At 34.0% G+C, this 71,544-nt stretch overlaps 6 protein-coding genes across 15 annotated transcripts in view; 2 read left to right on the plus strand and 4 right to left on the minus strand.

Annotated features, from left to right (window-relative positions):
* Nucleotides 1–1,118: 1,118 nt before the first annotated feature.
* Nucleotides 1,119–13,344, minus strand: LOC100253600 (probable protein S-acyltransferase 19). 3 transcript variants are annotated; one of them, XM_019219127.2, is made up of 10 exons: nt 12,711–13,344; nt 7,891–8,206; nt 7,042–7,155; nt 6,214–6,627; nt 4,810–4,878; nt 4,599–4,670; nt 4,388–4,516; nt 4,201–4,281; nt 3,764–3,964; nt 1,119–2,761 (listed from the first exon to the last, which is right to left on the minus strand). In XM_019219127.2, exons 2-10 carry the CDS (start codon nt 8,032–8,034, stop codon nt 1,670–1,672), a joined length of 2,316 nt encoding a protein of 771 aa, XP_019074672.1. In that variant the 5' UTR covers nt 8,035–8,206; nt 12,711–13,344; the 3' UTR covers nt 1,119–1,669. The 3 variants fall into 3 exon arrangements, with proteins under 3 accessions (XP_019074672.1, XP_059592049.1, XP_002268635.1); XM_059736066.1 differs by lacking the exon at nt 12,711–13,344 and adding an exon at nt 8,354–12,659; XM_002268599.5 differs by lacking the exon at nt 7,891–8,206 and having other exon boundaries at nt 12,711–13,334.
* Nucleotides 13,345–18,356: 5,012 nt separating this feature from the next.
* Nucleotides 18,357–31,507, plus strand: LOC100258744 (protein FAR-RED ELONGATED HYPOCOTYL 3). Of its 3 annotated transcripts, none has more exons than XM_010649897.3 (10): nt 18,370–18,831; nt 19,178–19,359; nt 27,814–30,031; nt 30,117–30,173; nt 30,383–30,451; nt 30,540–30,608; nt 30,715–30,783; nt 30,879–30,929; nt 31,025–31,104; nt 31,185–31,507. In XM_010649897.3, the coding sequence occupies exons 3-9, from the start codon at nt 27,860–27,862 to the stop codon at nt 31,079–31,081; spliced, it is 2,544 nt and encodes an 847-aa protein (XP_010648199.1). In that variant the 5' UTR covers nt 18,370–18,831; nt 19,178–19,359; nt 27,814–27,859; the 3' UTR covers nt 31,082–31,104; nt 31,185–31,507. The 3 variants fall into 3 exon arrangements, with proteins under 3 accessions (XP_002268503.1, XP_010648199.1, XP_059592050.1); XM_059736067.1 differs by lacking the exon at nt 19,178–19,359 and adding an exon at nt 27,488–27,572 and having other exon boundaries at nt 18,410–18,831; XM_002268467.4 differs by lacking the exon at nt 19,178–19,359 and having other exon boundaries at nt 18,357–18,831.
* A 5,279-nt stretch (nt 31,508–36,786) lies between these two features.
* LOC100263906 (50S ribosomal protein L20-like) lies at nt 36,787–40,702 on the minus strand. 2 transcript variants are annotated; one of them, XM_002268427.4, is made up of 3 exons: nt 40,553–40,702; nt 38,552–38,760; nt 36,787–37,154 (listed from the first exon to the last, which is right to left on the minus strand). In XM_002268427.4, the coding sequence occupies exons 2-3, from the start codon at nt 38,735–38,737 to the stop codon at nt 36,963–36,965; spliced, it is 378 nt and encodes a 125-aa protein (XP_002268463.1). In that variant the 5' UTR covers nt 38,738–38,760; nt 40,553–40,702; the 3' UTR covers nt 36,787–36,962. The 2 variants fall into 2 exon arrangements, with proteins under 2 accessions (XP_002268463.1, XP_059592051.1); XM_059736068.1 differs by having other exon boundaries at nt 40,392–40,563.
* Nucleotides 40,703–50,664: 9,962 nt separating this feature from the next.
* LOC100246847 (pentatricopeptide repeat-containing protein At1g71210, mitochondrial) lies at nt 50,665–54,887 on the minus strand. 2 transcript variants are annotated; one of them, XM_002269100.4, is made up of 3 exons: nt 51,978–54,887; nt 51,159–51,217; nt 50,665–51,023 (listed from the first exon to the last, which is right to left on the minus strand). In XM_002269100.4, exon 1 carries the CDS (start codon nt 54,808–54,810, stop codon nt 52,165–52,167), a length of 2,646 nt encoding a protein of 881 aa, XP_002269136.1. In that variant the 5' UTR covers nt 54,811–54,887; the 3' UTR covers nt 50,665–51,023; nt 51,159–51,217; nt 51,978–52,164. The 2 variants fall into 2 exon arrangements, with proteins under 2 accessions (XP_002269136.1, XP_010648201.1); XM_010649899.3 differs by having other exon boundaries at nt 51,159–54,887.
* A 2,219-nt stretch (nt 54,888–57,106) lies between these two features.
* On the minus strand, nt 57,107–61,346 carry LOC100251986 (protein FAR-RED IMPAIRED RESPONSE 1). The gene is given in 8 exon segments (XM_003631686.4): nt 57,107–57,554; nt 57,633–57,680; nt 57,773–57,841; nt 57,978–58,046; nt 58,161–58,229; nt 58,962–59,018; nt 59,120–61,255; nt 61,257–61,346. Coding segments are annotated over 8 exon segments (2,583 nt in total). The 5' UTR covers nt 61,335–61,346; the 3' UTR covers nt 57,107–57,497.
* A 7,188-nt stretch (nt 61,347–68,534) lies between these two features.
* LOC100262225 (protein FAR1-RELATED SEQUENCE 2) overlaps nt 68,535–71,544 on the plus strand; it is a 7,226-nt gene continuing 4,216 nt past the window's right edge. For 3 of the 4 annotated variants that reach the window (XR_009465433.1, XR_009465431.1, XM_059736069.1), the window contains exon 1: nt 68,535–68,662. The gene's annotated coding sequence lies outside the window, so the exon portion shown is untranslated. Of the gene's footprint in view, nt 68,952–71,544 lie in introns of all 4 variants that reach the window. The other variant, XR_009465432.1, reaches the window with a different exon arrangement.

Consider the following 71,544-nt stretch of genomic DNA (forward strand, 5'->3'; position numbering starts at 1 on the left):
TTAAGGGCATGTGGTCCTACATGTTTTTTCAACCTCCCACAGCAGATATTTCCATTGAAGTTTAGGGCATACACCACAAGTATGATAATGGCTCATTTTTCACCTTTACAAAATTTATATAAATAAGAAAATCACTTTTTTTTTCACATGAGTATAGCATATTGCAATTTATATTTTTAGAGAATTATAAAAAATAAAAAATAAATAAAGAAAATTCCCCATTGAAAATCTTCATACCTAAAAGGAGAAAAAATGAACAGAAAGAAAAACTGAAAATATATATAGATTTATTTTATAAATTTTCCTTACCTCATATATTTTCCCTCTTCATTTTCCCCCTCAAATCTCTCCAAGAACTAAACATAACCTACACAATAAAATCCTAAACCATTTGAGTATTGGAAAGGCTGAGCTCACAACATTTGGTTGATTCCCAGAAGACACTACTGCTGAGCTACACCTGAAGGCATTTCCATTTCCATGTATGGTAGTTCGTCCAGTAGAGCAATTAAAAACCATCCTTCACAACCCTTGGGACAATTTCATGTGTGAGGCATTATCACAAGAATGGTCTTATCTAGTGTGTCTAAAATTCATCCTCTTTTTGATAGAGATCAACAAGAAACATGATAGGAGTTGATTCAACAACCTAGATTCACCATCACCTGAATGGCCAGACTAAAAGTTTGCTATGATATCGAATCGATACCATGTATTTGTCCATTGGAAATATATACAAATCTATTAATATCATCCAATAGTGTTAATCAACATAAGAAATACAAACTCAGCAATTTATTGGTTAGGATTAAAGAATAAAACTACCTAATATAAATAAATAAGTTGTAGCAGAGGTATATGGTATATGTATAAATGACAAAAGGCATCCTTTCAGTGTTACATCTCCTGAATTATCATCAGCACTAGTAGTTTAGAAAGAAAGTTTCCAAGTTTGACCCTCAACTTCAATTCATTGATACTTCCTACCAAATCGTCTTGACTATTAGCCTAAAATTCCTTCATGATAATCTATCTTTTCAGTAGCCATTTTTGTCATCTATACTCATTTTATATGTGATGCCCACATTGACTTGGGAGACATTCAATTCCTTGTAATATATATGCAATAGACTCATCTTAACTATATAAATGCATTTTAAAGTTGTGAGGAACTTGGAACAGACAATATCTACATAAAAGGAGTGGGTCGTTACATCATCACTCTTAGCAGGAATTGGGTTTTCTCCCCACCTAAACATGCCTCTTCCATTCAAAAACTACAGAGTATGACCAAATATGGGAGATCAACAAGAGGAATCTGAAATAGTTAAATTGAGACTAAAGTGATGAATTTTCAAGACCTATAAATGAAGCTCAGTCATACAGGGCTAAAATGATTTTTAGAGAGAGCAAAAAGCTTTGGCCACAATGTAAGAGAGAAGAGTTTCTAGGATCACATCCTGACCTGGAAAACTTCTCCCCTCCTTGGATGCACCAAGTCAGAAAACCTGTCCCTGAGGAAGACCTGCTCAAAGGCTCGCAATTCAATCATGTTAGTGGCGGGTCAAGAGCAGCTCCTAGCACAGGTCTCTTCGATTTGCATAGCACTCCATTCATCAACCCTGATAGCTGGAGGGAAAAAATCATACATTTACTTCAAAGTCATCAACTACTTTAAACCCAACCCAGATGGAGGCTTCTGCTCGAAACCCCCAGGGATGAACACAGGAAGCTGGTTTGAGGCTGAATCCCTCTTGAATCTTGACTCCCTGGGCAAGTTCAGTGCCACCCTCTCTTGGCCCTCTCTTGGCCCTGAACCCCTCTCATTTCTCAAACCATCCCTAACCGGGACAATCAACCGCGGGCCACCAAAGAAGATAGACTCTCCTGTATACATCAGCTTCTCAGATTGCTGAGCTGGAGCCTTTAACGCAGATGATGTAGATTCTTGAGGTGGAACAACAGGTCTTCTACCATAGCCACCCATTTCTGTGGTAGGGTTTGATATTCCTATTTGTATGGTTGATCTGTTTCGAGCTTCTGAAGCTGATACAGGGACTGATACATATCTTCCGGCTTCTTGGTCCCACACCACTGATGTCCTTTTCACATCTCTAAGTAGAGAAGCAGCTGGAGCAGAAAGCAATAAGGGATCAGTACTGCCTCCTTTTTGGATGATTTTTTCTTCAAATCCAGTAGAAGGATGGGTCGACTGGTGGCTGATATTAGGAAATACTGCTCTAGAAGTAAATGGTCGATCATGAACAAAGGTAGGAGCTGAGGTAGCTGCAGTAAAGTGACCCACACCATGAGCTTGTGGGAGAGGGCTTAGTGTGACCGATTCATGAACATGGCTAGGACTGCTGAAGCTACTAACACTTTGAGTCCCAGTCTCATATTCATCCCGACTACCTTGACTAGGAGCAAGAGAGTTTCTGATGGGAGAAAGTCTCAGATCATTCTTGAGTTCCTTATTTGCCCCCATGTCTGTGCTCAAACTGCTTGTGACACTTATGTTCCCACTGGAACTCAATTCAGGATCTGCTACATGGCGGTTGTCAACTGGCCGGAGAACGGAAGAGGATGCCCTCGCTTTGGCTGCTGCTCTCACGGCCTCATTTGAATCTAACTTTGCAAGCCTCCAAGCACTGATCCGGACTGGCCTTTTAGGAACCTTGTTCCCTCTTTCTGCAAATCCAGCTGCATCTGGATCCACAGTAGATGGGACCATTCCAGGATCCAAGTGAGGTATAACTTCATCCTGATACAATTATTTCAAAATGGAGAGAGAAAAATATATTGTTCACCATCAGATAAAAATTAAATCAAAGGAAAAAAAACAAGCAGATATGTACCAAGGCTTTCCTGTATTTGACCAATACAGGATTTAGAAATTATTTTGTCCCAGTCATTATAAGAAACTGATCAAGAAATAAATGCTAAAAATAAAGAATCAAATTGTACCAAAACAGTTAGGCAAGCATCTCAGGAATTCAAAAAAAAAAAACCAAAAAGAGGTCAAGAATGATTTTGCATTGAGGAAATGATATTAAAAGCATCACCATACAGTACATGTGATACAATCAGGTTGGAGAATAAAAATTAGTTAAGGCGACCAGGAGAACTCCTTTGCATGAACTTCATGGCCCAAATTTTAGTATACAAACTACAACACCACTGTGACCTACCATCTCAGTTTTACTTTTACCATTTAAAATTTCAGGCCTCAACTCATTGGATTGAAGCTTCACATTCTTTATCCTCAAATGTGTTGACAAACATAAGCACATTAACTTTGATGGACGCATGTGATAAACTAGTGAACATTTTCAAGCCCAAATTATAAAGGTTGAGCCAACTCGTGATTCAAGATGATGAGTTGATGTATACATTGAAACCCATGCAAAAATTTTCCTTGTCAAATGGGAGGGATTCATAGCAAGAAAACAAAAGCAGCAACATGAAAACCCCACCTAGCAAAAATCCAGTGTATTTAGGATGCAACCTAAGATGGCAAAATACTCATAATTATTATACATGCATCCACATAGTTTCAATGATGTTTAGCTGCTTATTGAGTAATCATTTAAGCACATGAAGCATCCTGGGAAGAGGATGCTTCATGTGCTTAAAGCAATTTGGGAGTGTAGAACCATGGCTCAATGGTAAAATATTTGAGCAAACATGCTCTGGAAGCTTCATGCTACTTTGTAACAAATAAAAGTAAATAAATGAATGGTAACTAACTTCTAAATGACTGTACCTGATAATCAACAAAGACTCTCGGAGGGGTACACCATGCCCCCTTGTATTGCAGTCCCAGGGAACTTCCACCACTCAAGCCAGTTGTCGCTGATCCTGATGGTGAGTATAGCACATTCGGCAATTCTTCATCAACAGATGCTCCTGCTGGTGCCTCACTCATGGCCCTCATCGCCACAACATACTCATACGTTGTAATACCCTAATTCAGTGGGACGGATTGGGAAAGGGAGAGAGAAAATCAAATTCATTTAGATTGCTATGAAAATGGAACCTCTTTTTCTTCTAACCATTGCCTCATTTTTATGCTCTGTTCAGTAATTCAACACCAGATGGATGCACAATTTCAAATTTTTATTTCTTTTCCTTGATTAACCAGTTGCCAAACAGAGCATTATGAAAAATGAACCTAGTATCTGAATTTTCTCGACTACTTACCTTTCTAATCAGTATTATGTGGAAAAAGAAAAGTTCACCCAAAGGTACACAAGCCAGCAATGAAACTGCAGAACATATGACCTGTGCAGAGTGAATTCTATCATTAACATTAGAATTCTTAATAATTTATTACAATTAAGTATCAGATGTTAGCTTCAATGGAAGGCACATTTGAGATGAGATATACCACAACAGTTGCAAATGGAGCACGGGAGAAACCATTTCCAAGTCTATCAATGATTTCAGTCTCCATGCCTTTCTTATTAACAAAGCAACGCACTAGGACAGCAATACCAACTCCAACTTCGATAACAAGCTGAGAGAGAGAAAGTGGGGGAGATCCATTAGCAGTTTAAGACATTTATTTTAAAGTACAACACTTAGGCTTCTGCACATACCCAAATGAGACTGATGGCCATAAGGGAGATAAAAGTTACATAATTTTTCCTCCCCACACAATTGTTAAGCCACTGCATTGGAATATAATGGTGTTAATTTCAAGTAGTAGAAGTAATAATAATAACAACAACAATAATAATTATGGTCACAAAACAAATTGAAAGGTATTCCAGAGGTGTCTGTAAAGAGCACTTGAGAGCAAAAAAATACCCGACAATGGTGATCAAATCCATCCACACATTTGTCACAACTTCTACAGTGTTTGCTGAATTTGCGTACCTGCAACATGAAAAATTTTCTTGGTAAATAAAAAAAGCCCAAAAGGAAATATTGTTAGACCATAAGCTGCATGTGGGCATGTCTACATCATAACCAAAGTTTAATGTTAGAGAAGGATAATGAGGGAGAGAAGGGTGATTGTGAGATTTAGGACAATTTAGGACGGTGAATCAAACTTGCAAAAACCTCTCCGAAACTGAATTTTAGATGGTAATCTCCACAAGAAAAGTCATTCCAATACCTCATCTGAACTGAATCAGCTTCAAGGAATCATCCCACCCTCCTGAATACCTTTCCAAGGCCCCTCTCCACTAAGGAACCCTTACCTGACCAGAGCACCCCCTCCTTACTATCTCCTCTTATATTTCCCTACAAGTTCTTTCATATTCTATTTCACTCCATGGCAGACCTCAATGAAACACTTCACTAAACAAAGCCAGAATTTCAAATCCCTAACCTTCCCCTCCTCTCCAAGTGGCACCTCTTCTCCTCCAAAAAAACCAACCCCGGAGGTAGTCCAATTGCAGATTCTCAAGGTTTAACAAACTAATATTAGAATGATGAATAACAGGCTGATATTATGATGATGAAAGCGGACGTAAGGTGCATGGTATCATCATTAAAACTTTATCTCACCAAGTTTCTCAGATAGAAGATAGCCTTGTTCATTTGGTCTATGTCATATAAGTATGCAATATCCCTTAGATTTTAACATTAGAGCACCAAGTAGGGAATAGAAAACATGTACAAGAAATATGATGGCATGGGGGAGTTGTGGAAGAACATCTGTCATTTAATAAGATTCTTTTTTCAGTTGAGACTGGGAGTTGCAGAAGAAAATGAAATCCAATTTAAAGTTTTGATTGCCAAGGGTTAGACAATGATAAGAAACTTCATTTCTTACATAAATTACTCCCCTTACATTTAGAGCCAAAAATTTGACAAGCTGAACTTGGCCTAAGTCAAGCCTAACTCATCCAAGAACCCTGGATTTAAGTTTTGACATAGGGACTGGTCTTGGGTGGAAAAAGGTCAAAAATTAAGGTTGGATTGGTCTTCAAATTAGGGGCCTTAACAAAACCAATCTTTGGTTGATCTAAAGTACATATAGCACAAATAATTCTATTATACGATTAGGAACTACTAAAGTTGCTCTTGGAAGACCTAAAAAGGTAGTATAAATTGTGGTTTATTAGTTTTACTATTATGCCAATCAGTAATCTATAAGAAAACCATGGCATCCATTAGAAAAAGCATTGTATTAATAAGATATAACTTTGAGCTGCTCAGGACTTCAAGTTTACATAAGTATATAGACATGCAGTAGAAAATTACCTCAGCATTGCACAATGTGCAGAATAAAGCATCTTCACCTGCGCCCTGTTGCTCAGCTGTACCTTCTTGTTTGCGGCAATCTTTATGTACAAACAATGCGCAGAAAATTCCTCCAAAATTACAACAAGATGATTTCCTACTTGGAGATTTCACAGGAATATCTACCTTCCCAACTTCACCCACTGAACCTTTCCTGCTAGAGTTAGCTGCTGCTATAGAACTTCTAGAAGCTGATGATGGAGAAGACTGTGGCCCATTCCCAATTTCATCAAATTTTGTGGGCAAGTCCTTGGCTGATAATCCATGCTTTGAGTTGGGTTTATCAATTGCTTGATTATCAAATTTGGACAAAATGCCAGGATCTGCCGGGTTGATTGCAGTGCACCGAACATAAAGAATGAAAACAAGGAGTGCCTGCAATGCCATAACAAGAATAAGAGGAACAGCTCAGTTATAAAGTCTAAGTTTTGCTTAAATAATGAAATCAGGAAAAGGATTCCATCATATGCAAATATATTGATGTGTCACTATTACGACAGAAATGATGGTATGAGAGTGTTACTGGAGTAATGAATAGAGATGAGGAGCCATGTATGGTCATGCTATTTAAATAAAATAGTTGTTTCTTTATTTAGGAGAACCTAAGTATATATTTTCAACAGGTATCAATCTTCTTGTCCCTCAAAATGAAGTAATGGAAATCTTAATAGAACCATTTTTCAAATCTACTTTTCTGTTGATGAAGCATCCAAATTCAAGGACACATGCAGCATTTCAATACAGGAAGAAATAAAGTTGGATATGTAGATTTAAAATGAATTCACTTACCACCGGAGAGTAAGTGCCGATCAATGCGTACTCCCAGATGCGGCCTCCAACAAAAGGGGCAAAGAAAGCATAGAAGGCAACGACTAACAAGCAGAATACAGTGATTGCAACAACCTATCCAAGATAATACTAGATGTTCAGAAAATAAGTTCAGAAATTAGAAATATAGTTATATATAGACCATGAAAACACAAACACTTCAAATCTATGAAAGATCAACCACAACAATAGACTTGTGAAATTATCATTATGTTAAGCTGCACAGAAGATGAATTTCTTTTTTAAAACAAAATTTTCAATCATTTTCCAGCTTTTACAGATATAAACAGATATTGAAAAAACCACATTTCTTCATTACCATTACAAGGTTTCTCTTCAATTTTTTTCTGTTTCTTTTCTTGCTTTTTTTCTTTTTTTTAATGGGTTGAGTGGGGGTGGTAGGAGGGATAGACAGAAGGTGATGACCTACAACTTCCCATCCCTGTTAGTTGTCTAAGGATATCCTACTCTTTCACTTCAGTTTGCATTTTCATGAAAACCATTATAACTTCATTATTTACAACATAAATTTCTGTTAATTATTATAAAAATTCAACTTACAAACAATAAACTATTCCAAGAATTTGTTATAAAATAATGATAATAATAATAACAATGAACAATATCCTTATCCACACAAATACACACAAAGTTGAATTCAAAGCCTTGGTCCAAAGACTTCAAAGTAGCATTCCCAGGTTAGAACAGTTGCCATAAAACAGTTAACAGTGTGAAGCTTCAAGCTAGAAGGCAATTCAAAACCCCTTGCTTGACATGAGTTATGTGCAGGACCAGTCAGGAAATAAATACCACTTGTTTATCACCGTCTCCACTCCAATGACCATTTTGCTTGTCATGTAAATCTTGAGTAGCACCTAATGGGAATAATAGCATAATGGAGAATTCTTTTGCCAGCAAGAGTAGAAAGAAGCAAGAGCATTTAGTCCAATTCATTCTGGCCACAGATTGGGGAATTTGGATGATGGAAAATGCAAAGATTTTCCTAGATAAACAAGCTTCCAACAAGGTTCCAAAGGCATTGTTGTTTCACTGCAGAGTCCATCATGAAGGAGATCAAAGATATGCAATTGAGGAGTGTTATTCGGGACTGGCTGGCAGTGCATATCTGTCGGAAGAAGAATCATTTTATCATTGAAATGCTCCCCAAACTAGCCCCCACAATCTCTTAAGGTATACTTTAAGTTCACCGGGGAATCCAAGTTGGATAGGTACTAATACATTTTCAAAGATCATGAAGTCGATAACAATTTACCCTTCCACTAAGGAAGTCAGAATAGCTTGTGGAATAGAACCCGTGGTTCAATCTTCCTGAGAGCTTGGAGGAGGCTAGAGCTTCAGGTTGACCCATAAGGAGTATAAAATTTTGCACTCTTTAAGACGGAAAATAAATAATTAACAAGAAAGGAAAAAAAATCAAGTAATACTGATTATATGGAACAAAGAAGTCAGCAGAGGGTACCAGAGAGATAATAGTAAGAAGACCCCTCCTCAATTTTAAACGAAGGAAACAGTTAATTTTCCCTTTTTCTAAGTTTCTATAATTATTAAAAAAAAAAAAAGAAAACTAGATGGTAGACACAAGTAGTAGTATGATGGAATACATCAAGAAGTCCAAAATTAACAACAAATTGAAAGAGGCAGTATAGACATTAGACATAACTCCAAAAAGAGCAAAGCTACAACAGGCTGCATCCTATTTTGCTATCTTGTAAGTCTCCTTTTATTCCCCAATATTTAGGCTTGTATGGGAGATCTGCACCTTCCAAATTTGGTGCCAAATTGGCCATTAAATGAAATTTCATTTCCAATGCAATGCCATATATGTACATGCAACCAGTCAAAGCATACATGTGTCTCTTCTCTGTACAATCTGCCCCCTTGGAGAAGCACATATAGTCAAATACAATTCACATAGAACCAAATTTTGCAGTTGGGACCCAAATCTGTCCCTTTATTTCTGTTAAACATGTGCCACAAGATTTAGGCCATCAGAACTTGTGGATACCAAGAGAAAGTGCCCCAGTGATAGTGTTTCCCTTCTGAAATCCCCCATAAACAAATAGTATTGGACCTTGCCTGGTTCAGAAATAAGTTTAGTCCACAATTGTTTTCCTCAAATAAGGGGCCACACATGTGAGCATGCTTCCAAAGGGATAAATTGAATTAGAATTTAGACCTTCATGACATAGAATCCAGGTCTAAACAATTAGGAAAGCCTTTGAGAGAAATAGGAGAACCTTTGAGAATTGTGAAAGTTTGGACCAAACAATCAAAAGTTTTTTTTTATAGATTTTGTGGATTGGTTAGGTTCCCCATAGGCAGTTGCTTATTTTTATATATTTACCCCTTCTGGCTTATGTTGTTTTGTATATATCATGTATACTTTATTTATTTAATAAAATATCCTTTTACCTATCAAAAAGAATCAAGGTCCAACAGTGTGCTACTTTTGCTTAGAGACAGTTGACAAACATGAACATAGCCATCAAAATAGTACACACTTTTATGAATTAAGAAATTAATTGAAAAGTAAAAAAGGGAGGACCCCATGTTCATCGGATGCAAACAAAACACTTCAAGCAGTCCATACCCCAATCAAGAAATAGATAAACACAATGCAAAATCAAAGAACTAGTTCCTAGCCCATGGAGTTCTCATGCACCAAGACATTGGCCTCTAGAAGTCTCCAAGTTTATGCACTCACAACTCAAACACCTACAAAGATTCCTCTACGTGCTCCTTTCAAATGTCCTATAATAAACAAAGGAGCTACCTTTTGTATTGCTTCCTCATATAGTCAGACCTCTTTCTGTAATTTATTTATTCATTTATTTATTTTTGATAAGTATAACACTTTCTATCTTTTATGGAATAAAAGAAATAAGACATAAGGAGTTGTTTGACAATCCGAACAACCAGATCAGGCAATTAACTCTACTTTTATGTCTTTTTTTTTTCCTGGATGGGTTAGAGTGTACATAGATGACCATTCAATGTCCATGATATGCTTTGTCAATTAGTTGAGCTAAAAGAAGAGAGCTTGTTTTTATTTTATATTTTCTTAGCTAGCCTTTTGGCACAGATTGTACAAATTGTGTGTACCTAGGTGCATCCTTTCTTAGGCACTATTAATATATTCTCTATTATTGCCTATCAAAAAATAAAATGTTCTCAGAGCTTTCTATATACACCAAAACCAACTAAGGGGCATATAGCTTTCCAAGATTCCTCATGCCTTTTCCCCATGAGTTACCACACGTCCAATGACAGAGTCCTTTATGAAAGAGAAAACCAGTAAATACCAGAGAAGGAGAAGAGTAAGTATCAAAGAGAGCCTGCTGCCTTGCAATGGAGAAGACTTCTTGCTGAATTACAAAGACAAACACCAATTCACCAAAGTCCTAGCCATCAAAAGAAAAAACCCCTTCTAGACATTTTCCTTATCAACAATCCTCCCTACCACCCTAACTCCGCACTAGTAAATGCATGTCATGAAAGAAGCCACTTATCCTTCACTGCCAATCATGAAAATTTCTGGGAAAAAAACAAAATCATATTCCAATGATCTTGCCATCCCCTAACTCCACAAATTCACAACTAAGCCTTCTCTATCAAAAGCAGAAGGAAAGACAAAATTATCTTTAAGCATCCATTGGATCCACCAACACGCTACTAAAACCATGAAAGCATCCCAACCCTGTCCGATAACAAGCCAAACTGCACAATCCATTGGGCCCTTAAACTCCTTAGAACACTACCCCCATCTACAGTCCTAAACTTATCCACCACCAATCTTTCTCACACTCTATCCACTTTGCATGAAAACGTGGAAAGGCACTTTCTGAGCAAGATATATTAAGAACAAGGAAATCAAGCATGTTTTGTTCTTTGTAGAATCTGAAGGCAAAACCCATCTAGAAATAGAGATACTAAAATGAAAGGAGTCATCTCCTCAAGTCTAGAAAATAACAAACAATGTCATGTCATAGAAAGCTAAATATTGATCCCTATAAAAGAAAATTGATCCTAAAAAGAGATGAGCACTCTCATTTTAAATGCAACTGAATGAACGAAAGGACAAGTTCCAATTGATAAGTAAAATACTCAACAATTATTTCTTTTCCATGATGTATAATCAAACATGCCCAAAATAATAAAACTGAGTAATCCCATCCAAAAGATGAACTAAAAGCAAAACACAAAAAGACAGAGTAAACTAGGCCGGCTGATAAAATAAAATACTCGATGACTATTTTTTTCCATGAGATGTAGTCAAACATTCCCTGAATGATAAAACCAAGTAACCCAATCCAAAACAGAAACTAAAGCAAAGCACAAAAAGACAGCGCAAACTAGCACAGCCAATAAAATCAGCCTATAACCAACTTCAATATAACACAATTTAGAAGCCCATTAAACTTTTAGAAAGAGCTCAACCATAAAAGACAGATTGAGCAGGAGAAACATAGGCATCATTCTGGAGACAAACAAACATACATCGACTTCAACAGGGGCCCTCCCCCTCACCCTCAGCTAATCCTGCAAAGACAGCAGAGGGGGTGGGGCACACCACATCAACAAAGGTTCCAATTAGTTACAAAGAAAACAGAGGAAAATAAAAGAAACCATATTTTGAACCTTCTGTTGTTTCTTTTTCCAAAATTAAAAACATGAATCCCAACTTCAGCCAAATAGCCGTATAGAACTCGGACAAGGGAAGGTCTTTGTTTTCTTGAATCCCAAATGGAAAACCCAAGATTCAAATTTCTCATTTATTTATTATTTTCCTTTACCTAGAGGGAGAGTAAACATGAATCCAGAGAAATAAGAAAAACCAGAAACACATTCATAAATTAGAGATTAATACAGTCACTTTTAAATCAAAAAATAATAATAAAAGCACCATTTAGAAAACAAAACCCAAGATTAAAAAAAAAAAATCATTTATTTCCCTTTTCCTTACCCATAGGCAGGATTAAATGCAACTCAAAAGAAGCAAGATAACCCAGATACAGATTCATAAATAAAAGCTTATAATAATCAATTTAAAATGCGGAAAAATATATATCATTTAAGACATACAAACCAAAAAATGTAAACACACCTACAAAAACTAGGAAATGACACTATTTTTAGCATTTTCAGTGAATATCCGTAATAATCAGAAACAAATCCATGAGTTAAAGCTTAAGATAAGCCATGTCACAATGCATTAATCATTCTGCACATATTAACGAACAAATGAAACCCCACATACAAAAACATGGATTAAACCCTACTTTTGGCATCTTTCAAGAAATACCCACAAAACAATCAGCTGATGAAGGAAATCCTGTCCAGGGTTTTAAAAAAGAAAAAAAAAACTTACAATGAAAAAAGAAAAGTAAAGAATATCATTCAACACACAAATGAAAAAAGAAAAAGTAAAGAATATCATTCAACACACAAGAACCCAAAAGCGAAAACCCACTTACAGAAACATGGACTAAACCCTAGTTTTAGCATTTCAAGAGAACCCACTCTGGAAAACACAATCATCCAATACGGAAAACGCAACTAGGGTTTTAGACAGAAATCAACACAGATTTACGGCGAAATGAGCTTTAAACCTGGAAAGTATGGGCTGGTAGTTGCCATCCATGTTTCCTCACCATCACTGCCACTTCTCAAACCCAAACCGCCACCCAAAAAAAATAACCCAGCAAAAAACCCCCGTCCCAGAGACTCCCACCTAAAGAGAATCTCCAACCTGTACTGCAAAAGCTATAATAAATCCATTTCGAAAACAAATTCCATAAAAAAAATAGAAAAATCTCATCGGTTTGGTGGGCACTTAGATTGTTGTCTGCACGCCAAAAAGAAAGAAAAAATTGAGAAGGATTGCGATGAATTTGTGAAAAAGAAAACCCAAGAAAAAGGAGAAAGTGAGAGAGAATGAGGGTGTGAGAAGTAAAGGGGTTGAAGGGGGTGTGTGGAAACGCAAATGACAAGAGTTTTGGGCGTTGACGGAGGAGGGAAAAGGGTGGTGGGGATATAAATGTCGGACCCCACCATTATTATTCTCCTGCCCCCACTCTCTCCACCACCACTGCTAACTGCCACATTTGTACTCTAAATCTGCCACAGATTCCACTGGTTTATCTGATTCTGAGAAACCCCTCCTCTGAAAGCCAAATTATATTGGAAAAAGTGAGGAGTATTGGAGAAACATGAGCTGGTTCAGACTTTAAGAGAAATTGAAGGAAGAAAAAAGAGTTGAAAATTGAGGAGCTGGGGATTGGTTGGTTGCTAGGAAACATAATGTATTTACATTTTTTTTTCCTGAAAATGAGCTTTTGAGATCTGATCTTAAATTTTTCATTATATCTGAGAACAAAAGTTACAAAACTAGAAACTTTTAGAATTAATCTATTAAAAGAGATACTCCCATTTCTGAATCTAAACTCCTTTAATATTTTTTATTTTTATTTTTATTTTTTTGTAAATATCTTTCAAATATATTAATTATTTACATCTATATTTTGAGAAAAAAAAATCTTTTTGTAAAAAAAAAATTGATGGTATTTTTATCCATATTTTTTATTAAAAAATTAAAAATTAGATTTATAAAAAGGATAATTTCAATTATTTTTCTTAAAAAAAAAGTCTTCAATTCTTTTTCTAGAACAATTATTGCACTTTTAGCCCTATTTGGATTCATTTAGCCACAAAATTATGTAATTTTGTAACTTTTGTTGCTTTTTTTTTTCTCTTTTTTTTTTTTTTGTCAAAAATGACTTTAAGGAAAAACTTAATATAGAAGCCATCATTTCTTTGATTAAATGGTATGGAAATTTCTTTATATTTGATTAAAATTTAAATATTTTTACAATAAGGTAATGTATTTGCCACTTTCTAAACGAATTAAAGCTAAATTCAGAAAATATATATATATATATTATGGTAGACGAAATAAAAATTAAGTAAGATATTTTATTATATTAATTTAGTTATAAAAATAAATTACGATTTGCTTTATGGATTCCTTCTTAAAAAAAATGATTGGTATAAAATTTATTTATTTTTATTATAATAATGTGTTATCAAAAATAGTATTAAAACATTTTTATATTAAAAAAATTAAGGACCCTTTGAAATATATTTTTTTGTTGATTTTGAAAACAATAATAATAATAATAATAAATCTAATTTAAAAAGTAAAAAAAAAATTATAGACTAAAAGGTAATAATTTTTCAAAATTCTTGTTAAAAATCTATATATTTTAATTTATTTCCAAGAATAACATTGAAAAAGAAAGTAACAATAATAAGTATACTCGAAGGTTATGTTTGCTTCCTAAAAAATTTGAGGGAAAATGAGAAAGAAAATAGAAATAAAAAATGAAATGAAAGAAAAAATAAATTCAAAGTCAACAAATTTTTTTATCTTAATTTCTTATATTCTATAAGGAATAAATAATTTTAAAATGTATAAAATTCTAATTAATTTTAATTATATTTGATTTTCTTTTGTATTTTTCATTGTGAAATCAAACATGAGAAAATAATTTTTTTAATATTTTCTTTTTTTCCTTAGTGCTTTTCAGAAACCAAACATAGTAAGGGTTTTTTTAAAAAAAAGTATTAAGAAAATGGAAAAAAACTGAAGAAAAATGTATTTTTGAAAAATACTTAGGTTATGTTTAATGTTGGAAATTACTAAGGAAAAACAACAAAATGTTTATGTATTTAATTATAATTATAATTATATATATATATATATATATATATATATATATATATATATATATATATATATATATATATATATATATATATATATATATTATGTTTTTTCAATTGTGAAATCAAATATGAGAAATCAATTTTTCTTAACATTTTTTTATTTCCTTAGTGTTTTTCGAAACCCAAACATAGCTTAAGGAAAATGATTTTCTTATATTTGATTGTTTTATAAAAAATACAAAAAAAAATAATTAAAACTACTTGAATATATATATATATAAATCATTTAAATTCTCTACATCTATGAATAAATAAAAATAAGTTATCAATCTTAAATCTATTTTTTATTTTCCTTCATTTTTTATTTTCTTCTACTTTTCCTCTTTATTTTTCTTTTCTTAGTTTTTGTTAAAGGGTTTTCAAAATGCTTTAAATCTTTTATTTCCATCTTGATCTTCATTTGGTTCTCAACTTGATAAAAAAATTTATTCGAAACTAAATCTCAAATAAAATAATTAATCAAAATCATGTTTAAGTAGGGAGAAAGCGAAAAAAAAATAGAATAAATAAATTAATTCAAATAATATTTGAGAAAATAAGGCTAATCTTAGGGGAAGGGAGTGGACTGGGTTTTTAAAAGATTTTTTTAAAACACAACAAATTCAAATAAAATAAGTATAAATATAAAAAGATAAGGTTAGAGAAAACAAACACATATTTTATAGTAGTTTGACACCCCTTAGCTATGTCCACTATTTTCAAGCTCCTAATCAAGTGAAGGTTCCACTATCTTAAAGTTTCAACCAAGTTTCCAATATCTTTACACTTGAATTCTCCCTCCAATGGACTCTTATACAATCTCTTCGAATTTCTATTCACTTGAAGCTTTTAACACTTGCAAAAACACTCAAACTAATAGATGAAAACCTCTCAATGTAGTTCAATAAGGGCTCAAATACAACTAAAATGCTAAGAATAATGATAAGGGTGCACTTAAAGAGTAGGGAAGTGAAGAATTAATGCACAAAAAAGATAATGAGAGCTTTTAGGTGAAGCACATGTAGTTAAACAATTAAATGCGGATGTTCTTTTACTCATAAATAAAGTGAAATTCTCAATTTATAGGTTTTTAGCATTGAGAGTCAAAATGCCAAAAAGTAGTCTCGACTGATTGAGATGGGGTTGATCGATTGACTAGTCGTTAGACAATAAATGTATGACAAGTGACTATTAGGCCTCAACTGAGCCTAGATCGGACATCGATCGGGAATGCATGGCTACTATAAGAGATAAAAGGTTTTTTGCATCCCACGACCGGTCCTCGATTGACAAGGCTTAACCGGTCGACAGATACCTTGTTCGGTTGACCAGTCCTTTGACTATTTCCCCTATTTTGGATCAAAAACCCATCCTGTGTTTATTCCTTTCACTTTTAACACTTAGGCAATATCTTTAAGAGTATTAATGAGACAAATTTAAAATGATTTGTCAATGATTTGTATAAGAAAACTCGAGTTTTAAACAAAATTTAACTTTAATAAATAAACCGAGTTTTTAAAGATGCATAAAAATATAAGAAAATTCTTAAGTGCACTCATGGATTTTACTTACATATGTTTTTTATCACCAAAATATGATTAGGAAAACCCTTGGGTTAATAATATTGACAAATGCAACATATTTTATAATCAATTACCCTTGGAAGACAAGTGAATTGCATAAATGAGAAAATCTCTCATTCCTTTTATAAATAACTGGATTAATTTCATAAACCTCTCTTGAGGCTTTGGCCAAATACACTTAGTTTTTATTGATTTGAAATTTCATCACATATTTCACACATTCTTCTCATTTGATAATTTCATCGGTTCCCCTATAATTCAAAATAAGAGAGGTATTTTATGAATTTTCAAATCAATGGAGGTTAATTGTATTTAGTTAAAACCTCAAGGAGGTAAGTGAAGTTATCCTTAAGGCTATGTTTGGTTTTTGAAAATTTTGAGGGAAAATGTGAAAGAAAGAAATAGAGAATAAAAGACTAAATAAAGAAAAAGTGAAGGAAAATGAAAAATAAGTTCAAATTTAATAAATTATTTTTATATATTTATTCAAACCCATTTTACTTATTTATCTATATTACAATAAAATTAAATAATTTAAAAATATATAAATTTTAATTATTTGATTTTTTAAAATATTTTTTGATAGTGAAATCAAACATGAGAAAATAATTTTCCTTTTACATTTTTTTCCCTAATATTTTCCAAAAACCAAACATGAATAACTACATGCTATATACATTCTGTGTGTGCCATTAATTTTAGTTATAATACAAAATTATAAGTTTAATATACAAAAATAAAAAAATTGTTATGGTATGATTAAATTTGTTGTTTATATGATCATTGAAGAAAGAACATGGGATTATTAGTGATAACATTTTAAATATATTTTAATCCTATTCACTTGTTGGGCACTCATAAAGTAAATCATCATTTTAATTTGTTGTCAAATTAATAATGATAATGAATTAGAGTTACAAATAGCAAAGCAATCCACACCATTTTTCTTATAAAAATTTAGTGTTTCACAATATTTTAAACTTCAACAACACTTAAAGAGTATGTTTGGTAGTGAATTTAGAAACCCTTTTTAACCTAAAAATTGATTTTGAAAAAAAATTAGGTATTTGATAAAATTTAAAAAATTTTGAAAAATCATTTGTAATATTGAAAAAATATTTGTAGTGTTTTTTTTTATAAAAACATTTGATAGGTGATTGTTTTAAAAATACTTTAAAAAATAAAAAATAATTTTTTTTACTAAAAATAATTTGAGTAAAAACACTGCCAAATGGATTTTTAGATTAGAGGTTTCAAGTGTTTGTAGTTTAAATGTTTTATTTGAAAGTGTTTTTTTAGAAAACACTATAAGTTAAATAATTTTTCAACATGATAAATGATTTATAAAATCTTTAAAAATATCTTTTAAATTTTACTAAACATCATTTTTTTTTTCAAAAATACTTTTTAACCTAAAATTATTTCCTAAAATTACTGACAAACTAACTCTTATTAGTCAATTAAAGGTTTTTTATTTTTTAAGTTTTTTTAGTCTTTAATACTTTTAATAGCGCTTCCCCTAGAGTTTTCTAAGGAGGAGGAAATAGGAAACACTTCCTAACATTTCTTGCAATACCACCCAAACCAATTTTTAAGGTTTTAACATAAACTAAAAATGTTTTCATCATTTTGAAAACATTGATAAACAACCTATACTCGTTTTAGAAATCAATTTTTTTTTTAGTTTTATTATGAAATACATTACTCAAAACACTATCAAATTTTATTTGTTTATATTTTAATACTAAAAAATGTATTTATTTATTAAATAAAATTATACTTCTTGATAAATAATTTTATTTTTATATCTTTATAACTATTCTAAATAAATATTGCAACAGATATAATAATAATTAAAAAAGAAAAAGAAAAAAGAAAAAACCTTATGGGAGACCAGCGGACCATGATTCTTTCTTGGACCTTCTCCCAAGTTGGCTCCATAAATGGGCCCAAACGGGCGCGTGGGCTCGAAGCAGAGCTTGGAACACCGGTGAGCACGCGCCGCACGGCCCATCCCCGCGCGTGTCCGAGCTCAGGGTCCATGGAGCCCAGACCTCGGCAGGGGCGTTTTTCCCATGTTCCGCACGCACACAGGAGCGTGGTATAGACCGCTGCCGCCAAAATTACGAAAACACCCTCAGCCACCACTCTCGCACACGCGACACGTGTGGAGAGCGAGTGAGAGAAAAGCGAGTGGGAGATCCCGAAACCCTAATCGCCCCAAATTGGTCGCGGATCCTCTCCCACTCGCCGCCCCTACTCGCGTGTGGATTTCCCGATTCGCAGCAGCAGCAGCAGCTGCTCCCGATCGCACATGCTCGCTTCTTCATCTTCTTCATCTTCCCCATCTTCATCATCTTCATCATCTTCTTCTCCTTCCTAGGTGATTTCTATCTCTCCATTTGTTTTTAATTTCAATTTTGGAATTTTTTTCTTTTTTTAGTTTTGTTTGTTGATTTTTTCTTACGTTTGGAATTGAGTATAACGTGTTGGTTGAATGCCTATGTTGCTTTTGGTTAAATAGTCTGAGTTTCTTCATTCCCAGAATTGAGTACAATTTCATTTAGTATTGTGATTGTTGATGACTGGACTGTGTGTAATGTTCATTTTCGGAATTCAATGCGTCTTCATTGATTTTGTCGAATTCGGTTCCGTTTTTGGTGAATTGGAAGATTGCAGATTGAATTTGCCCTAGCATCAGTGCCTAATCCGCAGCTGAATTGTTGCAGATATCGGATGGTGAATCTGAAGTCCGTTGATAGTTATGTATGATTGAATTGTGCTATTGATTGATGATCATTTGTGCAATGGAGCTGACTCACTGAATAAAGGGTGTAAAGAAGAAATCTGAACTAAATTTGCATGAAAAAGCAGAATAAATTGATAGGGGGAATTGTTGAATCAAACAAAAGTAAGTTACATTATTTCTGTTACATGGTTATGAGTATATACTTGTTGCTTTTTTGTTTGAATTTGTGGAACTTTAAGGTATTGGTGGATTGCTTCAAAATTTTTTTATGCTTGTGTAGAGGGCTAGTAGGTGAAGTGTGTGATCAACTAGTGTTTACAGGTGATCGGGGCTTTGTCGTCGTGTTAGATGAGCCCATTTTGAGTATTACCTTTGAGCATAGCTCCTGCAATGTTGGGCTTGGATTGGCATGTATTGGTAGGCCTTTGATGAGTAGTTTTTGGATTTGATTGCACATGGGTTTATGTATTGGCATTAGTGGGAGCATAGATTGGGTGTTGATAATATTGTTTGGTATTGGCCAAAACATGGAAATAGATAGAAATAATGGACTAGAAGTTACTGAAGAACATGAGGGAACTAGATGAATAGTGGTTGGACTTGATTGCACATGGGTTTATGTATTGGTATTAGTGGGAGAATATGTCGGGTGTTAACAATGTTGTTTGGTATTGGTCAAAACAATGAGATGGAAATAATGCATCAGAAGTTACTGAATAACATGAAGGAACTAGAACAATAGAACCTATCCATTTCCATTTTTAAATTCAGAATCATGGCATAAGCATGATAAGATACATAGACAATCTGTTGTTTAAGGAAAGGAAGTGCCTTATCGGTGTTATACCATAGCATAGTAGATGACTGCTGAATGGAGTTTGGATTATCACAGGTGTCATTTGGAACAAACAATGTTTTCAATAGGTTAGCTTTGAAAACCCGTTATCACCCACATATATTCTTAGAGCATTTTTGTTGGATTTTACATTATTTTTGGGCTTAAATAAGGAAATAACAGTAGATTGAATTCAACAAATCAAATATTTATAACTAGATGTCACCAAAATGGAAAAAGATACCGAGAGAATATCATGACTGCACATTTTGTGTGGAAACTAACAAAAATGCCTGCTGTTTTTTCTGTTTAACAAAAAACGTATCCTGTTGACACAAACTCCCAATATTTGACATGTGTCTCAAAAATTTGATATTTTTGGCCTAATTGACACAAGAAAGGGTAAGAAATACTCTTCCAAACCCTTGAACTTGTTTTCTTTCAAAAATAGAACATCCTCAAACCTCCCCTACCCCAATAGTGCCCAAATAAAGAAAAGGAAAAGTCCATGTTGTTTAATTGTTATTGTGATGATTTTCCATATTATCTCTGCATATGAGGTGCCAATTGAACTTGTATCTGATGAAATTGGTTGAAAGCCAATTGGTTTTGGAAGATAAATTGAGGTTTTGGATTAATATGCTATGGCTGATATTTGTTTTGGCCCTACTCTTTTTCATATTACTGTTCGAAAGGCTCGATACAACTTTTACTAATTATACAGCTGTCTGAAACAAGATAACTCAAAAAAGTCTTTTGTCCCAACTGTCTAGGTGAGCAAAATGAATCCCTTCTTACCATCCCAACTCAATCCAGGGGCATATTTCCCTACAAAACCCATGGCAATGTTATTTTCTGCTGCCTCTTCCTATGTCTTTTTTGATCTATCTCCTTTTCTTTTGCTACCTCCAGTATGAATGAAATCACTACCTCAGTATGTTTTTTGCAGGTCTTTGTTGTTCATGATTGAGCCATCTTAGGAAACTCCCGAAACCCCTATATGAGATGGTCATCATCTTACATATGCTCTTGGTTGGAACCCACTCCATCCTAGCCTGTTTGAATAGATGGTACCATAGCCTTATAGTTGCAAGGCAATGTAAAAAGGATGATAAACCATTTCTCTACTCCTCGAACACAAAATGCACCAATTAGTATGACATTGGCATCTACTTTTTTATATGCCTCTGGCCTAGCAAAGGCCTTAACCTTAGATGAGACTTTTGATTTTTATGTGAATTTGGATGAAGAAAAGGGACATAAGTCTGATAGATTGGACAAGGCCACAAAGAAGGATTTTATTGAGAACAAACTTGAGGAGAATAAAGAACAAGCTTTCGCATTTGGGATGGTTGAAGACAAATGCAGATGATCGAGGGGAGACATAAGTCTTTCAAGGTTCTCAATTTCAAAATTGGTAAGGTTACAACGAAAATAAGGTTCCAAGAAAACCAAAGTACACGTGACATTTATGTGGGGCGCCTAAAAGAAAGGCACCAAAAAAAGAAGACACCAAAAAACACCCTCACTCTCAACAAGACTCCGCCCAATCTACAAAATCAATCAAAGACATTGAGCCTTCTATTATGTACATGCTAACCCAAGCTGAAAGATTACAAAGGAATGAATGTTTTAATGTAATATAGGAGTATAGAAAACTAATACCACGCTATCATGTCCTGGACTGTGCACATGCTGTAGGTTTTGAGCATTTTTTTGGTGTTTACAGAAGGAGCAAAATTGGAGCATTTTTAAGGAAGGAGTTATTGGTTCATAAGCTGACGTATAATTTCCTTATTTCTTTATTTGAGTACTCCAAGTTTCCTTTAGAGTGTTGACTCTCTCTTGCTTCGATTTTATTTATAGTTTAGGGCAGCTTAAGTGCTCTATTTTGGCAGTTTTTTTATTTTTTATTTTATGTTTCCCCTTCTTTTGTCTTGTTTTGCTTTGCTGTTCCCTGTTACCTTGTTTAGTTGGATGTGCCCTGTCTACCACAGTTGCACCTCCTTTTGTCTAGAACTTTTCTTAATATATTATTCTTGTTTGCCTATGGATAAGATACGGGATGTGATCCTTATCAAATTCTGAATCTAGTAATTACTAAGTACGTTTCAAACGTTCATCAAGATTAGTGTTGGGAAAATGGCTTCCTAATGGGTGCTTTACTGGGTAAAACTCCAACGATTTATTCCCTAATATTCTCATAATCGGCCAAAATGTTGAGATATTATTCACTTTAGGCTCTTGAGTTTGCCCTTGCATTTTCAATAAAGGGTTTATAGGCCGATGGAATGTCTAAATTTGGGGCACCTTATTGCATTCTTATAAAAACTGTTGAAAATAATAATAATAATAATAAAGAAAGAGTGAATTTAGAAGCTCACTGATATGGATATTGGGACATCTTTTTGAATTCTTGTGGGTGCCAAATGTCAGTCTCGTCAGTGTTCCCTTCCAATTTGCTTCACCCAACTTTGGGTTGCAGAAGAAATGATAATGATGATAATAATAATATTAAAGAAATAGTGAATTTAGAAGCTCATTGGTGAGGATATTGGGGTTGACATGGATATCAGATGTCTCATATATTGGGGTTGACATGAATATCAGATGTCTCATATTTGGCTTCTAAACAACATGTACTGGAGCAACTAGTCTTGGAGCTCAAAAAATGTCTAACTAGACAAAAAAGTTTATGGTAGGGGGTGCCTACATAAATAGAAGTATTGGAATCTAAGCACAAATATTAAGCATAAATTTTTTTTTTTGATAAGTAAGTGCAAATTTTATAAAAACGCCAAAAGGGGCGTACCAAAGTACACATAGTGTATACAATGGCTGCCTAATAGCGCCAAAAAGGATAGGGAAAACAAAAATACTCCCTTCCTCAATCTGTCCCCAACCAATAAATAAAATCAACTAAGGACATAGAAATATGTTTTATAAACAAGTTTGTCCAAGATAATAAGTTGCACAAAAACATGAACTTCAGCCTTTGAACAAAAAAGTTCCATATTCTCAAAAGATCTTCTATTTCTCTCCTTCCAAATTGTCCAGAAGAGGTGCTGCTCTCCACACTTTCATCCTCTTTCTTCCAATGAATGAACCATGCCATCTTAAAAGGGTCTCTCTAATGGAAGCATGAATCACCCAACACACCCTGAACAGAGAGAACAAGAGCTCCCACAACAGCCTTGCCTTTTCACAATGCAAGAGTATATGGTCAATTGACTCCTCATGTGCATAATAAAGGAAGCATCTATTGGCTAAAGACCACCCTCTCCTTTGCAATTGGTCTAAAGTCAAAACTTTCCCTCATGTTGACTCCCAAGCAAAAAAAACTAACCTTAGGAGGAACCTTAGCATTCCATACAATACTAGTTGGGAAAGGGCCTACCCTTACTTCCTCAAGGATAGAATAGAGGGACTTAACAGAAAAGGATCCACTCTTTGTAACCTCCCTAAACACCTCATCCTCCCTCTCCTCAGCCACCACCTTGTCTTGAATCCTTGACAAGAAGCATTCCACCGTCCCAATCTCCCAGTCATTGAGAGGTCTAGAGAAGTTTGGGTTCCAACCACCCCCCTTAGAAGAGTGCACTCACAAATTTGCCACCCAAGCCTCTTTTGAGCTAGCTAGAGTGAACAAGGAGGGAAATGACACACATAAAGGCTCATCCCCACACCATCTGTCTCTCCAAAACTTGACCCTTCTCCCATTGCCCACTACGAAGAGAGTTCTGGAAGAGACTATCTCCCACAATAGCCTTATAGCCTTCCATAGACCAACACCATAGCTACCCCTCACTTCCTTAAGCACCAATCCCTTCCAACTCCCCAAATTTACCACAAATAACTTATCTCCAAAGGGCATCCCTTTCCTTAAGCATAAAATTTGCCACAATATTTTTTTTTTTTGATGGGCTTAACATTTGCCGCTACTTGCTCTATATTTTAGCTTCTTCATTCCCTTATCTGCCTTGCATATTAAAATACTAGATTATTGAACAACCTATCAAAAGCTCATTTCATATGGGCACCAATTTCTGGCTTTTGTTTGTATGTTCGGTCTCAGTTTCTGGATTTTGCATATTGTGTCTGGTACACAGTATTACTAGTTAGCAAATTAGAAATGGGAAATTTTCATTCATTATATTCCTGAAAAGTATGAAATATTGTAAACACTTTACGTAGCCAATTACCTAGTTGATAAAGTCATCAACTTCTATAGCATTCTACTGTTACTCTGCTAACAGTGTTTGCTTGAATGATAGAATTACGAAGTATTTTATTTGCTATTCCTGAACATGTCTCAGGTTCTGGTCTTAGCCTCAAATTTTCAGTTTTGTAATATTAGCCTTGAGTTTCCATCATATACCTTATATGTTACAAACTAACAATAGATTCTTAGCTTATAAAAGAAAAATGGACTTGTAAATTTTAGCTATAGAAAATTCTGTGCATGCAGATTTTTTTATTTCTATTGCTGTGACTCTTGATGTAGTGAGAATAGAAACAAATGGTGTTATATTTGTTGCATCATCAAGGGAAGTTTACATTTTTGTAGAATAAGACAAAAAAATTAAAAAATCTGAAAGAAAAATAAAATAGAGCCTCATCTGCCTTTAAAAAAAAAAATAAAAAAAATCCTTAAGTCCCTTTTAGACAGTACGGAAACAGATGTTGGAAAAAATCTAAACAATTTTTGATGATCTTTATTCAATTGCCAAAAATGTATGGAATTTTGATAGGAAGGGTAGAATCAGCTAACCACATTTTGATTCATTGTGATAGGACAAGGGAGTTATGAATGTTTCTTTTAGTAATCTTTGGCATGAAATGGGTGTTTCCAGTTATAGTGAAAGATCTCCTCTTTGAGTGGGAGTTTGAGGGATTGTATAAGAAGAGACCATGTTTGGCGAATGGCTTACCGTATAATTTTTAATGGAGAAGAGCTTTCGGATCAAAGATTAAAGAACTTCATTAAATCCCTTTTGGAATAGTCCCATGTTTCGTTGGGAACGGGAAAGTTCTAAATGATAGAATTATTGGATTGCCTTAAGTGTGGGTACTTTAGGTTTTTTAAGGCTGTTTTTTTTAGATACCATCGCATTTTTGTTTTGTAGCTTTGTGTATACTGCCAGTATTAGATGCTCTGTTTGCTTATCAAACAAAAAATAACTGTCAAAAGTGTTTGTACCATGTGATTGCCTATAAAAAATAGATAAATAAATTACAAACAAAAAAAATATGCATACTGTGATGCTTGTAAGACTAGCATAATTTGATGTTTTATTCAAATTAATATTTTTTTTCTGTTCACTAAAATATGAAATAGGATAACGTTTGAGAGAGTTTGATTTTGGTCTTTTGTGATATTTTGTACATGCCTTTATTTGTAGTTATCCTTGTATGGTGGAGGAGTATAGTATTACTTTGATCAGGTTTTGTATTTTGTGGGAAGGACCTTTCGTCCTTTACTTGAACATTAATATTATCAATATATATTTCGTTTCTGATCAAATATATATATATATAATTTTACTGCTTAGATGTGCTGGTCAAAGCATCCTGGTAGCATGGCCTTTGAATAAACGTAGTGAGTTACACCATATGATTTCTTTTAGGGTTTATGCTATAATGAGCTCTGGATTTCTCTGAACTAAGTGCTCATAATTATCATGAAAACTGTATTCCTTCGGGGAATTTTCCCTTTATTTTGAATAAACATAGTAAGTCACACTGTAAGACTGTACTTCAATCAATGGTAATTTTATATGTAGGAGTTACTTGGTATGTTTTATTTAGCTCATGGTTGGGGCCGGTTTGAGGGGGGGGGGGGGGGGGGGGGGGGTGGGGGAGTTGTTTTTTGTTTTCCCTTTCCTTTTTGGGCTTTTTGGTGGCTGTTGTATATACCATGTGTACTTTGGTGCGCCCCTTTTTGGCGCTTCTCAATACTATTTCTATTTACTTCTCAAAATAAATAAATTTGGGGTGTTCATGGTGACATAATCTCTGTTAACAATATATTGAAAAAATATGGCCTTTGCTTATGTGCATACATTTCTATTTCTCTTCTAAAATAAATTGCACGGTTTTAATGAGGTAATATATATTGGTTTATCCTCTATGATTGCTTTTTCTCTTAATGATTAAGAAAAATAATTATTATAAAAAAGGTGTAAGAAAAAAAAAATGGTGAAGGAAAGTTAGGCTAAGTGCCATGTTCAAAATGCTAAACAGTGCCCTGATGGCTCACTGCATTATTCATCCAAGTTATACCTATCAAAGATAGAACAGATCCAAGTTGGATTTCTTGAGGCCCAACAATGGGTTTGACTGGCCCAAATTGGTTGATGTTGGATTATGCTCCTTTGTTGGTTTGTTCACTTGGTTGCACTTCAGAAAACCTGCTCTGGTGAATGTCCTAAAGCATATAATGATTTGATTTGAATGTATAGTAAATTGAATTCAAAATCTAGTCTTTTGCTCATATTATGACTCCCTTCATTTTTCATATATAATAACTGGTTGGTGGCAAGAGCAACCCCATCTACCTCTGTTAAGCTTGCTTCTTAGTTCTCCAAAATGCTTCTTAGGCAGCTTCCCTGTGAAATCACTAGATTGGAGTTTCTATACCTTGCATTATCCTATAATTGCAAAATAAACCCTCTGTTACATAGACAATTGTTAGCAGAAGCAATATGCATGAACAGATGGCCACCATACTGTTTTTCACCTTCATCTTATGGAGTTAGTAGCTTTTCATTTATCTGTGCATTTGTATGAATGTGAGTATACTCTAGTAACTAAATACCAAGGATTTTTTTTTTTTCCTAAAGAGCTACTAATCATTAGGAATTAAAGGATCTATCCATCATAGAACTAAGTCGGGTCCTAAAGAGATTCTTACTGTTTCTTCGTAAGAGACAAGTTTGTTTACCGTTAGAGACTTATTAAAGGCTTGATGCTACACTTTCTATTGTCATCTTTAATTGCTATCTGGGCAGTAAATTAGACTAAGGTATTATCAATGAAGTAAGCTCACTCTCATTAAGGGTATCAAGCATCTCCCTTTGTTTTGTATAAGGTTCTTTATGTCCCTACTAGCACTAGCAGTTCCTCATGAAGTATCTAGTTTACATGCATTTGCACATACATATAACTCACCCATCAAGGAGATATATTTTAATATAGAAATGTGTCAAATTACCATTATTAATAGAAAGGAACCATCAATTTTGTGCAAAGATTATAGCTCTCATTTTTTATATATTTGAAAAACTATGAAAAAGGGCTTTTGTTGTGGTATTTTTTCACAACTATTTAATGATAAGCTTCAGATCTATGTAAACTGTTTGGTCACAATAGAATCTTGATTTTGTTAAATATTGAAAATTGGTTTGGGATCTGGGGTTACTAGTGCAACTAAGATACCCATCCTTATCATTGTAGCTGCTCAGAAATGAGTTAACTATTGCCTTCACTGTCATGACCTCATCAGCAACTTCGTATCGTCTATTTCCTCTTCATCTATCTGGTTAGGCATTTTTTCCACCCAAGATTTGCTTCTGTTATCTTGATTACTTAAATAAATTGTGTGTTAAATGTTTTCAAGCATAAAAGTGTTGGCATTTGTTTGTGTTTTAGTTAGTGTCTTAAAGAGACCAAAGAGGTGTTAAGGGCTGTTTGTTTTAAACTTATTGTTGTTATTTTTACATAATTATCAGTTTTTTTTTAATGGTTTTTACTTGCATAAACTTTTTGTTTTAACTTCTCAGGTATCCTTGAAAAAGGATTTACTGGACATAAAAATATACTCTCATCATGGATATAGATCTTAGATTACCTTCTGGTGAACATGATAAGGAAGATGAAGAAACAAATGGAATTGATACTATGTTGAATGGTGAAGACAAACTACATCATGGAGATGGAGAGACTGGAACTATGGTGGACGTTGGAGGTGAGGTACATGGTGAAGATGGAGGGGACATGAATTCTCTCAATGCAGATCTTGTAGTGTTTAAAGAGGATACGAATCTTGAGCCACTTTCTGGTATGGAATTTGAATCACATGGTGAGGCCTATTCTTTTTATCAAGAATATGCTAGGTCTATGGGATTCAGCACTGCAATACAAAATAGCCGTCGTTCAAAGACATCAAGGGAATTTATTGATGCAAAATTTGCCTGTTCTAGATATGGGACCAAGCGAGAGTATGACAAATCTTATAATCGACCACGTGCCAGACAAAACAAGCAAGACCCAGAAAATGCAACAGGTCGACGATCATGTGCAAAGACAGACTGCAAAGCAAGCATGCATGTTAAGAGGAGATCAGATGGAAAATGGGTTATACACAGTTTTGTGAAGGAGCATAACCATGAACTCTTACCAGCTCAAGCAGTCAGTGAACAAACGAGAAAGATGTATGCGGCGATGGCTAGACAATTCGCTGAATATAAGAGTGTGGTTGGTCTCAAGAATGACTCCAAAAGTCCATTTGATAAGAGTCGGAATCTGGCACTAGAACCAGGAGATGCAAAAGTTTTGCTCGAATTTTTTACACAGATGCAGCATGTAAATTCCAACTTCTTTTATGCAATAGATCTGGCTGAAGATCAACGTCTGAAAAATCTGTTCTGGGTTGATGCCAAAAGCAGGCATGATTATATCAATTTCTCTGATGTCGTTTCTTTTGACACTACCTATATTAGGAATAAGTATAAAATGCCTCTTGCTCTTTTTATTGGAGTGAATCAACATTATCAATTTGTGTTGCTTGGATGTGCGTTAATATCAGATGAGAGCGCAGCAACATTTTCTTGGTTAATGCAGACATGGCTGAAGGCAATGGGTGGACAATCTCCCAAAGTAATAATTACTGACCAAGACAAAGGCATGAAATCAGCTATTTCGGAGGTTTTTCCAAATGCTTATCATGCCTTTTTCTTGTGGCACATTTTGGGGAAGGTTTCTGAAAGTCTTGGGCAGGTTATTAAACAGCATGAAAATTTTATGGCAAAATTTGAAAAATGCATTTACAGGTCATGGACAGAGGAAGAGTTTGAAAACAGATGGTGTAAAATTCTTGATAGATTTGAACTCAAAGAGGATGAATGGATGCAGTCGTTGTATGAAGATCGTAAACAATGGGTGCCAACCTTCATGAAGGATGCCTTTTTAGCTGGAATGTCTACAGTTCAGCGATCTGAAAGTGTTAATGCTTTCTTTGACAAATACGTGCATAAGAAAACTACAGTGCAAGAGTTTGTGAAACTCTATGAAGCAATTCTACAAGATAGATATGAGGACGAAGCCAAAGCAGATTCTGATACTTGGAACAAACAACCTGCTTTAAAATCTCCATCGCCTTTGGAGAAGCATATGTCAAGGTTGTACACACATGCAGTATTTAAGAAATTCCAAGGTGAGGTTTTGGGTGCGGTTGCTTGTCATCCTAAAAGAGAAAGACAAGACGACACAACCATAACTTTCAGAGTTCAAGATTTTGAGAAGAATCAAGACTTCATTGTAACATGGAATGATATGAAGTCGGAAGTTTCTTGTATATGCCGGTTATTTGAATATAAAGGTTTTCTTTGTAGACATGCAATGATAGTTCTCCAAATTTGTGGCCTTTCAGACATTCCATCTCAATATATCCTGAAACGTTGGACGAAAGATGCAAAGAGCAGGCACTTACTGGGAGAAGAATCTGAACAGGTGCAATCTAGGTCGCAGCGATACAATGACTTATGTCAACGAGCTATGAAATTGGGTGAAGAGGGATCATTATCCCAAGAGAGTTATGATATTGCATTCCGTGTGCTAGAAGAAGCTTTTGTAAATTGTGTTAATGTGAATAACTCTAGTAAGAGTCTTATAGAAGCTGGCACATCAGGCGCTCATGGGCTCCTCTGCATTGAAGATGATAACCAAAGTAGAAATATGAGCAAGACAAATAAGAAAAAGAATCCAACCAAGAAAAGAAAGGTTGGTTGTGAATTGTGGTTACTTTTATTATTTTTTTTTTGTGCGTGTCTGTCATATTCACCAAAGGACTCTCTTAATATTGCAGGTACCCACTGAGCCAGAAGTTTTGGCTGTTGCAGCGTCAGACAGCTTGCAACAAATGGTTTGTCATACTTCAAACATACTTGCCTGCTTAAATTTATATTTCAATTAATTTATGTCCTATAAATTATTTTATCATTGAAGATCTGATTTTTGAATTGTGGTCCTCCCAAGCTCAAGAGGTTCTTTACAAAAGGATGCTATGGAAAAAAAAAATTTGTGACAATTAAGAAAGGAAATTTACTAATGTGTATTAAATCGTGTTTGTAGGACAAATTAAATTCTAGAGCAGTAACCCTTGACAGCTACTATGGTGCGCAACAGAGTGTCCAAGGAATGGTATGAAGTGCTATAATTAAGGTCATGCATCTCATGAAGCGTCAGAACAAAATTATAATTTAAAATTGGTGTTTTATGCTTTTTGCAGGTACAACTTAACTTAATGGCACCTAATCGTGACAATTACTATGGGAATCAGCAGACAATTCAGGGCCTGGTATATAATGTCATCATTGTGACTATTTAATAAGGAAGATGGACATGCTTACACATGAATAGAGAAACATAATGATGATGATCAAACTTCTGTCTCATATTTGTAGGGGCAACTAAACTCAATAGCACCAAGTCATGATGGTTATTATGGCGCTCAGCAAAGCATTCATGGACTGGTATGTTAATTCATAATGTTTGTCATTAGTTTCTGTTTTAAAGTTATTTCAACCTATAGTTGTTACATTTACAAATTGGGGTTTCATGTCTGCAGGGGCAGATGGATTTTTTCCGAACACCAACTAGTTTTGCTTATGCCATTCGGGTCAGTTTCTCATATATGGTATTCAAATAGTTGGGTAGGGTCATGCCACCTTTACTACATAGCTTTCTTACACTTTTTCTTCTCCTTTATGGCAGGATGAGCCTAATGTGAGATCCGCGCAGTTGCACGATGATGCACCAAGACATGCATGAGGAGCCTATCTCTCATTACAAAAGTTAGTTTACCTTTAAACTCAAGTTATTCCTCAAATCTGATGATAATTTGGGTATCAGACAACAATCACTCTGTTTGCAGGCAAGGCATTACAAAAGGAAAATTGTGCTGGAGCTGGAAATCTCTGTAAAAAATGAAATGTACCATGCATTGTGAATGGAGGATTACCGAAGAAGAGAACCTTCTTCTCGGTGTCTGTAAAATAAGCAAAGGTAGATGAGGTAGTTCTGTTATTACCCTACATCTGATAGCAATACCCATTAAGCGTTGGAACAAATCCTGAGTTAGGGTTTATTTCTCTTGTAAAGTTTGTTGTATTGTTATATCATATTTGTGACTGCTTCAAGCCCAAATAGTACTTAGTTTGAATTTCTAGAACTTAATTTCATCACTCCTTTGAATCATTCTGCTGTTATCAGAAAATTCCTTACAAGTGAAAGAGATAGGGTTTATTGTGTTGTATTAATATCACTTGTTGCTTCAGTCTAATCCTGTTTGGTTGAGACAGTTTGGTCAATAAGTTCTCAGAACATCACGGTTGCTGTGGCTGCTGATCTTCTTTTCCTGGAGGTGGCATGATGGTTCAGTTTCTCCGGTCCAGGGCCAACCCTAACAAAATCTCAGGTGACAAACTGTATCCTCACACTGTAAGGAAAACCCCAAAAAATCGAACTGTACTAAGCATATTGCATTTGGGGGTTAGGGTTACTGGGGGTTTAGCTTTTTGCTATGCACCCCTAGCAGTTCTATGTTGGATACTAGGGTTTCATTCAGTATGGCTTCCTTTATCGTTGATGGGTCTGAGTTGAAGCTGAACTCGGGATTTTTAAAAAGGGTAATTTTGGTATTATGAAAGTTTAGCCATGAGTTGAAGCTGAACCCATAGATTCTAAAAGGGGCAATCTTGGTATTATGAAAGTTCCGCTAAACCATAACAACTTTTTGCACTAGCTAAAGAGATTTTATAAAGGTCCCAGCCAAAACTCCTTTGCTCTGCCAATATTTTAATTTTCTAAAGGATAGAATTACCCAAGTGAGAAGACTGTTTAGCTTTTACAAATTCATGCATCCCCACCTCTTCTTCCTTTTCTTCCCACCCAACCACTCCATAACCCTCCAATTGGAGCAATGAACAAGCCAATCATCCTCTCCAATGACGTTAGAAGTGAAGAGGTATAGTTTGTTTTAACTATTTTTGCATTTTCAAAGCTTCCTTTTAAGAAAGATTTGTTGTGAGTGTTCGGAATTTTAGGATGTCCAAAAGTATAGTTTCAAATAGGACAAGAGATGTCTGACATTATAATTCCACTCTCTTACATTATCTTACAACAAATTTAGTGTCCAAATGATTGGATTTTTCCCTTTTTCTTTTTCATGTTCAATTCTCTATTCTTCATTTTTATTAAAGATGTTATCCACCCACAAAGATGAATGCATTCGAACATGATCCCACCTTAAAATATTTGTAGGTTCATTTAAAAATGTTTTTGACAGTGATTCCACGAAACATTTTTAGTCTTTTTAACACTTGAAAGATAAAAAATTTAAAGTGTTAGAAATGTTAAAAACGCATATTATAATCTTTATCAAACGAATTCATTTCAGGTCAAGTTATTTTTCTATCATTGTTTTAGAAAAACCATTTTTCCAACAAGGACAATGTTGGTGTAATTCGAAATTTAATATATGTTCAATTTAGTTTTATTTATTTGAAGCATATGAAAAAGTGAAATAGTTGTATAATTTTAAAATTTGTGCTTATAAATTCAATTAATAATGAAATTTACCTATAAATTATGCATGGTGAATTCTCTTAGATTATTTTATGTTTTTTACAACTTATAAATTATAAATATTAATTAATAAACTTATTCAAGTTTATTAAAATTCATAATTTATATTTCAAACTGTATAAATTATAATTTTTGATACAGTGATTTATTAAAACTTATATTTTTTTGTATATGCTATTCACCCTTGTTTTTCATAGTTTTTTTAATTATATAATTATAATTTAATTTTAAAATTTATCATGAAATAATTAAATAAAAATTAAATTTATAAAAAATAAACCCGACACGAAGTGGCCATGTGGCCGAGTTCGGCCTTAGATTTGGGAAAAGCTACCTAGCCCAGCCCAACCCAAGTTTCTCTTTGACCAAAAAGGTCCCAAGCTGTTCAACTTCTATGAGAAGTGCTTTTAAGGAAAATCATTTAATGGTATATTTAAATTAAAAAAAAACGTAATTTAAAGTGTTTTGGTAACACACTCCATTGTAAAAAAATTTTTTTTTTGGAAGAATTCATTATCAAGTGGTTCTCTTGATTTTTAAAAGTGATTTTCAAACATTTAGACTATGATTGGTTCGTAAAAAGTTTGAAGGAAAATATAAGAGAAAGAAAATAAAGAGAAAAAGTAGAAGGAAAGTAAAAAAAATATATTCAAAACTCAACAAATTATTTTTATATACTTTTTAAAATTTTTTCACTTATTTAGCCATTTCATAAAAATGATTGACTTTCTTTCATATTTTTCATAGTAAAACCAAATATGAGAAAATAATTTTCTTTAATAATTTTTTTTTCTTTTTTAATAACTTCCCGATATTCAAATATAGTCTAATTTTTTTAAGGGAGTGCTTTCAAGCATTAGAAAGTACTTCTAACCCTATTAAAATCACTTTCAAACAAGTTCGTAATCAACTTAATTGTGCTTGGTAGGTATTTGTTCGAAATTTCATCCATTAAACACAAATTGCAAATGATTCTAAAAAATCTTTGATGATATCAACATTAAAATCCCACTGGTTAGATATCAACATTCAAAATTTTTCTATCTTGCCCTTCTCTGCATATAGCATAAAGCTCTTCCATTGTTTGTCTTATCAAAACATCACCAATAGGGGTCTCATCAAAATAAATGCAAGATAGTTTGTCAAATATGAAAATTAAGAAGATTTTTTCTAAATATGTCAATAATATGGACATATATTTTGTAACATGACTGGTGTACATTTGAAAATTTGAAGTTGTGAGATTTTGTGTCACAAAGCTACCTAGCCGGGGGAGTAAATTGGTAGTCCTCAATTATTATCCCAAAAATTTGATGTTGAATTAACAAATTCAAGAGCATATAGAGACAAGTTCAAGCAAAATCTACTAAATTTATAAAAATTCAAGTGAACAAAATTATATAGTAATCTCCTTGAGACTTATACTATCAGAATTATCTTCACATTTGCAACAGGATACCTCGATACTTTTTAATGAACTTCTCAAGGACTTGAGGGAATGTGATCTTTTATCACGAACTTCATAAACGATAATGTTTCTTTTAGGGACATTAGGTTAAGCATAGAGTATAGTGATGTTATAGGACACATCGAAAATAAAATTTTCCCCCAAAAGACATATTAATAAACCCTAGTATTTGTGAGCAGATATTAGAAAGTGTAACATATCCAAATTTGGTTTAGGAAATTTGACTGAATACAAAACTATTCAAATGTGGGCAAATTTAGGGGCAAACACTTGAGAATGCCATTCAATGGCACTAGAACGATTCTTAATTTTTATTTTATTAGTCCATTGGATGTCAATTTTATGCATTTATAATGGAATTAACCCAACTATACTTATCATGCTATCTCGAAACTACATTTTCTATATTCTTGAGCTTTTATGAGTAGTATAAGTCGCAAGAAAATATGTAGTCTTACATCATGACGAAGGAATGTAGTATTTTATAGTTATGCAACCTTTTTCATCTTGGCAATAGCTTTAAAAAATGGTTTTTCATTATTTTTTAATGGGCCACGAGCTGGGCCGAGCTATAAACAAGGCCCAGGGGCAGCTTCTTCACCCTTACAGGCCAGGGTCAACCGTACGGACCAAGCTAAAACCTATTGGGCTTGTTTAGTCATAACATCTCCTTATTTAATATTAGAATAAAGTACAAAACCGGTTTCGGAGTAATTTTGAGGTGATTAAAAGTATTTTCTAATGTTTAAAAAAATTTTCTTGTAAAAATTAATATTTGACAAACTTTTAAAAAATTAGAGCATCAAATCACTTCTAGATATCACTTGGAATATGTTTGATAGCATTTTTCAAAAGCATTTACACTAGAAAAAAATATTTTTGAACAAAAATTAAGAGTATGTTTGATAATGAATTTAAAAAATATTTTTAATATTTTTAACACTTGAAAATTTTTATTATTCAAGTGTTAAAAAGTTTAAAAACGTTTTTTAAAATTAATATCAAACGCACTTTAAGTATTTGATAAAATTTAGAAAACGCATATAAAAAGTAAAAAAACACTTATATTATTTTATGGAAAAACATTTGATAGGTATAAGTGATTATAAAAAAAAAACTTAATACAAAAAATATTTTCACTAAAAGCATTGCAATTACAAATATTGCAAAACACACTTTTAACTTGTTCGGCAGTGATTCAAAAAAACATTTTTTTCCCTTGAAAGTAATTTGATGATGAAGGGTAAAAGTGGGAGCATGGTATATGACCATTGAGATAGTGGGTAATGGCTGAATCCATCAACCGGGAAACCTAATGATTTTCAAAATAAAATAAAAGAAGATGAAAAGTCCCTTGAACAAAGCAGAAAATTGAATGAGAAACCCCAAAAAGAGCTTCTAAATAATTTCATAGAATTTTTTATCATAGTTGCTCAACACAGTGATAAAACAAAATTTACAAGCCTTCTTGAATATGAAGGAAGCATCATGTTCTTTGGAGATGGAAGGATTGAATGAATTAGTAACTTCTAGTGTACATATACCTTTAAAAACCTACAAGAAACTAATAACAAAATAGATTTACAAAGAGAAAGTATAACTCTTCAACATATAACATCCATGAAGCTTAATGGAAATGACTTAGTTTAACAGTTTTCAGTAGAGGAAGTTAATACAACTTATTACATAATTAATAGATTTACTATAGAAATGATGCTACTCGAACTCTTTACAATAAAAGAAGCCTAATTTTAAAAGTTTTAGGGATTTTGATTGCAAGGTTTCATCCTTAGAAATGGCAAAAACCTATGAAAAATTGAAGTAAAGAGTGATAAGGACATCTTCTAAAGCTAATGACTTTAATGCTACCACTCGAGGCTTGCCCAAGTGGTAAAGGATTGGAAAAGGTTTGTAGAAGGTTCCAGAGGAGGACAAAAATTTACATATGAAGAAAAAGGGACATTTTCTAAAGCTATCTACCATATAATAGAGCCTAGAGGGTGTTTCACAAGATATTAGGGTGCAAAAAAGTTCAAATATATGACCAAATCAGCAAATCTAACTAGAGTTACTAAGATATTTGAAGTTGACTAAATGTCACAGGGGAGATTCTAGTCCATGGTATAAGAGGCCATAGCTTCTTGAGAACAACCCCAACTATGGACTTAAAACAAGAAGAGATCACCTACTAATGGTTAAAAAAGGCTCACATCTAAACAGCAAGACTAGATGATTAAAACCATGGACGATTATGTTAAATGCACCTTATTCATATTAATACTCAACTTTTTCGCATTTTTACTAAAGTTTATCAAAGATTAAGCCAATTTGCTTACATTATCAAGGCTCCACATTATCTCCTTTCTTCGATCTTTTGCATTGCCCTGTTTTCATAAACCACCAAAACCTGGAGCAATGTTAATTATTCAATCAAATATGATATTCGGGGAAAAAAGAAATAACATATCTTTTTGTTTTTTCTTGCATTCAGTGAGCACTGATCCAATATAAAAACCTAACAGGTTTTGGAACATCTGTTACAGACATACTCTATAACAGGAGGGGGAAAATGAATGGGAAGGTGATCAAAATGGCCAATTACAGAACAACTGAAATGCCTTCCTTTCTGGGAGGAAGCACCGCTTTCTTATTTCCAGGGAAGGCATTCTGTGAGATATCCACCAGGGCTTTGAAGGTGTAAGGTTCATGCATAGACAGCTCTGAGAGAACTTTCCTGTTCAGCTGGATGTTCTCCTTCATCAACCCATGTATAAAGTTATTGTAATTAACCTGTGAGACAAGACCAAGGTAGAAAACGAAGGAAACAAATAAGTCAAATTCTAGCTTACGTATACTGTTATTGAAGGAAAGCCTCCTATATTTTCAGAACAGACAAGTATGAGGATGATAACATAGCAAAATTATGCTTGAAATTTTACAATAGTTATGCTTGAATATTTAGGCTCTCTCTCTCAAACCAATCTCCCCCTCCTGGCTCTTCCCCTTTTACATTTTATTTTATTTTATTTTTTATGTTCAAAATAGGTTAGAAAATTTGACATGGTAATATTTTACCACAGGATCTAAGATCATAATCCATGGAGCAGAGCAAGAAGAACAGAACCGACTATCTAGCTCATTGTAAGGGAAGTATGGAGAGTGAAGCCAACTGGGAAAAGGATGTAATTTTGTTGCAATTCGAAAAGGCAGTGCAAAAGTACTTGCAGTCTAAGTTGACCAGGGTGTCGACTCCACCTAGTGAGAGCAGTTTATTAGCGCCCTAACAACTTTGATTCAGAACAAAGGCCCCAAATGGTGGCACCTTGCAGAACATTCCAAAACCCAGACAAGGTGGTCATTAACAGGTTTACTGCATTAGAAGAATGGCTTTGCGGCATGAAATTTGCTGCTGCAGCAGCATTGGAGCAACATGGCACAACAAGCAACAACTCAAACTTGAGTGATGGACACAATGGCTGCTTGGCTAAGCTTCTGAGTAGAATAAGCATTTTATTATATGTGTGCATATATCTCTATATTCGATAACCCTAAAATCATTTTTCAATTATCACAAGGCTTAAAACCTAGAATGTTCTATCCTTGCTCATCAATTAAGCAAGTTCACACAGAAATATTCTCAGTTTTATGTGCTACTCCCTTAACCAACATAATAGGCCACCGATTACGATGCCTAATCATTACAATGATTTGCAGTATCATTGGCACTACTACCACAAGCAACACCACTGCTAACAATCCATAAAACACAACAATTATTCTTTTAAAATCTTCAGTCATCAATATGAACATCCTCGCTACCATCGTAATAGGTAACATTTTTCTCTGTTACAATTAGAATAAATGTGAACTATTGCATTTTCAAGCTATATTGTCAAGCTGTGAACATTAATGCTCAGAATGGCAATATATGAAATCGTTAGGGATGAGTCGAGCTTAGTTGTTGCCCTAACAGTAGTCAAAGTAATTCATTTTCAAACAATTTGCAACAGAGATGGATTGCTGAAAACAAATCATTTAAGGATAAAAATCATCTATGCATCAAAAAGTGTGAGAAAGATCGAGAAAGAAATTAGAGAAGGAGAAATTGATAGAAATGAGTTAAAGAAAGTGGTATTTACAGAGCAGTTGAAAAGGAAAAAGGATGTATGTAAAAAAGAGAAGCATACTCCGTGCAGGCGGGAGCCAGCATTAATCCTTTCGATCCAAAGAGAGCGCATGTCCCTTTTTTTGGTTCTTCGATCTCTGTAAGAATACTGCAATGCCTTCTCCACCCTCTCTCTCGCTATCCTTATGCAGTTCTTCGCCCTCCCCCTGAATCCTTTTGCTAGCTTAAATATTTTGTCCTTGTTCATCTTTCTATCTTTCTCAATGCAGACTGCACATTCACACAAAGGTGTTAATTCCACTTTGCTTGGCATTTACCTTGGAATGGTTTGTACAATATCAATCAAGTGGAAGTCACTGCTATGAAATCACAGGCATTTAACCATTTACCCTGTGTCATTCAAAGAGAAGGGAACACTATAGATGGGGGAGCCTACTTGGCCCCTTTGATGAAATGAGCAAATTAACCTCAACTCTAACAATGTAATGCTGACAGGAGTGCCAGTGATCCCATCAATGACAAGCATCCTTTGAGAAGTTAGTACCAAGTACTACCCCACAAATCATCAATGGGCCCCTTCTATATTCAAAGATTCCCACATTCGTCTTGTGCCAAATCACCCAAGGAGTGGCTAAGCTCGGTTTTCACAACATCCCCCACCAGGTTTCTTCCTCAACCCTTCCAAAGAAACATACATCCTAAGACCACAACCACCCCTCTTCCATTTTTTTATATGATAAAATGATAAAGGGGGTAATTTTACAAACTTCCAAAAACATTGGGTTTTATGTTGACTCCTATGATTATAAATACTTCTCTCTCTCATATTTTTTGTACTCGTTGTTTTCAGATTTTAGTTCATGAAACAAATCAAAACCACTTGTCCCTCCTTTAGTGATAAACATATTTCAACTTTGATCCATGATTAACCCATAGTCTCCCAAATTACTATAATCCTTCATGGATTCATTGTTCATGAAGGTCACTAAGTTGTAGTCTGACTGCTAATGGAGATTGTTCCCAATGGTTTTTCTAACAAAAAAAAAAAAAAACAAAAAAAACGGAGACCACTTTATTCATCCTGGCACACCTAAGGAGTACGCAAAATGAAAGGAACGGACAGTTTGGTAGGAAAAATGCAAACTTCACAAATGTTTTCATAGCTGAAAATAAAACCAATGAACATTTTCATTTTTTATTGTGAAATGCTTGCATTTTTTTTCCAGATGCAGAAATCAGTATTTTGAATGCTCTCTAAAAAAAGACACTTCTAAGAAACATTTCCATGAACGGTTTCTGAAAACATGTTGCCCAACATGTTCTCTATACCATATCAATTTTTCCAATTTTAGAAACAGAAAACATTTTCTCGAGAAACAGGCCCCGAAAAATTTACATCATTCATTAACATCAGAGCCTACAGGGGGAACTCTGGCCCTAAATACAAGTCTATAAAATTCCCGGCATTGAATCGAGCAAGCACTGTAAAACTCCAACAGAACCCAAGCAACATTCAATTTCAAAAGCATTTAAGATAATTGCTGTTTCCCACAATTTCTTGAAAAAGGCATAAGCCTCTTCCAAGCGAAAAAAATCATGCAATTTCGCTTCGAAGGCCAGAATAGAATATTCCAGATGTCAAGCACATGGCTACCAAGATTAAGACAGTTAAATTCCCGCCTCTCCTAATTCATATTTCATATGCAACAGGCATGAATTCCAGTAATTTGTACGGAAAATTACAACTATGATTATCATTGTGATAATTATTCCCTGAAACAGTGTGTTGTGAAAATATCTAACAACAAAAACTCCAAGAGCAGCCGACAAATCAATAAACCCAAGAGCGAACAATCTCAGCACGATGATTTATTATGCAATCAACAAGAAAAAAGAATAACTTTCGACAGCCCTAAGTCTCTGTTTGGTTTCTGAGAAAACAAAGAAACCAAAACTTCCACTCGAACTGAGCCTCAGCAATTCTCCATTTTTTTATCCCTTTATTTTCAGAAAGCAGACCGAAAAACAACATAAGATAAAGATTCAAAATATTGAAACTTGCCTATATTGTGTGAGGTTTCTCGAAAACCAAACAGAGGAGAAAATTGAAAACCCTACAAGGAGAAAGTGGTGCAGTCGAAGTGTCCGGTTCAGGGGTTTGGTTTTGAAATAAGGACAACTCAGAGAACCGGCCGGTTCAAAATTCAACCCGGATCGATCAGAAATGACCTCCTTACCATTTTTATTTATTTATTTACCATTTTTTTAAAATTATTATTATTAGGATAAAAGCAATATAAAATTTTCCTTGTGTACCAATTATTACATTGGCAAGTATTTAAACCTTTAATAAATTTAATAAAATAATATTCCAATACAAAAATTATTAGAATTTATTTGATAAGGCCTAGTAAAATTCTTTATTTATATTTCTTTTTTCTTGCATTTTTCTTAAAAAAAATTTAGAAGTCAAATATATTCCGAGGGAAACATATAAAGGAAAGAAAAAAATTTAAAACAAAATAAAAAGTAAATTATTCCACACACCTCTTAAAACTCATTTTACTTATTTTTACTCTTATATATAAAAATTAAATAATTTATAAATATAAAATTTTAAATTAATTTGAGTTAAAATTTGATTTTTTTAGTATTTTTAATGATAAAAAACCATAAATTTTTATTCATTAGTATTTTTAGAAAACCAAACTTAATATTTACGACATTTGGATGCTTTAATGTCATGCAAGTTCCAAGGAAAGTATTCAAAGAAAAAAAACATCAGAAAAATAATTTTATTATGTTTAATTTTACCATAAAAATACAAAAAAATACTAAAATTTAATTAAAAAATTATAAATAAATTAAATAAGTTTAAAACACATAAAAATAGTTTAATTTTAATTTTTCTTATTTTTTTCATTTTTCATTTTTATTTTCTTTTAATTTTTCCTCAGGAAATGAGTGACTTTGAACCTTCTACATAGAAACTAAGAATCAAATAAAATAAAAATCTACAAGAGCATTTATAAAGGCATTATGGCAGCAATTCTTAGCACAAACAAACTGTTCAAACATTCATTTTCCTCCTACACATTATTATCATTATTACTTATTTTATTTTGGTTCTTAAAAATAGTTTTTAATTATTTTTAGAAACAAAATTTTGTTCCAAAATCCAAACATAAAAAACAGTTTCTAAGGGACTATTTGGTAACTGTTTTTTAGAGTAATTTTATGTCATTCGAAACAAAAAATCAAGAAAACACATTCGTCAATAAAAAATTGTTTTATGTTTTTTATTTTTAAGAATAAAAACTAGAGACCCTCGTTTGGTAATTGTTTTTTAAAATAGTTTTAAATTTTTTTTAAAAAAAATAGTTTTTGAAAACTATTTTATGATGTTTGGTCAAATAAAACTCTATTTGAAAAACTAAAATACTTTTAACCTATTTTTAATATTTTTAAATATGTTTTAAAAATAAAATTTATGTCTAATGTTTTATTTTTAATCTTTCTATATATTTATATAATTATTTTTTAAAACAATTTTTAGAAAACAAGCAAAAATAACTAAAAGATGTTATTTGAAAATATCATATTTTATGTTCTTGAGAACAAAAAACAATTTTTGATCACTAAACATGTTTTCCTAATTTTTGGTTCTAGAGAACAAAAAACTGTTCTTGAAAGTAGTTGTCAAACAAGCCTTAGGTTGTTTTCAAAACACATCTTTTAATTATTTTTACTTATTTTCTGAAGATTGTTTTAAAAAGTAATTATATAGAGAATAATAAAATATAAAATACTAGATATAAAAATTATTTTTAAAATATATTTAAAAATATTCAAAATAGGTTAAAAACATTATAAAATAGTTTTTAAAAACTATTCTTATAAACTGCTTTTTAAAACTGTATTTTAAAACAGTTACGAAAGAGACCCTAAGTTTCTTCCTTCCGTTAAAAGTCTAATGTGCATTAATGCATAATTGAAAAGCTTTCACAAGGTATTTGTCATACTTTCGAAATACTCTGCCAAAAAATTGAGCTAAAATTATTTTCAAAAATATGTGTTCAAACCAAATTCTTGAAAATCCATTTTCAGTAAAACATTTGTCAAAACATGATTTTGAAATTAAAAAAAAATTGTTTTCAAAAATAATTTCTAAACAAATTATCAAAGCTTATTTGGAAACTATTTTTGAAAATAGAGAACTATTTTTGAAAAACAAAAAGTTGTTTTCCTCACTCGAAGGTGAGTTTTTTGGGAACTTGTTCTTTCTAAGAATTATTTTTTTAAAAAAATTACCTACAGAGAATGATTGAAAATAAAGCATTACAGATAAAAATTATTTCTTAAAAAATATTTGAAAACATTAAAAAACAGATTTAAGAACGTTTGAAGCTCTAAACAGATTTTTGTTCTAGTCTTTATATCTTGGAGAAAAAATGGACAAGGTATTAATGGAACTATGGAAAGGTAACTAAGAAAACAAAGGCTATGCTTAGTTAAGAAAAACACCCAAAAGAGGGGGTGAATTGAGTTTTTAAAATCTTTTCAATCACAATAAATTTAAACAAAATATAAGTAAAGTAAAGAGATAGAGTTTAGAGAATTCAAACTCGGGTTTATAGTGGTTTGGCACTTCCTTGCCTACGTCCACTCTCCTCAACCTCCTAACCGAGTGAGGGTTTCACTAACTTGAAACTTCAACCAAGCTTCCAATCTTCTTACACTTGGATTCTGGCTCCAATGGACTCTTACACAACCTCTTCAAGATTCAACCCTCTTGAAGGTTTTAATACTTAGATTGTTACAAGATATAATCACTCAACCTAACTTAAAGATGACTCAAATACAAGACAAAGCTAGGATGACAAACAAGAGTGCACCAAAGGATATGCAAGTGGTGATTTTAATGCACTATGAAAGAAATGAGAGCTTTTTGATCAAGAACAGGTAGGTAGGCTTTGAATGCAAGTGTTCTCTTATCAATAAATGAAGTGGAACTCTCAATTTATAGGTTTCTAAGCTCGTGAGTCAAAAACAGCAAAAGGGTAACCTCGTCCGATCGAGTTAGGGGTCAACCAGTTCACTAGCCGTTGGAGCATTTAATGCATGACAGGTTACCGTTGCCTCAATCGGTCCTCGACCGGTCCTCGACCGGTAAGGGAAACACCTCGACCGGGAACAGAAGGCTACTGGGAGAGAGAGAAGGTTTTTGACCTTCCTCGATCGGACGACCACAATCGGTCGACCGGTTCCTTAATCTGTTGATCGGTTGGCCATAGCCTCGATAGGTTGAGCCTTTTTGGGCCCGAAAACCTATTTTTTAATCCTTTCTTTTCTAACACTTAGGCAAGGTCTTTAGGTAAATTATTAAACCAATTATAAAACATTTTGCCTAAGGTACATTAGTTAAAAACTCGGGTTTTAATGAAATCGATGTTTTAAGGAATAAACTGAGTTTTCAAAGATGCATGAAACGTGTGAAAATCCTAAGTGCACTCATGCATTCATCTTACATTAGTTTCCTATGATCACAAGTCTTCAAAGTTTTTCGATCTTTTATCCATTTGGTCCTTTGATGAATTTTCGAGTTTATACCTGAGATACTTAAACATTTAAACCAATTAGTCACTTAACCATGAATTATTATCATCAAAACCCGATTAGGAGAACTCTTGGGCTAACAGTAACCATGTTCATCTGCTTTGGAAAAGAAACAACAGTGAGGGATCCTGGAACACCACAACCCTCAGATTACTTTTTTATGACCAAAGCTGCCTCTGTAACATCTAACCAATTTTAGGGTGACTGAACACTGTTATTTCGGTGATCGGGTGACACAGTTCATCCTCCTGCATGTCTTGAATCATCGCCAGACAATCGTGTGGATCTCATATTGTGCACATCCTATAGTGGAAGAAACTAGTGTAACAAAAGAAATTGATCTCACAAATTGACCTGTATGCTGTAACCAAAGCTAGTTGAAGGTAGAAAATCCAAGATGCCCCTAACATGAGGCGAGAACAGTATCAGGGAAATTTCATCTGAATTATGTTATCGGACTGAATCTGCATGCTTGAGTCCCAAAGAACCTGTCATTGCCAGGGTAATTTTCTTATGAACGTATTTGTCAAAGAAAGAGTGTGTACTTTAAGCTCACTGAGCTGCTAGCCAAAAAAGTATCCCCCATAAAGGTCGGTACCCTCTTTCCACAATCTTCATACAGTTGAAACCATCCATTCCCTTCAAGTTCAAACCTATGTATTTGTTAATTTGTCCATGACTGAAAATTGCATTTGTTAATAGATATTTATCCATTCCTAACTTGCTTGTGATTGCTTGAAATGAGGGATTGGCTAATCCCTTAGTAAAGATGTCTACAAGTTGTCCATTTGTTGAAACATATGGTATGCATATCAGTCAATCTGGCTTCTCTTTTATGAGTGCTGATCCACTTCCATATGTTTGGTCTGACCATGTTGAACTAGGTTATGAGCATGTTGATAGCAGACTTGTTGTCACAATAGAGTTTCATTAGTCATTGCCACTTGATTCTAGATCTTCAATAGTAATTTTTAGCCATAACAATTCACAAATTTCATACGTCACGCTTTGAATTCCGCTTTACTACTTGATCTTTTTATTGTTTATTTTTTTATGCAAAACAATAATATAATATATTAAGATAAGTAATAAGAGGTACAATAGAAGGATGAAAATCCTCCAAAAAAACTACACCAGAAGTATGCAAGGACTTTTGAAGCACCAAGTAAATCTATATAACTGTGAGGTGTCATAACCAATATAGGAATATACAAATATTAATCAATCCTTGCTAGCCTACACCTTTGGAACTACACATTGACATCCAATCAAGTTGAATCATATTAAGGGGAATACCCTTAAAAGTTGTGGTATTAGAGGCCCAAAAGGAAGCAAAAAAATGAATGATATCCCAAAGAACCTCTGAAGTTTTCACCTTGTCGTAAAAAATCCTAGTGTTTCTTTCCTCCTACACAACCCAAATCAAAGCAAGACAAGTGGTTTGCTATAGAACCTTGCCTCTAATGGAATTTCCCAACCATTTATATGAGATGGCCATCATGTTACACATACTTCTAGAAGGAATCTAGTCCAAATGAGCCAATTTGAATAATCCATGTCATAGCCCAAAGTCAAAGGACAATGTAAGAAAAGATGATTCACCGATTCACCACTCTCCTTACATAAGAGACGAATATCAAGACTGAGGGCTTTGTAAGATCTTCTCAATTGTAGTATGTTATTGGTATTTACTTTTTTGTGTGCCACTAGCCAAACGAAGGATTTGACCTTAAGTAAGACTTGTGATTTCCAAACAAAATCATCAAGGAATAATAGAACTTGATTAGCATGGTTGGACAAGGCTAAAAAGAACGACTTTATTGTAAATAAACTTGAAGAAGATAAAGACCAAACTCTCGCATTTAGAAAAAATGGAGATAAATTAAGTGAGAAAGAGAGGATATGAGTCTTTAAAAATCTCCTATCTTAAAATCAGAAAGGTTACAACAAAAGTTTAAGTTCCAAGAAAAAGGATAAGTGCACCTAAGAAAATAGTAAGGTTTTTTACTATGACAATTCTGAATAAACTTGGGAATTTGGAACACAAAGGGTTGATCCTCCACCAAAGTCTTCCTAGAAACAGATTCTTGTCCCATTTCCCACCACTAACCAAGTGCATTTGGTAAAATCCTGAAAAACCTATCAATGGCCTTTCAAGGGCAACGACGTGATCAGCTGACGGTAGTGTTGGCATCCTACCCATTAGTATGTGTCTCATAAATGTTTAGAATAACCTAATGCCAAACAACAAAACTTTTATTAGGAAACCTCCAAAGTCATTTCCCTAATAAAAGTACATATATATGTCCAAACACTTAAACAAAATTATCTTAAGAGTTTGCAATTCTTCCAAATAGGCTCTTGAAAAGAAGATGGTATCATTTGCAAATTGCAAATGGGACACTATAGTCTTACTTCTACCTACAGTGAAGCCTTCTAATAACCTACTCTCCACAACCTTAACATCATTCTACTTAATACATTATCCACAATGGTTAAGGAGAAAGGAGATAACAGATCTCCTTATCTTAGGCCTCTAAAAGCTTTGACCCAATCTTTAGCATTGCCATTCACTAAGATTGCAAAAAATACGAAGGATAAACCACCTCTCATTCAAGTCTTTCATTTAGAACTAAACCCATTCCTTTCAAGTACATGGACTAGAAAACCCTAATCCACATAATCATAAGCCTTTTTAAAATCAATTTTGAAAACCACCATTTCCTCTCCAAAACGTCTTTTTTTATCCACTATTTCATTGGCTATCAACATAGCATCAAATATTTGCCTTCCTTGAACAAAAGCTCCATGTGTAACATGGATAGTTTCATGAAGAACACCTCATATAAGACTTTGGTTATGACCTTATACAAACAAGTGGTCAAGCTCATAGGTCAAAAATTGGAAATCCTTTTTGTTTGACTCTTTTTGGACACTAGAGGAATGAATACATTTGTACTTTGATTAACTACCCCGTTTGTATGAAATTCTGAAAAACATCCTTACTAAATTTTTCTTAATCACATCCCAACACTCTTGAAATATAACAATGATGAAACCATCAGGCCCGGGATCTTGTCCCTATCTAACTGAAAAATGGCTTTAAAAATCCCTTTTTCAATAAAAGGGCCTTCCAACCATGAAGCATTCTATATTCAAAAGGGTGACCAATCTCAAACTTCTAACCTCCAAGACTCTCTAGGAGGGCTCAAATATAGTTTTTCACGAAAATGCAAAATCTCCATCAAAATATTATCTATGTTATCCAAAATTGTTCTTCCTTCATTCTCTAAGACCTTGATATACTTCCTATTACGCTTGCCATTAGCCACCCTTTGCCAATGTGGAGAAAAATTGTATTTCTCATTCATATATATATATATATATACATATGCAACCCTTAAAATATATACAACATAAAAAAAAAAAAAAATTAAAAATCCCTACAAATCAAGGATTATATACACAAATCCACACAACCATATATGCACACAATTGTACATAGATATACACAATTGTATACATACACAGTTATATATGACATAGTTGTGTACACACACACTTCTATATGACATAGTTGTATTTCCCATACTCCACCTCAAGCTGGTGACTAAATATTATCCATTCCTAGCTTGATAATGATTTCTTGAAATTGAGTATTGGCTAATCCTTTCGCTAAGACATTGGTTAATTGACCTCCAGTAGACACATATGGCGTATAGATTAAACCATTGTCCAACTTCTCCTCAATAAAATGTTTATCTACTTCTACATGCTTGGTTCTGTCATGTTGTATTAGATTATGTACAATGTTGATAGCTAACTTATAATCACAATAAAGTCTCATTAGTGTCTCTCATTTAATCTTCAAAGTCCTCTAAGATAATCTTAAGCCAAAACAACTCACAAATTCCTTTGGTTATTGCACATAACTCTCCTTTTGCACTAGATCTTGCAACAATGTTTTGTTTCTTACTCCTCCAAGTTACCAAGTTCCCTCTAAGAAAAGTGAATTATCCTATAGTAGACTTCACATTAACAACTGATCTTGCATAATCTACATTAGTATAGGACTCCAATGATGACTTAGTGCTTTCCTTAAACAAAACTCCTTTCTCTAGAGTTACTTTCATGTAGTGTAGTATTCTGTATACAGCTTGTAGATGCACTTCCTTCTAGTTATACATGAATTGACTCACTAGGTCGACTACATAGGCAATCTCCGTTTGCATATGTTAGAGGTGAATCAACCTGCTAACCAATCTCTGGTACATACCCTTGTCCATGGTTGCATCCTCACTTGCTTCTCCAAGCTTGTGATTCAGGTCAATAGGTGTGTCAGCCAATTTACATCCTGTTTTTCATGTCTCCTGCAATAAGTCAAGAACATACTTTTATTGGGAGGCAAAAATTCCCCTTTTTGAGTGAGTCACTTCAATTCCCAAGAAATTCTTTAGTTTTCCAAGATCTTCTATTTCAAACTCTTTTGCTAAGCACTGCTTAAACGCTTCTCTTTCTTCAAGATCATTTTCAGTCACTATTATATCATCCACATGAACTAGTAGGGTGATTACTCCCTCTGAGGCTGAGTGTTTAACAAATAAGGTGTGGTCACCATGGCTTTGTTTATAGTCAACAGTTATCATGACTTTAGCAAATCTTCCAAACCAAGCCCGTGGAATTTGTTTTAGCCCATACAAGCTTTCTTCAATTTACATAACTTTTTTCCTTTCAAGTGCATATTAAATTTAGCAAAGTGGAAGATCCATATAAATTTCTTTTTCAAGCTTTCTACATAGGAAATCTTCCAAACCAAGCCTTGGAGATTGGTTTAGCCCATACAAAGCTTTCTTCAATTTACATGCTTTTTTTCCTTTCAAGTGCATATTAAAGCTAAGTGGAAGATCCATATAAATTTCTTCTTTGAGCTCTCTATATAGGAACACATTTTTCACATCAAATTGTTGTAAGTCCCAATCAAATTGGGCAACTAAAGAGAGTAAAACTCTCATAGTGTTCATCTTGGTTATTGGTGCAAAAGTCTCTTGGTAATCTACTCCAAATGTCTAAATATACCTTTGGAAACAAGCCTGACTTTGTACTCTCTCAAGAGAACCATTCACCTTGTACTTTATTGTGAACACCGACTTGCACCTTTCTTGACTCTTCTCTCTTGGTAACTCAACCACATCCCAAGTCCCATTCTTGTCACTTGCTTCTTGACCTTCATGGTTTGTTTCCACTCCTTACTATTTAATGTCTCAAATAAGGTCCTCGATATGGCTATGGTGTTTAAACCGGTGAGAAAATTTCTATGAGATGATGAAAATCCATTATAGGACACAAAATTAGAAAGTGGATTGTGTCTTTTCTCACTGCAATGGGCAGATTTAGATCACTAATATCAGGAGAAATATCAGGAGAAGATGAATTATTTACCTCGTAGGAAGTGGCCAATTCTGATTCTTGGACGGGTTTAGTGATGGTTGCTTTCTTACTTGAGTAAACCAAAGTTGGCCTTGTAGAGCTAGGAACTCGTTTCCCTAAAGGTGGGACTTCTAGGGTTAGTACTTGTATAGATGGTTCAGTATGTGCTTCCGGTTTCAGAGCATGCTTTGCAGCCAGACTTGCCTTCCTGGAATACACTCAACCCATGGGTCAAACTGTTTCATAGCCAATCCAATAAGTGGCTATTAATCAAAATATAGAGAAAACCATTAGAGAACACTCTAATCCAACCTCTTGGATGGAATAATAAGCTTCCCATATTTGTATTTTTGGAATTTGTTATCCATCAAATTATAAGAGAAATACTAATGCCACAATTTCTTCTATGTGGTTACTAGAACTATGGTGTCTGCCATGCAGATAAAATAATATCGTTTTTGTTTTCCTCAGGCTGTGTCATTTCCATAGCCACATCCAGTTGAGTCATCGATCTGACGAAATGCCTTTCATATTCCGGAGGTCCGGTTTCAATGTTGTAAGGGAATAGAAAAGTAAGCTTCTCATCCACACCTCTGTAGTTATCATCCAAATCCATAATTTGAGAGCCAAAGGATCAATACTGACCCAGACAGTTCGTTCAACATTTTTTGGAACAAGTAATATTGATCTACATAGAAGCTTCTCAACATCTCTAATATACAGAACAGTGGGACAGGTTTTGGAAACCCAAACCATGGAACTGGTTTACATTCTATCCGTAAGGCCCAAACAAATTGAGAGGAAAAAAAAGAACAAAAAATGGAAACAGAGCAAAAGAATAAAAGGGTTATGGTAGCATCTATTGCAACTTATGCTGAGAGGTACAAGTCTGAAGAAGCTACCCCTGAATGCACAAGCACAAATAGCATAAAGAAATAAGACCAGTCAATTTTATTGGAACTTCAACTCATTCAGATTCGTTTTTTTTCTACCTGACCAGTCACTATTGCCAATGAACCATCTTCTTCAAGAAATGGGCATCAAAACAAATGAAGTAAAAAAATTAGCAGCATTTCACAACTCAACAACTGATTTAATCAATTCTAACTATCAAACACAACTACAGCATAGTTCAAATCTGACACTATGAAAAGTTCATCATAGTCATTAAAGCATATCCCACATATTGGAGTATTAACATTAGAGGCAGACAACCCCATTTCTGGAATACTGGCAACTGAATCTCAAATTACCTTGTGGGACCATCAACAACACTTTTTAGAAAAATTCTTAATGCTAAGAGGGAGGTATTCCAAAAAGACCCTCAACAGTGGATAGGAATATTGCAGAGAATTGTTCATTAGCAATTCCCCATGAAGTTCATTGTAGAATTGAGCAGAGTAGGAAGTGCCCTGGTCCTAACATATGCATCTCCTTCTACTGACAAGTGCTTAAGCTGGGCTTCAATTTTTGGGATCTCAATTCCAACCCTGTTTAGCACACAATTTTTTTGTTCCATGACATTTTAGTTAACAAGTGCAAGCAATGATGATAATTGAATTGGATCAAAGCTGAAAAGTCAGAAAATATATAACCAGAACTTGACAGAAAGAGAGAATAATAACCTATCAGTCCTGTCCCTGAGCCTAAGAAAGGACTTCCTTTCTCCTTGCTTATGTATTTCCTGAAACATAGAAAAACATCAAGGGCAAAACATAGAAAAAGTAAAATAAAACCAACCTGGTATTTTATATAAAAAATTACTGCTCTCTATAATATTAAGTAGAAAAAATGGTTTGTAAAAGATGCTATTACTCTTGAGTAGGACTGAAGCACAGAAGGTTTCCTAAGGAAGGGACTAAGTAGTCGTTTATGATGCCGATCAAGTAAACAGCTTTAAGAACATTTTCTTGGCTGCTTCATCACTAGGCTTCTGCCCCAATTGTTTTGCCACCTTCTTAAAATAGTTTAGCTGTGTTAAGGCTCATCCTTTTTTCCCCTTATTAATTGAAATACAATGCTTGTTTCTAATGTTAAAAAGAAAAAAGAAAAGAAAAAAAAAATCTAATATGTGTAAAAACGGGAGGGTTATTCACCATGAAGGAGAAAACAAATTAAAAAACAAACAAGGATGTGTAGCTTTTTTTCTTATACAACAAATTGTGGTACACCATCTAAGCAAGACAAAAAGAATCAAAATGAACTTCTCCATCAATCTGATACAACACAAGACATGAAGTTAGACTCTTTATCCATTGCCATTCAAAAAATGAATAGATTGAATGACATGAAAGAAATTTGTTGAGGGAAATTGTGGTACACCATCTCTTGTTGCCGTTGAGGGAAAAAGGCATGAAAGAAAGCAATGTACAGGAAACAAAATATCTCAGATGATCAATCTTACTGAGGCAGCAAACATTGATTGTGAATGTTTAACTTTATACCTTTAACTCTCCTACACAGGAGACTGTTAATTACTTAATAGATGAATAGATTGGTTGCTTGGTTGGTTGAACCCCATTAGATAAATTGTTTGGCATGCTCAGTTGGATCGAACCCTCTGAAGATCTCCTCCTAGATGAATGGTTTCATATGCTTGGTTGGATCGAAACCTTTGCCGAAAATCTCCTATTAAATGAGAAGTTTGGTAGCCTCCGTTGGCTCAAACCCTTTGCAGAACATCTCCTCCACCCATTTATTGGCCTCAGATGTCCTACCATGCTTAAACAGACCATGTACTAAGATATCATAAGTCCATCTATTGGGTTCATACCCTTTCTGGCATATCCTATTAAACAATTCCAATGCAAGGTCCATGTCGCTCCTAGTAAGTCTTCTCAACAACATATTGTAAGTGTAGAGGTCAAGTGGAAAGCACTGTTGCATAACCTCTTCCAAGTAATTAAAATCTTGGTTCACTCCAATACAACCAGAAAATTCACCAATTAGCTGGCCAAGAATCAAATTAGGAGAAGAAATCTCATTGTGCGCATCTTTAGCATGCACCCAAGTCTCAAAAAGCTCCGGAGTCTTCAAAGAATGCAACAAAAGTACATTACCAATAAAGGATGAAACATGCCGCCCAACTCTCTCTAAGTCATCAATAAGATTTACCACCACATCGTATCTTTTATTCGTGCAAAGTACCTTCACAAGCTCCTCATAACATTCAAGACTTGGAGTTACTCCTTTTTCCCTAATTTCCTTCAGGATTTCCAATGCAATATCCACCTTGTTGGCTTTGCAAAGGCCAACGACCATGGTGTTGCATAGTTTCCTCCCTACCTTCCTCCTTTTTTGCAAGTCACTAAAGAAATTTAGAGCATCGGAGATTCTTTCATTCTTTAGGTAACTCTGCAACATCAGAATGTCAGAACTCAAATTTGGCACAATTCCACTTCTTACCATCATCTCAAACACTTCTCGAGCAAGCTCAGGTTTTTTGGCATGCCCAGCTCCATCAATGAAGAAGTTGTAAACCTGACAGTTAGGCTCCTGGTGAGACAACTGCAACTCTAGCAGTTTGAGAAACTGCTTTTCTGCATTATCCATATCACAAAGACGACAAATAACAGCTCTGAACAAAGACCTTGTAGGGGTATGACCTTTTTCTTGCAATTCAATAAGAAGTCTGGCAGCAATATCTGCCCTATTTAAAATGTTAAACCCACGTATCATATTAAAGTAAGTATTTTTGCTAGCAACCTTATTTATTTTGTTGAGTTCCCCCTGTATCAAATAACCATCATCTACCCTCCTCGCTTTACAAAGAGCTAATATAAATTTGTCATAGGTGGAAGCACTTGGCATAATATTGCGATCCAAGGCAACAAGGACCAACTCCTTCATCTTGTCCAGCTTCCCCTCTTGGCACAAAGCGTCAGCAAGAATGGAAAAGGTCTTCTTGCCTGGGAAATAACCTTGCTCAAGAGAATGCTTTAACACGTGATATGCTTCATCAGTGCTCCCATCCCCACAGAGAGTGTTAATCAGATAGTTGTAGGCCATGCTATTCGGAGAGAGTCCAAACTCTGCCCTTGAATTATACAACTCAAGAGCAACATCCACCATTCCAGCCTTACAAAAGAAGCACAAGACAGCATTCATTGTGACCTTGTCCGGCAAAATCTGACCCTCCCTCATCTCCATCAATAAATCAAGCACCTCCTCAAGTCGATTCTCCCTCAAAAGCCTACATATCAAAATGTTATAACCACATACCTCAGGCACATACCCCTCAGACTCCTTTTTGCTATGCAAGAACTCCAGAGCCCCATCAAGCCTCCCAGCCCGAACAAGATCCCTAATCCACACTCCATAAGCCTGCTCCACGGAAACCATCCCAGACCCCTGAAATTCCTCCACCAGCCTACCCGCCTCCCCAAACCTCTTCCTCTTACAAAGAGCGTCCACAATTAAACCCACCATATGCCCACCACTCAATCCAACTCTCCCGCTCTCGACCAACTGTTCCACAAACGCTTTCGCCTCGTCCAGCTGCCCCTGCTTGCAAAAATTCTTCACAATAATTGAATGGGTAATCTCGTTATCAAGCCCCCTCATCCTAATCTGCTCCACCACAACTCGAAACGCATCAAAACAATTCTCCTCCACCAACGCATTCAATAAAACATGATAAGCAAAGCTATCCAAATCAAGACCCTGAAACCGCATTTTCGCAAACAGTTGGAGGGCAATCTCCGGCTTGCCCGCAACCGCATAACCCATCACCAGGGTATCATAGAACCTAACTCTATGCACATACCGGAGCTCCGTATAATTCTGCAGGAAGTCCAGCATGAGCGACATGAGCTTCGCTCGAGCAAGGATCTTGAACGTGGCATGGAACGTGGCACGGGTATGGTGAAACCCCGGTTGCCTTCCAGCCCAATCAAAGAATTTAAGACAAGACAAAACATCACTGCCATGGGCAAGCACATCAAGAACGAACCGCTCCGAAAGCGGGAGGCGGAGGCGGCCGAGGGCGGCGTCGGCATCGTCCGGCGGGAGATCGGAGAGGATTCGGAAAATCTGGTCCATAAGGAGGATATTTTGGGGGGATTTGAACCACTGTTTGAAGGAGAGAACCACATCTTTGGCTTGAAGAGAGCCGATTCCGCCCAAAACGACGGGGTTATGGCGAGGGAGGAGGTGGTTGTGCGGCGGGGATGCAGGGGTTGTGGGGGATACCGTGGAGGTGGAAATCGAAACTCCCAAAACCCTTAAAACCCTAAAAACCCTAGGTGGATTGGTGGATGAGAGCTTGGTTCTCAGCATCTTTTACGAAGAAGAGCATTGGACTGAGACACTGACGAGAGACTGAGGATTTTCTTCTCCGAGCAAGATGAGCTTCAAACGAATATTATTATTATTATTATTATTATTATTACGGATTTTTTTTTTTAAAAGCTTTTTTAACTCAAAAGGATAGTTGCTAAAGTTGTTTCTTAGAATATTTTTAAAAATAATTTAAAATATTAAAATTATATATAAATATAAATACTAGAAATAAGTGAAAACAACTATTTTTGTTATAAAAAAATTGTTTCCTAAATTAATTGACAAAAATTAAAAACATTGTAAAACATATATTCTTAGGCTTTGTCTTAAAATTATTGTTGAAAACATTTTCTTTTGAATTTTTGAGAGATAGTTTTTTAACTTAAAAAACATGTTTGATAAAGTTGAGACTAAAAATATATTTTGAAAATAAAGTTATTTTTAATTTTTTGATAGGATTTTGTTCTTAAAAAAAGTTTCTAAAAAAAATTAAGAATTATAATTGTAAATTTATTTTTTAAAACCATTTAAAAAATTGTACTAAAACAAAGAGCCTATTACCGTTTGTGGTTGTTGTTTTTTGAAAACAATTTTTAAAAACAAGGTAAAATAAAAAATAATTTTTAAATAACAAGTAAAAATTGTTCTTCATCAATTTTTATAAACAAAACAAAAATATGGAATTTTTTAATCATTTTTTGAAACTTATTTTTAAATTAAAAAATAATAAACAATTTTAGAAAATATAACCAAACCCAAACTTTTTGGTCATGACTTGTTACATATATATATATAACTATTAAAATGAAACTTACCGAAAATTATTGAAACATTTTTTACTTATTATATAATCACTAAACACATTTTTATTTTTATTTTTAAAAACAAAAAAATGAAAGTGGAGTTTCTAATATGCTACATATGTTTAATATTTAACATTTAACATTTATAAAAATAAAAAGTATAATTTAAAATTTTTATTTTTATTTAAAAAATAATAAAATTAAAGCAGACCCAAATAACAACTTCACACAATCCAGGATTAATCAATTAATTTGATTAAGGTTTTGGAGTGAAGGGTTTATGTAATTTGGAAACTACCCTTTAGAACTTGGAATTTTCTTTTCTCTATTATTGAAAGAACATATCTTATAAATCATCCCACAAAATCTAATTAAAAACAAAAGGAAAAAGGAGAATCATGTAAAAGTGTATCATTTGAAAAATATAGATGAATTGGGAAATTAAAAAAGTGAGTTTCATAGGACACTATATTTTGGAGAAAATAATCCTCAAATATTGCACTACAATAGTAATTTGTATATGCTTCCAAAATTACTTTTCAATAAGTTGAAGGTGGGCTGCCACCTATACGATTTTGGGTAAAAATGATTTTTTTAAAATAAAAATTCCACAAAGTGATTTCATTCTCAAACTAGTTCATTTTGTCTGTCATAAAACACGATTTTGAATTTTTTTTAAAATGGTAAAAACTATAATTGATGACGACTACTTTAAATTTAAACTTAAAAAGTGGTAGTTACCAATTATGATGAAAAAAAGAAAAAAAATTCCCAAACTGCCGGGATGTCCAAATGGTTAGAATGCATTATTTTGAAAATTATTTCGGTAGGAGGTTTATTTTGTAAATTTTTTTTTTCAAATACATTATTTTTGCTCAAAACTCCAAAAAAAAAATAAATAAATAAATGTGGCAACCATGACACCTACCTTTTTGGTACAATGGCCTTTATTTTTTGCTTTTCTAAAAACAATAAGTATAACCAAAATCGCCATATATACTTACTATTTATAATAGTAAAATGTTTCCATTTTTATACTCTTAAAGAGTACAAATAGAATTGTATCTAGACCACATCTTAAAAATATAAAAATTTCAGGGCATGCCTCTAAATACAATGTTAAACAACTAATTTTCATAATTTAAACCCGTAAGATTTGGATTCACAATGTATATTATATAGTCTAACACCCCTCTCTGATGAATCAAATTAGAATATGAAAGACACTAAAGATGTTAGTTTAACATGTATCACATTTGACAAGAGTTCATACACTCAAAAATAACAATTTTATTTATCAAATTCATTAAGCTCATGCACAATATTTGTTGTGGGCCCAAATCTTACAAGTTTAACCTTTTAAGAAAATTGTTGTTGTTGTTCAACACACACAGTATACAAAAGCTATAAAAACCTGAAGAAAAAAAAATATCTTAACTAAAAAAGTTTAAAAAGTTAAAAAATTCCAAATCAAATCAAGGAGAAGTGCCTAATCACAACAGATGAATCTCAAGCTTAACAATACAAGAGCATTTACAGAGGTATTATTGCAGCAACTCTTTTCACATCTTTAAGTACAAAGGAAATGTTCAAATTTTAATGATTTTCCCCCCAACAGATCCATCTCCTATCTCATCAGTCATCACATGCCAAAGAAGCATTAGTGTCTATAACAGTATAGGGCTATAAGCAACTTCCCAGTTCAAGAATTAGGCAATACAACAAAGGGAAGGTAAGGATATTCTTCTGCTCTGGGAAAAAGAGCAGTCGAGGATCCTGAAACCATGACCAAGATCAACCCAGATTGCTTTCTGATTGCTGTTGCTGTCTTTAGGGGGGCCAACTGCTGTTGTTCAGGTTATTGGGAGGTGCAGTTTATCTTCATGCATGTCTTGAAGCATCTCCATGCAACTGTGTGGATCTCAGGCTGTGCTCATCCTGCGGGTGGGAAGAAGTGAGAATTATAGACTCACAGTGACATTGATGAATGGAAATTGCTGTATCTCACAAACTGACCTGCATGCTGTAACCAAAGCTAGTTGGTGGTCGAAAATCCAGATGCCCCTACATAAAAGGCAAGCAACATTTGGGAAATTTTGTCTTCTGGGTTATGCTTATCAGAAGCGAATTTACATTGTCATTGTAAAATACTATACCAGGCCATGCATGCTTGGTTGAGTCCCAAAGAACCCGTCATGATTGGGTGCTACTGCATTTAGTTGTCCCTAAAGGCATACAAACCCAGGCTAATAATTACAAAATTCATTCAATTCTTCTAAATTCAACTTCAGCAGCAATCTCAATTTAAAGCAATAACAAAAAATCATTCAACTCTTTCCATCATACTTCAACACGACTTACCAGCCCCTGCATGCCCTGCTGATTAACATAGTAACCATCATGAGGAGGCTCCATTAAGTTCAATTGCACCTGCAATCAACATCAACCAAGAAAGGTCACCCATTTGAATTACATAAATCTTTTTACAACATGTGAATAAATTTTAGCTAGCACAGAGTGGCTCAGGTTTATAATCTGCGATACCAGTCCTTGCACATTCTGTTGGGATCCATAAAAGCCATTAAGAGTTATTCCATCTGAGCTTAGATTTCCCTACATGGGTGAAATTCAAAATTAATAGGAATGACAACATAAAAAATACATTGTGCATTGGAGTATATATCAATTGTTTATTTAAAAAAAAAATATATATATACATCCAAAAGCTGAAGTGTCAAACTTTTCTCTAACAGGGGCAGTCATGTCTTTAAAGAAATTTTATTTTTGTTACTTTAATCTGGTTGTAATGGATCTTCCTTTCACTCGTTAGTTGAAATGTCAGATCTTCCACTCACTGGACATCTACCTAATCCACACCTTTATAAGAGAAGGCTTTTCATGTCAACTGACTTGAGCTCTAACAATTCCTTTATGCCTTTATCACATATACAGGATACCACCTAACCAAAGGAAACAAATTCAACCTGAACTACATAAGAGCTCAAAGCTAGTTGAATCCTTACTTTTTGTTATCCTGCTCCTGAGCCATAGCCACTAGGATCACAAGTTTAAATGCCCTTTTTAAGTGGTTGGGATGCTTTATGAAAGGAGGGGCAAAATTGCCAAATATGTTAACTAAAGGTGGGTTTGGGTCTTCCTAATTCTTCCATACGATTCTCTCTCTTTGGCAACAAATATAAATATATCATCGCTCCCTACAGGATTCATAACCAATAAAAAGAGGGAGCTCTGGCACAAAGTAGTAATCTCAATCTAGTTGTGATCCAATGCAGTTTACATCAGACCGTAGTGATTAGACCAGAGGTAGGATTTTAAAGGACAAACCATTTGCTGCAAGCTATCTTGTGCCTCAGGAATTATAACACCAGGCTCTGATTGTCCCTGAAACATAAAGAACCCTTTCTTAATGATTTTCTTTTAGAAGAGACAGCAACTGCAACATAATGACAATATATGCACCAACCATCAGTTCCAGAACTCACCTTCCTTTTCCTGCTTGCCATCTTCTTCTTACTTGTTTTGGTTCCAAGGCTTCCCTGATTCTCTTCTTCCATGTCACGAGGACCATGAGCATTGCTGATAAATTCTACAGCACTTTTATTTGAATTATTCACATTCACACAATTTTTCAGGGCTTCTACCAGCGTTCGGAATGCAATACTGTAGCTCTCTTGAGACAAAGATCCTTCTTCACCCAACTCAATGGCTCGTTTACATAAATCATTGTAACGTTGCACCCTAGTTTGTATGCGTTCCGTTCCTTCAACTGTTGATGGCTGGTTCTTTGCATCTTTTGTCCACCTCTTTAGAATATACTGAGTTGGGATACTAGAAAGGCCACAAATTTGGAGAACAATCATTGCATGTCTACAAAGAAAGCCTTTGTATTCAAAAGAACGACATAAACAAGAAACCTCTGCCTTCACTTCTTTCCATGACACCATAAAAGTTTCGTTCTTTTCACAGTCCACAACTCTAAATGTCATATTCGCTCCATCTTCAATTTCTCTGCTGGGATGGCACCCAACTACACCCAAAACCTCAACTTGGAATTTCTTGAATATTGCATGTGTGTAAACAGTTGACATCTGTTTTTCCCAGGGTGAAGGAGATTTCAATGCAGGCTGTTTGTGCCATGTATCGAAATCTGCTATTGCTTCCTCTTCATACCTATTTTGTAGAATTAATCCATACTGCTTCACAAACTCTTTCAGGGTAATTTTCTTATGAATGTATTTGTCGAAGAAAGAGTTTATACTTTCAGAGCGCTGAGCTGTAGACATGCCTGCCAAAAAAGTATCCCCCATAAAAGTTGGTACCCACTTTTTACGATCTTCATATAAAAACTGAAACCATCCATCCTCTTGAAGTTCAAACCTACTGACCATTTTCCACCATCTCATATCAAACTGTTCATCTGTCCATGACTTAAAAATGCACTTGTTGAATTTTGCCATAAAATTTTCATGTCGTTTGATTACAGGAGTGAGAACTTCAGGGATTTTTTCCAATACATGCCAAAGAGCAAAGCAATGACGTGCATTTGGAAAGACTTCTTCAGTAGCTGCCTTCAAAGTTCTGTCTTGATCAGTTATTATCACTTTAGGAGCCTGCCCACCCATTGCTCTAAGCCAAGTTTTCATTAACCAAACGAATGTTGGTTTGGTCTCATCCGCAATCAACGCACATCCAAGCAACATGGATTGGAAGTGATGGTTTGCCCCAATAAAAAGCGCAAATGGCATTTTATCGTTGCTTTTTACATAAGTAGTATCAAATGATACAACATCACTGAAATGGATGTAGTCATTCCTACTTTTGGCATCAACCCAAAACAAATTTCTTAGGCGCTGCTCTTCATTCAGGTCTAATGCATAGAAGAAGTTAGGATTATCCTTCTGGATGTGCTTAAAATACTCAAGTATGACTTGGGCATCCCCCTCATCTAGAGCCAGGTACCGCCCTTTATCAAACTGAGAAGGTATTTCATTCCTAAGAAACCCAACATCTCGATACCCACCACATTGTCTAGACATTTCAACATACATCTTTCTTGTCCGTTCACTTACAGCTTGTAAAATGTCAATATTATTCTTTTCAGCTAACTTTACATTCCTATGAATTCGAAAATGATATGCTAGAGCTGGTAAAAGCTCATGATTATGCTCCTTTATAAACTCATGAATTACCCATTTCCCATCTAGCCTTCTCTTCACATGCATGCTGGCTTTGCAGTCTGTCTTCTTTACACTTGGCCGTCGGCTACTACTACCACTATCTGATTCTGGAGTGACCCCATATCTAGAACATGCAAATTTGGCATCAATAAATTCTTTTGATTTCTTTGAGCGCCGACTGTTTTTTATCGAGGTGGTGAATCCCATAGACTTGGCATACTCTTGATAAAATGAATATGCTGCCTCGTGTGATTCAAATTCAATGCCATTACGTGGCTCAAAATCAGTGTCCCCTTCAGCCCGTATAACATCCATTTTAGGGGAATTAAGAATCTTTCCATCCCTATCATGCCCTCCATCTACAGCATCAACCATATTTCTGCCCACTCCAATACTATTCACATTTTCCTGACAATCCACAGCATTACTAACCGCATTTTGATTCCTCGCATTTATTATCATGTTCAACAGAAGATAGTTCAAGATCTATTCCCATGAAAAACTGTTTACAGTGAATCATTTATAAAAAGACCTGGAAAATAAAAAGAAAGCTTATAAGGCACACAAGTCCAAGATAGAGAGCAAACTGAAGCTAACTTTCTGATGGCAGGATAAATTTAAACATAAACTATGTTTAACGTACAAATCAATTCTTAGCATTGTTGGAGACCAGACAAGCTCAAGAAACCTAATTATCACAAAAAAATTTCCTATCCCATATTCCAATGATTCTCCTTGTACCATCTTTCTTTGTGCCTTCTTATGGTAGATAATTATCAGAAAATCGAAGGTGATTGACAGGTTAAATGCTGTGGTCAAAGGAAAATATTCATTGTTCAAAATGTATATCAAAATAACTTATTATAGGCATCAAATTTCCATACAGCAACAGATATTTCATGTAGCAGGAGCAATCACAATAGGATTCCCAAATTCCCTACATGCACATAGGGCACTTTGGGAACTCATTGTTAAATGCAGCTATTGCACAGATATCTGACTGCTTAACAAACAACAAGAAAAACGAACCACTTATAGTAGAGAGTAAGAAACACGTTTAACAGTCCAGTCTCCATTCTTGTCAAAGATTTCTAGTGGGAAACATAGGATAGGAAAAGCCCTTTACATCGTCAGACCAGCTATGAAAAGCCTAGTTTAGCAACTAGAGAGACCCTGAACCATCCATTTGAAACCTAGTTTAGCAACTAGGTGACCTCCTAGTTATAGTTAGGACAGCAACCTGGACCAGTTGAACCCAACCCAACCTAAAATTCATCTGTTGCAAGCTAACCTAAGTTCAGTTTGGGCTCTAGGAAGTCTCGGCAAAGACCAACTTAACACATAAAAACATTATCATTTTATAGATTTCTTATGGTATGTGATTATGTTTCTAAATTAAAACACTTGTTTTTTGTTAAAGAATGCCAAAATTATGAGAAATGACACATTATTTGAAAGTCTTAGGTGCTTCATTAGAAACGGAGAGCCCCTCTATTTTGGATTTTTCAGATGCTCTTCCTTGTGGATGGTTGTTTTTTGTAGGCTATCCTTGTAAATGTTTTTTGGTGCTTGCATTGTGATGTTTTGTGTATACTGCCTACATACATAGGGTGCTCCCCCTTAATACATGCTCTTGTTGTCTATTAAAAAGAAAATACTTGAAATCCTTAAGAATCAACGGTGTAGATTGACTTCACTTTTGTCACATTCTGTACTTGAATAAAAACAAAATAATGAAGTAACACAGTAAAATATGAAGCAGAAAATGTACAAGCACTTCTAACAATTATACAAAAAATGGTACAAAACCTTGACTTATCTTGATGCCAATCATTTCTATTACATAAAATTGCAATTATTTTTATTCCATACCTGTTGCAAGTTTTGATGTTGTCCTTGCAACATACTTTTTAATGTCTATGTATAGATGCATTATTTTGTAAAACTTGGTTTTCCTAATTCATTGGCAATGTAATCAAGACAATAGAGAATGCAAATTATATAAATTTAAAAAGAATTAAATTCTCTCCTAACCCAATCAGCTTGACCTCATCAATCTTAGGATTGAAAACCGCAGACCTAATGTAAGTTTGGTTTGGGTTGAGGTTAGCCTCCAACCATACTGAGTTATAAACCCTTTTACTCTCCTAAGCAGCCACTTAGTATTACTTTCCTCTAATTACTAACATTCCTAATAATGGCACTTTCCTATGCACCATTAATTGAAACCAGTGTTTCACAAGATAACATACTTTGCAAAAAAAATTGAGATCTTATTCTAAAATAATTAGTATACATAAGTTGCATTTGATTGATTTAGAAAGATAAAAAAGTGTTAAATCCCCTGACTTTTTAGATGATAGTTTTCTCATTGCTTCCAGGCAGAATTGCAGGCTTGACAGAGTTGCATGGTTCTATAAATTCTATGAATTTCCACAAATCAAATGAAGTAGCACCTTTTCTATAGTGTTGACAGTCAACCAAATTCAAACCTCTAATCCTCAAATTGGATTTAATCATCCAGAATTAACTAGTCTTTCACATTGGTCAAAATTTATCTGAAATCAGACTTTAAAGCATTTAAATTTTTGGCCTTCTCTGAAAATGAATAAAAATGTCTTTGAGTTTCCCAAAAAATCAAAGTACATGATGTCTATCATGTTACCCTCATATTTATAGATAAATTGACATTCCCAACCATTACAGAAATTGCCTGCAGAACACTCCAGTCAGCACCATTGCTATAGTTAGCCTGAAACATTATGCCATTGCAACAAGCCAGTTGAGCAGAGGAAATGAGAACTATTTTTATATTCAAAAACAGAAAAAAATGAAACCTTAGAAAATGTATTTGGTGGTAGATTTTTAAAAACTGTTTTCACAAACATTTCTGAGAGTGGGTCATTCTTAGAGAATGCTATAATATAGTTTTTCATGATTTTATCAAGCATGAACAATTGAAAAAAAAAAACCAAAAACAGGCATGGGCACTTATCTCTATTTCAAAAATAAAAATGTTTCTGGAAAAACATTTCATATCTGCTAGCAAATGTGCCTTTTATTTGGTTCAACAGATTGGCTCCCTCATGATAAAGCCCTTAAAACTGTAGGTAAAAGACTCAAAACATACTGCAGTTCCACCACCTCATAGAACTTTTTGTTATATCTGAGTTGTGCAAACTAAGACTGAAATTTGAGCATTTCAATGCTTTTCTAAGCACAAAAGAAGGAATGAAAAGGAAGAAAACATATATATATATATATATATATATATATATATATATAGAGAGAGAGAGAGAGAGAGAGAGAGAGAGTACTCACACCTCTAAACTTATAGGTATAATATGCATCAAAGTATATGCCATCTTATCATATGTATATTTTCACCTAAAGAAATCACACAACTACTATACTTTTCCCACAAAATTATGCAATTACTTGGGTTTTTCTTGGTCCAACAACTGTATTCCCACATGTTCAGCCTCTTGAAACCATACATTTTGCAAAATCTGAAAAATGGGTTCTGCAAACAAAGACTAAACTGTGAATATTCCACCAAAAAAACAAAGCCTCAGACTTTGCAACTTGTAGGTGCAATTCACAGTGTATAGTGCTACTTATTATATATCTACATAGACCTAAAAATTCTGCAAGAAGTGTATTTTTCTTTCTTCAACAACTGTGTTCCCACATGACCAATCCCTTGAAACCAAACATTTTGTGAAATCTGAGAGATGGGTTTTTTTCAAACAGATACTGAAATATGACCATCCCTTAAAAAACTCACAGTTTGGAACTTGAAGACACAATGTGCATCACAGCGTACACCATATGATTTCATGTGTATGTGAACCTAAACCCACAATTGGAAATAACCCATCAAAATGAGCTCTACAAACCCAATTCTCCAGCCCGGTAAAGCCTTATTCACACATAAATTTACATACAATTCCTTCATAAAAGCACTAAACCCAGTACTTTTCTAATGTACAATGGAAGACGAAGAAGACGACGAAGACGAAAAGGAAGAAGAGAGGGGTTGTGAATTACCTGTTGTTGCACCGCTCGTAGAGAGAAGCTCCGTTTTCGACTCCGAGAGACAGAGGAAGGCAGAGGGAGAAGCTAGGGCACGATGAGAGGGTAAGGGATCGGTGTCTTTTGGGGTGACGTTATCATATTGTCCGTGTTAGTGTAAAAAATAATAAATATTTGATTAAAATTTGATAAGATAACATTCATATTTGGAATTCCTCATGTAATCTTATTTTAACATTTTTAACCTTAAAATTTTTATGTAAGAAGTATTTGAAATTTGATAGAGATTAAAAAAATCGTTAAAATATTAATTTCTTTTAAAAAAATAAATTGTATTTCATGTTTTCAAAAAGGGTTATTTTATTGAAAATCCAATTTTGAAAATATAACAATTTTTCCTTTGAATTTATTTTGAGAAAAATGTACTTATTTGTTTTTGTAATAATAACCATTTCTTTTAAAACATTCATATAAATACTTAAACTAGTTAAGAACGTTTATGTTGGTTACCCTTCAAACAAAAACCCATGAAGGTTTAAATTTATAAATATAAGGATTATTTCATTTGTTTTAACCAATTAATAGAAGATTTCTACACTCAAACAATTATATATATCTTGTATTATTGCATATGCACATTGATGCACCCTGTTGTTAGGTTGGAAGATGCCCTTAACATGGGTGTTGACCCCCACCTTTGTAAGTACCTACTTGTAGCAAATGTCAAGTGCATCATCGCCTTCTAGTTAATAAGATTTTGATAAACGAAACATTACTTTTTTTATATACATGGAGAGGAGAAGGTTTACCTCTTTAAGTTCTCATAAATTGGTTGACTTAAACCCTTACAAGGTAGTATCAATGTCATCCCTAGTGTAAGGTTAGCTTCAACTTGCTCCCTCCACGAGGTGGTGTCAATATCATTTTTTGTGTGATCAATGTCGACACACGTCTCTCTCATTTTATGAAGGATGAGGAGCACTTCCTTCAATTTTGTATCACTTTTGTGCCCTTTCCACTTGGTCTCTACACTCCCTCAAATAAGTTCCATTTAGGATGTGACACCCTAATGTTGTTACGTCTGTCAAAGTCGAGAGTAGAGTTTAAGAAGTTCTACATGGATTTGGTATGCCTCAATGATGGACCTACCCTTTGTTATTATTTATTATAGGATGTAATGTTTAGATTCACACATTGATCTTTCACATAGGTTGAGTTAATTTAGATGGAAGACTTACTGAATTAGGGTTTTGAAAATTCCCCTTATTAAATAACAGACGATATTTTGGTTGGCCAAACATTAAATAAGACAGTATAAGAAATAAAATAACACATGTTATCCCATATTTGGTTAATAATGGGATAGAGAAAAATTATTTTATCACTCATTATAATGATTAATCAAACATGAGATAGGCGTTAGAATATATTATCCAACATCTTATTTGTATTCTCTTTACATATAATATAATAATTCTAAGTTGAGAGGGGATTGTTCTTTTTATATTTTTCATTTGTTGTTCAATTATTCATATTTCTTATTTTATAAAATGATTTTTTTTTTATAAAAATTAAGATAATGGTTAAATTTTTTTAAAAAAATATTTATAAAATGGAGTATAAAATAATACTAATAAATTATATTATTTAGTATAATATTTAATAATACAAAATCATTGAATACCTTTAACAATATAATATGATATTTTTATTTGTAAATTTTAAATATTATGAATATTATTACCAAATAAATAAAAAAGTATTTGTTAAATAATAAATTATAAAACAATTTCCAACCTATACTCAATATGAGAAATATTTCATACTTTTTTTTAGCCCTTAGGGCACTTAAGCACCCGTCTTTAAATTTTATTTTTTCAATTTAATTTCAAGCCTAATTTACTTATAAGTTCATCATACGACAATTTTACGTCATTATACTTTAATAAACTCAATAATACTAACTTGGACCATCTTGAGATGTATTTTATTAATCTTAAATCTTTCAAAATAGTGTAAATCATATGAAAATATGCAAAGTTATAGATTAGGATGAAAGATGCTAATCTAACTAAATAACTTAACAATTAGGGTATAATATAATTTTCAGTTTAAACAAATATCGAATATTAAAATACAAGATATTTTCCATTTTATTTTTTACTCATCATACAAACTAAACATGAATATGTATGACGTATACATTATATATCACATTTAATTAGAAATTCAATTTTAGAATATGCATATCCCATTGAAAATAATATTATGAAATATGTATGTCTTATCATATCTTATCATATCAATCAAACATCGAACAAGGACCAAAGTTGACCTTAGTGATCTAATGGTGTTGAGTGGAAGGGTCGTTGCTTAACATATACAAGTTATTTTAGGGATAACAAGCTAATATTCCCCAAGAGTACTCACATTGAGGGGAAGGTTTGACATGTAGATGTTAGCTCTTCCTCACTTGGAGCTATAATATGTTCCAAGGGTCGGGGTTTTGAAGAAATAATTATTTTAAAAAAAAGTTTATTAAGACACAACTTTTTAAACTATTTCCAAATTTACATGTTTTTTTTAAGACATCAATTAAAAGTTATCTTTTGAAAAAATAATTTTAATATAAGTATTGAAATTATCTTTTCAAGAGATAAGTTCAAAATTCAATTGAAGTTCTTTCAATTGGATTTTTCCTAATTATCATATATTTAAAATTGTAATTTTTTTTCAAAATCCTAGAAAGGAGTGAATTAGGATTTGGGGAATAATAGGATGGAAAAATGTAGCATTTTGACTTTTTTTTTCTCAATAATATATAAATTAAGTGACTTATTAATTAATGAAGTTTCATTTTATGCTCCTATAATATAAATAATTTTATAAAATTAATAATGTATGTTATTGAGTGTCTTCAAAATTAATTTTAAAAATTAATTGTAGGGGAGATCAAACATTTTGAGCCTTCACAACAATGTTTTAAAAAATAATTTAAAAATATTTTTAAGAAAAGAAATTCTATTTAAGAACTTGAATATGAAATATAGTTTTTTAACTTATTTATCATAAAATACGATTAATTTATGTATGATACAAAGATTTTAAAATATTATTTATATTTTTTATTATTTTTTTAAGGGAAGTGTCACGATGTTACTCTCCGTCGGATATTGTTCAATTCAGGCTACAATGAAGCATACATGGTCCACAAGTACACCCCCATTTTGCTTCTTTATTGAGCCTATGCCCTCAAGAAAAGGCCTCTGGGTGATGTGGGACACTAAAGTCCATCTCCCTTGGGGCCTAGCATCCTCGTTGGCATACTTTCGATTGGAGATCAGACCCTAATGGCTGTCACGACTTCACTCTCCACCCGATATTATCCGATCTAGAACTATAGTGACACAACTCACGAACCGACCCCAATTTTGCTTCTTTATTAGGTATGTCTAGGCCCTCAAGAAAATGCCTCAATAGTGTATTGTGAAAGTTCTTTCATATATGATTTTTCAACACTCACTCCTGGGCGATATGAGACATTACAGTTAGTATTTTTTTTGAAAAAAACCTAAAAAACTAAAAAAATCTCAAAATTGTTCCAAACAATAACGCATTTTTGAGAATAAATTATAAGAAACCTAATTTAAAAACCTGTTCTTTTAAGTTATAAAACTCCTTTATGTTCTAATTCCAAATAGACCCTTCCTTGTAGCCCAGCCCTTGAACCGGACGATTCCGGTTCGGCGAGCGGTCATGTAACCCATGAACCGGACACTGTGAATTCGCAATCGCGATTTTCTCTCTACAGAGGTACGATGCTCTGCTCTTATTTTCTCTTCCATTTTCTTAGGGTTTTCCAATTTTGCCCCCCGTTTGGCTGCCGAGAAATCTCAGGAGAGACAAAAAATCAGTTTTTCTTTTTAATCCTTTTTTCAATTTGAATCTTACATCTTATGTGGATTTGGTTGCTAAAAAATAAAGAAGAAATGGAGACCTGAACTCGTCGAATGAGGCTCGGTCTGAGTGGAGGTTCTGGATTCTGCATTTTCTTGGCGACCAAACAGAGCCTTAGGGCGGTTTAGAGTTATTTTGTGATTGGGTATAGAAAGGATCATTTTGGTGTGATTGTTCAGTGGGGAGGTTTTGATTTTCAGGCTGCAATTGGGGTTTCTGTTGTAGGATATTTACGCAATACATTGTTTCAGAGAATAATTACTGCATTTATAATTCTGACCTTGCAAATTTACTAGAATTTATGCCTTGTGGTTCATATGAAGTTCAAAATCCTTCGAAAGTGAATATTACCTGGCTTCTGTTGTAGTGTTATAGTTTTGGATCGATTCCATGGGGGTACTTTTGTAGACTTGCAGTTAGGGCTGCAACATGGGCAGCTCCACCCCCCAACCTGGTGTTGGGGTTGGCATGAGCAAGGTGTGAATGGATTAGGATCGGGCTTGGGTTAGAAAGGTTCTTACCCAAAGATATTAGGGTTGGTGTGGGATGAAGGTCCGAGCAACCTGCCAAAACCAGAACCCACATATTATTTATTTATTTATTTATAATTGTATTATATATTCTTTTATTAAAATATAACTAGGTTTTTAATTATATCAGAGTAATAAGTTTATCATTTTTCTTTAATTGTTAAAGTATCTTTGATATTTATAGTTTAAGTTTATGAATAATCAGCTATGTTGAATTAGGAACTTGAGTTATGATATGACTTTGAGATATTTAACTTTTAATAGCTTACTTCATAATATGATTTATATTTTATACTCTTAAATAATTGATTTGTTTGATAATTGTGGTAACCTGAATTACTGACGAGCTTAGCATAGGTTAGGAATTCCCAACTCAACCTTCAGTTGGGTTTGATGTAGATTAGACATATTGAACTCATAGTAAAGAATGATATGAAGCCTATTTGATATTCGGAATTAGAGATGTTTTCTGTTTACACAAACAGAACAAATGGGAATGACAGAGAAGCATTTTTGTGAACATGTTTCCAAAAACCATTTTGTAATGTTTCTTATAACTATCATTTTCCATGTTTTTCCAAAATGCAAGTACTTTAGCACTTGAAAATGATCCCAAAATTTTTATTTTCATATTCATTATATATGCTGGCATAAATTAGGGGTTTCATTTTCTCTGAGTATTTAGACTATCACTAGAAGCAATTTACATTAGACAAGGCAACTTGCATGAACAATGAATTTATGGATGGTTATAGAAGTCTAAGGGACTACATACTAATATGTTATTGGACTATATTTATCACTAAATAAGGGGATACATGGATTTGATTTGTCTCATGAACCAAAATTTGAGCATGATAAGTATGCAAAAGCAAAAGAAAACAAAGTATATATCATCATAGGAATTAACACAAAAAAAAAAAAAAAACAATCCTCTGTGGAAGAGTATAAAGTACGCCCCCTCCAACGTTATCAAAGCAGAACAAGGAAAGAGGGGTGGTTGCTAACTAGCATCCCATGCCTCCACCTGACCTATGCTACCATGATGGAGGACGTTTTCTTGGGTTGGTGCTATGCAGGATCCCTTAAAGACAATAGATTCATTGCCTTTTTCTTTTTGAGGGTTCATGAGGAAACATAGGGGAAAGATGCTATGGCAATAGGGCCTTGGTGTATTTTGTTCTTTCTTTTTCACATTTTTATTTTTATTTTAATATTAAGTAAAACTTTATACAAAAAGTGCACAAAAGGGGGTGCAACCCATGTACACTGGATGCATACAAAAATTGGGTCTTGTTAGCCACTCTTTGGGTGATTTTGGCTCATGAGTAATACTAGAATTTTTTTAGTACAGGGGGCTATAGAGAATTTACGAGATGGTATTTGTTACCTAAATTCTCTAGGGGGGTTAGAGTGAAAGAGTTTGCCGGTACTCCCATCAGCATTATCCATTTGGATTGAAGGTGATTTTGCTTATCTCAAGCAGGTGAGCTGTTATGAAGGCTGTGTAGGCTCCCCCATCTATATTGTTCCCTAAGCTCAATGATGATGTATGTTTATTGAATAACTTACAAAAAATGGTGTTGGAGGTTTATTAGAGGCTATGGGGGTGGGCCATTCAACGCTTTCTGTAAGCATCATGTACATACTGACTGTTGAGGCTTAGCCTCATCAAAAGGGTTGAATGGGAGATCATGTTGGGTGCCACAAACATTTTTTTGTAGGGCTTGAGCAGTTGTTTAATCCTAGGTGGCTCAGGGCAGGAGAAGGGCATGAAGGTATAACCAGTGGATTTGGCAGATTGTTATTCTGTCTTAGAACTTGGTGACTTGGCAGATTATTTGTCCATCTTAAAACTGGGTTGGTCCTTTGGGTATCAGTCTACAGTTAACCTGGAAGGTGATAGATTGACTAAGAAGGGAGCCTACTCTATTCTGTTTGTTGTGTACTCCCCGCTTCTTTGTACTTTTCTCTCTCTCTCTCTCTCTCTCTCTTTCTTTTTTCTTAAACATGATTTTTTTTCCTATTACAGAAATTCTTTGGTTCCAGGTCCTTTCTTGTCAGAATGATGATCTTGAGGTTCCTCTCTCTGGCTGTCTACCCAAATCTGTTTCTAATAAGCTATCCATAGAGCAAAGAGCCAAACATCTACTGTCTAAATTAAGCAACTACTGCTAAATCTCTGACCATCCCAAAACCTCTAAGCCA

This window comes from Vitis vinifera, chromosome 3 (assembly GCF_030704535.1).
Source record: "Vitis vinifera cultivar Pinot Noir 40024 chromosome 3, ASM3070453v1".
Taxonomy (NCBI): Eukaryota; Viridiplantae; Streptophyta; class Magnoliopsida; order Vitales; family Vitaceae; genus Vitis; species Vitis vinifera.

Coding starts and splice junctions, on each gene's coding strand:
- LOC100246847 (XM_002269100.4), bottom strand. CDS start 54,810: ATGCTGAGAACCAAGCTCTCATCCACCAATCCACCTAGGGTTTTTAGG.
- LOC100258744 (XM_002268467.4), top strand. CDS start 27,860: ATGGATATAGATCTTAGATTACCTTCTGGTGAACATGATAAGGAAGAT. Junction 30,032..30,116: donor ATCCAACCAAGAAAAGAAAG/GTTGGTTGTGAA, acceptor TTAATATTGCAG/GTACCCACTGAGCCAGAAGT. Junction 30,930..31,024: donor GTTTTGCTTATGCCATTCGG/GTCAGTTTCTCA, acceptor CCTTTATGGCAG/GATGAGCCTAATGTGAGATC.
- LOC100253600 (XM_019219127.2), bottom strand. CDS start 8,034: ATGAATTGGACTAAATGCTCTTGCTTCTTTCTACTCTTGCTGGCAAAA. Junction 4,282..4,387: donor CTCCATTTGCAACTGTTGTG/GTATATCTCATC, acceptor CACTCTGCACAG/GTCATATGTTCTGCAGTTTC. Junction 2,762..3,763: donor GAGTCTTTGTTGATTATCAG/GTACAGTCATTT, acceptor TAATTGTATCAG/GATGAAGTTATACCTCACTT.
- LOC100263906 (XM_002268427.4), bottom strand. CDS start 38,737: ATGAACAAGGACAAAATATTTAAGCTAGCAAAAGGATTCAGGGGGAGG. Junction 37,155..38,551: donor CTGGCTCCCGCCTGCACGGA/GTATGCTTCTCT, acceptor CTTGTCTCACAG/GTTAATTACAATAACTTTAT.